This window comes from Suncus etruscus, chromosome 8 (assembly GCF_024139225.1).
Source record: "Suncus etruscus isolate mSunEtr1 chromosome 8, mSunEtr1.pri.cur, whole genome shotgun sequence".
Taxonomy (NCBI): domain Eukaryota; kingdom Metazoa; phylum Chordata; class Mammalia; order Eulipotyphla; family Soricidae; genus Suncus; species Suncus etruscus.
This window is the reverse complement of record NC_064855.1, coordinates 95,973,122-96,045,210: the sequence shown is the minus strand read 5'-3', so window position 1 is coordinate 96,045,210 and position 72,089 is coordinate 95,973,122. Positions and strand designations below refer to the sequence as shown.

General features: G+C 40.6%; 1 protein-coding gene across 1 annotated transcript; it reads left to right on the top strand.

Annotated features, from left to right (window-relative positions):
• The first annotated feature begins 14,989 nt into the window (after positions 1-14,989).
• On the top strand, positions 14,990-61,194 carry OBI1 (ORC ubiquitin ligase 1). Its single transcript, XM_049778727.1, has 6 exons — positions 14,990-15,125; positions 30,486-30,621; positions 33,219-33,310; positions 37,083-37,331; positions 41,738-41,826; positions 59,621-61,194. Exons 1-6 carry the CDS (start codon positions 15,054-15,056, stop codon positions 61,134-61,136), a joined length of 2,154 nt encoding a protein of 717 aa, XP_049634684.1. The 5' UTR covers positions 14,990-15,053; the 3' UTR covers positions 61,137-61,194.
• Positions 61,195-72,089: the final 10,895 nt, after the last annotated feature.

Here is a 72,089-nt window from a genome sequence, read left to right as displayed (position 1 = left end):
GTGTGGCCCCCCAAAAAATGTAAAAAAAAAAATAGAAAAATACAACTTGTGAGGCTGGAGAGACAGCATGGAGGTAAGGTGTTTGCCTTTCATGCAGAAGGTCATCAGTTCGAATCCTGGCATGCCATATGGTCCCCCGTGCCTGTCAGGAGCAATTTCTGAGCATGGAGCCAAGAGTAACCCCTGAGCACTGCCGGGTGTGACCCAAAAACTACAAAAAAAAAAAAAAAAAAGAAAAGAAAAGAAAAGTACAACTTGATATCATAAATAGATTCTCCTATAAGCCTCCTCGAATGATTGAACTTAAAACCCAACCATTCAAACTATGGGAGAGCACAGGGAGCAACTGGAATTCTCATACACTCCTGCTAGGAATGTGAAATGCTAGACCACTTTGAACAGTTTTGGAAATATTCTAAGAAATGAAAATCTGTCCATTGCAAGAGTCTGACTGAGTAGATAGCAGTGTACATAAGACTGCAGCAATTCAGAACTGAGCCTCCTAGTGCTTTTGTAGCTCAACGAATAATATGCTGCTATCCACCCTTCCTAAGCAAGGGAAATTCATTAACTCAACAGGTGGAAAGAGACCAACCCTCTATCGTTTGTCACATAGTTGGTCCACAAGGCCTGATGCTTGACGCTTAGCCTTGCAGGTTTCATGACACCACTCATGCACCACGCATAGTGCAAACAGCAGTGTGCCAGCAGGGGCTGTCAGTTGCAGCTGTTTCCCAGCTGTTTATGGCAGAGCTACTCTGCTTCAGGCTGAGCTTCTGTGCTTTGTCCAACCACCTGGTCTGGTTACTTCCACCTATCCTCTGTAAATCTAATGATAATTGCTTTTGTCTCAATTGTTTTGAGACCATTGGGAATCTAATAAATACTGACAGTGTCCAGATGAGATTAATTTGAGTTTTGTGAGCCCCAGAGTGGTGCTAGGCATTCCTGTTGGTCTAAACTTGCCCAGAGAGTAGGTCAAGATTTTCATGGAGCAAAACTAGCTCCTCATTCTACATCTTGGATTAATTGAAGAACTTTCTGAAGCCTTGGATTCATAATACTGTAATTCCTATTTATACAGTGTTCTGCTCAAAGGGTTCATAATTTTTTTTCTCTAAAATGATAAAAGTCCTGGTGAGAGTGAATGGCATAATACTATGCTCAGACCATGTTAGTCATGCTCCAAGAAATTTTTCATTATTTTAGACTATCAACATTGACCTTTCTTGTGCCTAATATTACATAACAAGTATAATCTTCTGCTTGTTTTTTTACACAATCCATTCATTTGATATACTATATAATTTAGATTTTTAAATGCATAACCTTAATCATACACTCTCTGACTCAGAAATTCTCATTGATTCCAAGACTCAATTGATGATAAAGGAAAGTTCAAAGTCTTAGGGACCTTTCTCAGTCACCTCAATACTTCTGTTCTTTGTTTGGAGGGGGCATACCTGGCAGTGCTCAGGGCTTACTCCTGGCTATGTGCTCAGAGATCACAAAGGGGCTTGAGGGATCATCTGTGGTACAGGGATTAAAACAAAGTTGGCCATGTGCAAGGCAAGTACTTTCCTAACTGTACTATCTCTCAGGCCTCTCATCTCCATTTTTCTCATATGCTATTTTGCCCTTCCCCAGATTATGCACCTGATAAACTGAATTGAAATGTGACGTGTCCACTAACATTTCCTTATGTCTATTGCTATCACTTTCACCTTGAAAACCTTATACTTTATGTTTATATGATACACTCACATAAAGTTTTTCTTTGAAAACTTCTCTTTTTAGAACCACTAAATATGATATATTTCCATTGACCAATTCTCATTATTACCTTATGAATCTCTCTTTTTATTTTTTGGTTTTGGGTCACACCCAGCAGTGCTCAGGAATTACTCCTGGCTCTACGCTCAGAAATCACTCCTGGCAGGCTCAGGGGATCATATGGAATGCATATGGGATTCGAACCATTATCCTGATTGCAAGACAAATGCCTTACCTTCATGCTATCTTTCCAGCTCCATGAATCTCTCTTAAGACTCTTACCATCTTACTTATGTTTAAGATTTATTTGTATACAAATGTACTCGCTAGTGATGGAACTTCAGCATAAACCATATTTGAATTATTTCTTCATGGTGCCTTGAACTATATAGTAATAATATCTTAATAAGTGTTCTTGCCAAGACACATTCAATCTTCTCCTCAAGGCAAAAAAAGATGAGTCAGAATTTGTTAGAGAAGAAATTTTAGTTTTGTCATGATAGTTATTACTTTTATACCCTAAGGCAAGCCACAAAGCCTCAATGTTTTGAAATGCAAAAATAAAAGTATCTTTTTACCTGTTTCTGAGTCTTTATAATTAGTTCATCAGATAGTGTATTCACAGAGGTTAGAAATGTTCAAAATCCTACACATCCAAGCCTTAGATTACCCCAAGTCAACATTTGGCACATTTTGGGAGTATATTTTTCCATTATAACTAAAATTTTAGGATACTTAGGAACATTGTAAAGTTAGAGTGGTTGATGACATCTATTGTAGTACCTGAAATGCCAGATAATCTTTAGAACTTGTTATATATGGTTCAGAGAAAGAAATATAAAGATGCTTGACTCTCAATCTTGTATTTCTTTTAATTAGCCATATATAGCAGCTTCTCTGAAATGCTTATTTTTCCAGTTTCCTTTGGAATCTGACTGGAAAAAAATTATATTAGAGCATGGAGAACTCTTGTGTGATAGGCAAGGAGATGTGCTCCTAATCTGTTTCAATATTTTTTTTAATTTTGGGAGGAGTCATGCCCAATAGTTTTCAGGGGCTATTCCTGTCTCCGTGCTCAGGAGTGACCCCAGCAGTGCTCAAGGACCATATACAGTATCAGAGAACTTAATAGAATTGTTTACATGCAATATAATTGCCTGGAGGAGCCCTAGACCTCTTGAACTTTGGAGAATTCATTTTCATAAAAAATAATAATTGACTTCAACTCAGTCTGTTTTCCCAAACTTCATGGCAAATATAAATCTGGTGATTTGGACAGAGTTCATTCAAACAGTGAGTATTCACATCAAGATGACAATACTGTTTCAAGTAAACTTGTGAAATTATTAATTACCCATATTTTCATTCCACCACATTTTCCAAGAAGACCTGGGAATAGTTCTGATCCTTCTTCCACAACCTCACAGCCATTCTGATGAGAGAATACTTTTTCTCACCCAGTCTGTTTCTCTACACATAATTCCCACTACTCTGGGATGCCTTATGCTTCTTCTGACTCCTGTATAAAATAGTTTAATTGTCTTTATGCAGGAGAAAAATTCTTATACTGAAGATGTTCTCCTCAATAACCACAAGCACTGTGCAAACTCACAATGCCTCAGAATCAGTGCACTAGAAGTGGGATCTCCTTTATATATATCATCTTATTATATTTTTTCAAGCTTTAAACGTGTCTGTAATCCCAGAGTAATTCAAGTTTCGTGAGGGTAGAAGCCATGTCTCACTATATTTACTATCCTCCAGGTATACTCTATGTATTTTCTGGATGTGACAGATTGCTGAAAAATGATTATTGAATGAATAGCCACAGGAAAACATGACTCAGAAATGCAATTTAACCTATTTAATAGGCCTGCCCTTTTGTTACCCATTAAACTTCAATTTTCTAACTATGAAGCAGGGAGAAAGGAAGGGTCTCTTGGGTTTGTTGTATAGAGATAACATATATGCTCCAAGAATATCAGTTGGCTGAATCACTATTCTCTTTAGGTTACCTTTGTACTTTTCTTAGGTCATTTCTAGGAAATAAATTGCAATAAAATTCAATAAAATTTGTCTTGCTTTTCCTTCTGTTTTTAAAAAGTCAGCAATCAGAGCAATGGGATAGGAGAGACAATACAATGGATAGGTCACTTACTTTGCACACAACCAATGTAGGGTCAATCCTCAGCATCCCATATAATCTCCCGTACTCTGCCAGGAGTGACCTGTTACTTCAGATTGAGGAGTAAGCCATGATTACCACTGGGTGTAGCCCAAACTACACTGCTGAGGGAAAAGGTCAGAGCAATGAAGTTGAGACTATTTCTTGAAATAGTATCTTTATGCTTTGGTGAAAAGTAGGAAGGGAAATAGGAAGAGACCTGTTCATTGAAGTAAAAGCCTCTCTACATGGGCAAATGTCTTCTATTTAGACTTTGTGTAATAAGTGTGGTACTGAAAGTATTTGATTTGTGTGTGTGTGTGTGTGTGTGTGTGTGTGTGTGTGTGTGTGTGTGTGTGTTCTGGGTCACACCCAGCAGTGCTCAGGGGTTACTTCTAGCTCCATGCTCAGAAATTGCTCCTGGCAGGCACGAGGGATCATATGGGACACCGGGATTCAAACCGATGACCTTTGCATGAAAGGCAAATGCCTTACCTCTATGCTATCTCTCCGGCCCCAGATTTGAATTTTTATTTAAGCCAACTTCTACCTTTACCAAATGGCTCAACCTTTGACTTTTAACATTGTTTCAAAAAATTATAAATACATCCTCATCAAGACACACTTATGATTAAAAGGAGACTAAATTTATATATTAAGATACTAGTTATCAGGGGCTGCAGCAGTTGTCCAGAGGTAGGGCGTTTGCCTTGCACGGACCATGGATTGATCCCACGGCGTCCCATAGGGTCCTCCAAGCCAGGAGCGATTTCTGAGTGCATAGCCAGAAGTAACTTCTGAGCATCACCGGGTGTTGCCCCCAAAAAGTCCAAAAAATAATAAAGATACTAGTTATCAAAGTTTTAGATTGAACAAACATAAGAAGTCACAACCCTGCACAAAGCACCACAACAAGCCTGAAGAAAATAATGCTAATCATTATTACATGCAATAAATTGTACATATATTTCATTCCCTATTAGCGAAAGTTTCTTTAAGTATTTCTGTGACCAAGATTAATACTGGTGAAGGAGAAGGAGGTACTATCATTACCAATTACTGAAGCCCTGTAGGCCAGTAGAGAACAAACAAAACCCATGTGGAATTTTCAATTTCCCCACCCTGCAGATAGTACTCTTTACACCTTGGTCATGCTGATACTCAACCACTAATTTATTTCAAAGCCCTCCACAAATGTGAAGCAAAAATAAGATCAATACAAAAATTGTGCAAGACAATACTGTCTGCAGTGTCATAAATTAATACTTTATCATGAAACCTGTCACCATTGTTGAGCAATATAAAAGCACTAATACATTATCTTTTTATGCAGAAAGAATAATTTTGTTAAGCATAATTATTCAAAAGACATTACAAAGGGGCAAGAGAGATAATACAGGGGTAAAGTACTTATTTTGTACAAGATCAACATGAATTCAGTTTCTAAGAGTCATGTATGATTTCTCCAAGCATTTTCACGAGTGATCTCTATACAGTCAGGAGTAAGCCCTAAGCACACCAGGTGTAGTCCAAATCAAAGAAACAAAGAAAGACACTATAAGAATAACCATGAATGTGGCTTATAATTCTGGCATGGGAAGGAAGGGGCTGCTTTCAACATGCAGCTGATACCCAAATTCTTACCCAAATTCTTCCCTAGTACTTAATGGTTCATTTTACTACACTGAAATATTGAAAAACCAAAGCTGAAATGACCCAGACTCTGGATTCTGGCAGGTTCTTCTCATTCAACTAAGTTCTCCTTATATTTATTTTTCCAATGACTATAAAAAAAAAACCGCCAGAAAGTTTAATCTGTACGTGTGATTTCCCTGAAAGAAGATAGATAGTCCTTGAAGTCCACTGGTGTATGATTGGTTAGCAACTGAGCACTAATGATGGGCATAGCTACAAAACCCAGGAGGGAGAGCAGAGCACAGAGACCCAGAAGAAGCAGATATCTCTCCAAATTAACCTAGCAGAAATAGTTTCATATCTCACAATGTTCTCTTTCCAGACTCCTTCCTAACTGATTTCCAAGTAATATTTTTGGATGAATCCGGAGGGCATGTTTTTTCAAACCCCTTCTGTGCTTAAGGGCTTTTGCCTGGCTCTATGATCAGGAATAATTCCTGATGGTTTTCAGAACAGCTTATCTGGTGCTGGAAGTTCAAATCGCAGGTGACTGCATACAAAGCAAGTGCCTTATTATTCTCTGCAGCTTTCTAACCTACCTTTCATGCAAAGCAGTGACCATAGGTGTTAAATGTGTCATTGGAAAGAGATCAGTCTATTTGCAATTTCATGACATTTACCTTATTCTTGATGCAGTTCTAAGTCTGGTTGGCTTGAGTTTGGCTGGCCATATTTTCAAGATAGAAAGGGGAACCCTAAAACAAGTTCATCAAAAATAGTGCCCCCTGGGCCTAAGTGATAACATGGCAGGTAGGGCTTTAGCCTTGCATGATGCTGACTCGCGTTTGATCCCATATGACATCTCAAGCCTGCCAGATAAGTAATTTCTGAGTGCAGAAGTAACCCGAGTGTCACCAGTTCTGATCCAAAATACAAAAAAAAAAAATTAAATAATGCCACCTGTGAAGTCTTGCAATAAACTAAACTGTAGAGTTCCAGGTCTTTTGTATATCTCATTGGTTTTTTAGTTAGAAATTTTTCAAAAGTGTGACCTAGGAAGTAAAGAGATTATGCCAGAGGCAAGGTGTTTGTTTCTCATGTAGCCAATACCACGTTTTTCTTTTTTTTTTTTTTTTTTTTTTTTAGTTTAATTTTTGGGCCACATCTGGGGGCACTCAGGGGTTACTCTTGGCTCTTCACTCAGAATTGTTCCTGACAGGCTTAGGGGATCATATGGGCTGCCAGGAATCGCACACGGGTCCAACCCAGGACAGCTGCATGCAAGGCAAACACCCTACTGCTGTGCTATTGCTCCGGCCCCAATACATTTTTATTCTTGACATCACATATTGTCTCAGGAGCACTTCCAGGAATAAGCACTGAGTGTCACTACCTGCAAAAGGAAGCACGCACCAGACGTGGCTTTTGGCTTTCCCGGTGCAGTGCCTAATTTTTCCTCCCAAGAAATATCTGCCAGAAGGCCCAGTGGAGAAGTCATTGACCCTTGTGTGGATTACTGGCTATATTTCTGACATGGCTGTGACATTATATATCTCTTTCCTTTTATTTATTTGGTTTTTGTCTCCTTTTCTACTATAGAAATTCGGCCTTAGCCTTTCTACATTCACAAAGGAACTTTGGTACCAAAGCCCGCCAAAAGTTCCCCGCTGGCAAGTCTATTTGTGACTCTTACTTCTAGTATAACCTGGCACCAGCAGCTTGTTTTTTCTGAGTCTTGCTCTATGATGGTAAACAATTATTTCCATCCCCCCAAAAATTTATTTTCTGGCAACTACATAAACATCATAAAAATCTCTCGAAAAACCTGTCCCTCTCCTCCTGGTTTCTTGCAAAACCTGTTTTCTGTTTACCCAAAAACACCTTCACCTCACTTTTTCTGCCCAGCGCTCTAGCAGGGCTCTTTCTTACCTACAACTAGTTATTTGATATGTGGATTCTAGGGCCTGGTCCCCATTGTACTGTTCCTCCAGAAGATCTCCTACTCTTTGTTTTCCCTGAAAACACCTTGTATACCAGAGTTTTGTGCTTAAAATGTCCGTCCGCAGCAACTGATCATAGCTTAATATACCTTTCTGCATCACATAAAGTGTGGTTTCAACAGAGATATAAATGCCTCTGAATTATGTGGTATATACGGCTGAGTTTGGTACTTTAGTCTTTGCATCAAAGGAATTAACTCACACTATCATTAGAGGCTTATTATTTCATTTGTCTTTCTCACTACAGACTGTCATCTTCACTTTCTAGCTTGTACCTGTCTTTCAACATTTTTTAATTCATGGAAATTTATTTTTCCTTCTCCCTAATTTGTTTTTGCTTTTTTAATCCTCTTTTTCTCTATAAATAAATTTTATAATTGAATCACTGAGATACATAGCTACAAAGTTGTTCATGATTGAGTTCTAATCATACGATGTCCAACATCCTTCACCAGTTCACACTTTCCAGCATGAAGGTCCCCAGTTTCCTTCCTCTCTCCACCATGCCTACTTCTATGGCAAACATTTTGTTTCTCTCTCTCTCTCTCTCTCTCTCTCTCTCTCTCTCTCTCTCTCTCTCTCTCTCTCTCTCTCTCTCTCTCTCTCTCTCTCTGTCTCTCTCTCTCAATTACTCTCTTTTCCTTTGAGACACTGTGGTTTGCAATATTGTTACCATTGGAAGTTTTAATTAAAATGAATAGTTTATATGTAAAATAGGACTAGTATTTTAAAATCAACTTCTGAAAAAATAACATTTATATAAGAGAAATAAAACAGGGGCCTGAATGGTGGTGCAAGCGGTCAGGTGTCTGCCTTGCCTACACTAGCCTAGGAACGACCATGGTTCGATCCCCTGGTGTCACATATGATCCCCCAAGCCATGAGCAATTTCTGAGCACATAGCCGGGAGTAACCTCTAAGCATCACCGGATGTGGCCCAAAAAACAAAAAAGAAAAAAAGAGAAAGAGAACAGATGTCAAAAGAGGTACTGTTGGGCCCGGAGAGATAGCACAGCGGCGTTTGCCTTGCAAGTAGCCATCCAGGACCAAAGGTGGTTGGTTTGAATCCCGGTGTCCCATATGGTCCCCTGTGCCTGCCAGGAGCGATTTCTGAGCAGACAGCCAGGAGTAACCCCTGAGCACCGCCGGGTGTGGCCCAAAAACCAAAAACCAAAAAAAAAAAAAAGAGGTACTGTTTGAATTATTGCACTTGGATGCAATATGCAATCTAGAGTAAGCATCATGATACATAAGTGGCACAGGCCAAGAGGAAGGACAGAAACCAAAAGACAACCCCAGGTAGATTTATTCTAATTTCACGCTTAAATTTAACATAAAAAGTCTTCGTTCTGTGGCAGATTTTATGCATAATAAGGGTTTGTAAACTAAATTCATGTGGTACCTTATTTATTAATATAGAAGAGGGATAAAGAATTATAAAGGCGGGCCCGGAGAGATAGCACAGTGGCGTTTGCCTTGCAAGCAGCCGATCCAGGACCAAAGGTGGTTGGTTCAAATCCCGGTGTCCCATATGGTCTCCCTTGCCTGCCAGGAGCTATTTCTGAGCAGACAGCCAGGAGTAACCCCTGAGCATCGCCGGGTGTGGCCCAAAAACCAAAAAAAAAAAAAAAAAAAAAAAAGAAATATAAAGGCGAAAAGGATAGGGAGGCGTGGAGGGGAAGAAGAGCATGATGAAAAATGGAATTTGAAACTTGATCATTATGAATAGTGAGGTGGGGAGAAAGCAAAGTCATAAATCGAATAGGTGAGGAAGAAAGTGGTCTGGAGAAATGTAGCTGTATTTTAAATAACACTGTACCAAATAATTAAGCTGCTGACATAATAAATAAGAGTGCTGAGTGTATAAAGGAGGTGTTAATGCTTCAACCAAAAGAGGCAGAGCACCTTGTCAAGAGGCCAAACACAGCTACTGTGGACTCAAGAGCAAAGTAGATATTGTGGAAGGAAGAGAGCCCTCAGACAGAATGTAATTACTTACAAACCTTCAGTATATCCTATGCAAACAGGTGCCTGGGTTTAATTTCCTGTCGCTGGCTTGCACCTGGGAAGGTCCGTTTACACCTAAAATTCAAACAGGAAGAAAAGAAATTTGACTTATTGCAGAAATTCTAGAAACATACCATGAGGATTTCAAAGCTGAGATCCCTGTTTTGTTACTTTAGCAAATTCCAGATCCATTCCATCTGTGGTTCCTGTGATATCCCCAGAGGTAATATTCCCTTCATTTATTCTCTAGCATTCAACAAACACCAATGAAGTACTACTTAGCCTTAGGTAAAGGAAAATATTCTTTTTTTAAATTATCCAATTTAAAACAATCACCCAATTTGCAACATTTTTAAATATTTAAAATTGTAACTTGCTGTGTCGCAATGCCAGGGGCTAACCAACAAACAATAAGAGCATCCAGAAGAGATATTATAGTAGAAATAGGCGTTTATGACAGACTAGAAGAGTTGGGCTTAGTAGTTCCATTTATAAAGTGGCTCATTAATAGTACAGTGACTGGCACATCATTGGTAGTTAATGAAATATTTGTGGAGTGATTAAATGAAGCAGGGATCTTGTTTGTTGCTTTCACAGCTGCATATCCTTAGATCAGTGTCTGGCACATAAAAATATTTAAATATTGGTGTGGAATAACAAATAACTAATTACACTTATTTATTTGTTCTGCAATCACTTAGAATATGATTACACACAAACTTAATGTGCAGACTCATTACTGAAACCTCAAGCTACTCAAGAGGTTGGAGTTTGATTTCAAGCCAGAGCAATACAACTCTTTCTCTGGAATATAAGCTCCATAAGACAGAACTTTGTCTGAGTTTATGATATTTAGCATTTTAAATAAAAATACATAAAATTGATAAATGCTAATTTCTAGTCATTTTACAAGGAAAATAGACACCTTGTGTCCATCTAGTTAAAGAAATGCATATATTTATTAAATATATATGGTCAAAGAAATCTTAGTTCCATTTCAGTAGTAGTAAACATCTTTTACCTCATTATCCTAAGACATTTTCCTGCAGAATTCCCAGCTTGTGAGAAGATGGTACCGTGTCTGACGTCCACACAAGTGGCCAGTACTTCTGATTAATTTTTAATCTAAATTTTATGAGTTTTCTCGGTATTAGCCACAATAGTAGTTGGAGAGTGGGAGGAGGGAAGGTGTATAAATTTAAAACTAAAAAAAAAAAAAAAAAAAAAAGGGATTGTCTTTCAGGAATGAAAAATAAATGTAATCTGAAATCAATATTTATGAAGTTGTGATTAATTGACTTATGACCAAATGATTACAAAACGTCTGTCTGAAACATCTACTCAAATTTATTAGCTTTGACCAAAAAAAATTAAAAAACAATCTGAACTCAGTCAATGAAAGAATAATGCATTCCTAATCAATTTTTAATAGCACTTAAGATTTTATATTTTTTTAAACTTGCTTTTAAATAATTTATCATAAAAATGAATCTGATTTAAACAAGGGGTAAAAGGTGTTCCATAGCTATTTGATGGTTTTCTTAGCAAAGAAATTCAATTATGACTGACTTTTTATTACTGAACTACTTTATTAATAATAATAATATATCTTGCACTTACATGAAGGCATTGGGCCAACAATCTCAGAAGTCCTTCAGATCTAGGAATTAGTCCCAATTCTACCATTATCCAGAGGTTTACCTTACCAAGATCTGGATCTCAATTTCTTCACCCATAAAAGGGAAGGCCAGTATAGCACTCCAAAATCCTTTCAAGTTCTAAAAGTTTATATTATGAATATTGTATGAGCTTTAGCTAAATCAGATACTATATTTCATAGAACTCTCTGGTTTGGTTCACAAAAGTCACCAAAATGTTCCCAGGATGTTGAGAAAGAACTTTAGAAAAAGTCAATGAAGCTTGTAATCTTTGCCCTTTAGAGTAACAACACTTGATCAGGGCTAAAGAAGTGCCATTGTTTTGTATTTGTTTAAAGCATCATTTGTGAGAGGTAGAGAAGAAAGGAAGGAAGAGAAGGAGGATGGAGGGATGAAGGGAAGGAAGGAAAGAAGGAAAAAAGAAAATCTCTCTTTTTTTGTTTTGTGTGGTTTTATTTGGGGGGGGGGGTCACACCCAGCAGTGCTCAGGGGTTACTCCTCCTGGCTCTACACTCAGAAATCGCTCCTGGCATGTTCGAGGGACCATATGGGATGCCTGGATTTGAACCATTGTCCTTCAATGCAAGACAAACACCTTACCTCCATGTTATCTCTCCGGCCCCAGAAAATCTCTTAATATAAAGTACAGAAGAGATAGTCCTTGGTCTTAACATATTTGCCTTATTAAAAGCCTGGCTTGAGAATTGGCTTGGGGTAAGTCTATACCTAAAGAAAGGCCTAATAAACTTACACTGCTTTTTCTTAAATGTATGTGTTACTCACAAAACATTAGTGAACAAAACAGTTACAGCATTATCCTGTTCTGTGTTTATGCAAACAGTAATATGCATAGACATGTATATTAAAATGTTTGCGAGGATATGTGCAAAATGTTAATACTGATTACCATACAGGATAGAAAGGCAAGATATTAGAATAGAGGAACATTTCATTATTATTTTATATTTTAATGATTTAATTTTCTTCAACTGAAGCTCTATTATTAGTATAATTAGCAAAAGCAAGAATATTCCCTTTTGATATGAAAAACAAGTAAAGACAATGTTTAAAGTAAAACAGCTTTGGTCTGTAGTAATAAAGGTAAACTAACTTAAGAAAATTCCAATTGGTGGAAAGGACATTTAGCACCATATACTAGGTAAAGCAAATATAATTTCTGATTTCATGAAGCAGAATCAAAATATATAAACATCCATCTATATAATACATAATAAGTACAGAAATGGCCTTAAGGAGTTTTAAATCAGCACCAAGAAGTTATGATAACAAAGGCAGAAATGTAGGAAGTAGTATAAATTTTTAACACTATTTTAATTTTATGCATGGTTCTTATCCTTTATCTTTGTGAATTAGTTTTAACACCAGTTAGCAAGATAATTATCAAAAATGAACTTGACCCAACAGCAGTGAAAAAGACTAAAAAAGGAAATAAATATTTTCAACGTGACTTCTTCTCACATTCTTTTCTTGTATGGATATAAGTGGCAGAACATTTTAGTCTTCAACCACACTCAGAAAGTGGAAATAAAGACTCTACACTGCCCCTTAGGAATAAGCCAGACTGGGCAAATTGACATTAAGGGAGAATGCAGAGTTAAAGTAAGATGATTGTGTATAATGTGGTTTCTCATTCTGAATTCTAAGATCTTTATCCAGGACTAGGGCAGATGCAGAACCAAAATGTGAATTCTACAATTTTGGTTCTCATCCTGGTTATGTAAACATAACTTTATCTTCACATAGCCAAGAAATTGCTAAGCCAGGTGAAGTTTACACTGAACATTTTGAAAAAGGGCCTTTGAACATGTAATCAGTGACTGGTTTTGCCCCCATTTTCTCAGTTCCTAGAGTTACTGAACTGTTTGTAAGATAACTCATTGCTATTTTGAACTTCTTCAAATCAATTCCTACCTCCTTCAATTTCATTTCTTGGATGGTGTTTGTATAGACATGATGGTTTACGCCTATGTGTGTATATATATGTGTATCTCTCTCTCTCTCTCTCTCTCTCTCTCTCTCTCTCACACACACACACACACACACACACACACACACACACACACACACACACACACACACCATCACCACCACCACCACCACCACCAATGTCAAGAGAGCAAGAAACAGAGATGTTATATAAGTCCTCTGGAGTGAATAGGACCAAATTATTGCTACAGGATTTCTACTACAATAGTTCAGATCCTTTCATGTCCAGACTCCCTTTTAACAACGAAGCCACTTCTTTGGATTATTCTTCATCTTTTCCTGGAAGATTAGTAAAAGTAGTCGCCATGGTGGTTTTGTTTCTAAATGTCCTAACTCAACAGATTGCCTTTTTCTGAGTGATTTGACGACATGGGCTTTTGCAGACCTACCTAGTAAAATTGCAGGTGAATTTCTAGTGCATCAGATTCAGTCAGGGCTAGTCTTGGAACCTTTGAAACTTACCCCCATTTTATGGTAGGAATACCCACTTCAAACTTCACCCACACCCCCTTGGAGTTCAGGATCTGCGCAGAACACCTCCAAAAATCCTTTCAACACCTGCTGCGAAGGTTTTGCACGCTTATGTGAGTGCATTTCAGAAAGTGTGTGTGCTCTGCGCTCACTATCTGCAGCCTTCTCGCTTGGGTTAATCCGTTTCCCTGCTTCCAGCCCGTTCCTTCTCTTAAAACCCGAAGAAGGATCAAGAGTGAAAGTTTGCCTTGAGCGGAAAGCTGAGATTAAATGCAGCCAGCGAGACCCTCAAAGGGTCAATCTCTTATTTGTTCCACTAAGTGGCCTGATGTCTTTTAAGCATAGAAAGGGAATTGAGCAAATCAGAAAGTTGTTTGCAAAAATATAGAGATCAGACCTTCGCCCGCTGCTTTTTTCTTTCCTTTTAAAAAAATATATAACAATATATAATATATATATAAATATGCATTATTATATTTATATATTATATATAATTACATAAAACATATTTCCTTTGCCTGCTGCTTTTTTCTTTCCTTTGTAAAAATAATATATAAATATATAAAAATGCATATTATATATATATTATATATAATATATATATATATATAGGAACTATAGTTCCTTCGCCTGCTGCTTTCTTCTCTCCTTGTTAAAATATATATAAAACATATATATATATATTGGTTTTGGATCACACTCGGCAGTGCTCAGGGGTTATTACTGGCTCCATGCTCAGAAATTGCTCCTGGCAAGCACGGGAGACCATATGGGATGTCAGGATTCGAACCGATGACCATGAAAGGCAAACACCTACGTCCATGCTATCTCTCCGGCCCCTAAAACATATTTTTATATATAGTTTATATATTTATATATACATATGTGTAAGTTGTGGGTCTGCACACTAGAAACTTGATGCCTTTCTTCCGAAAAGATCCCAGTGTCCCAAACAGCATTTCCTACTTTCTCTCTTTCCTCTCTTCCTTTGCCATTGAAACTTCCCAATGCCTCCATAATCAATAATCAACTTCCCGATCCCTTTTCCCCAACCCAGCCTGCAGTTCACGAGGCCGGGAACGTTTCCACTCAAGAAGAAAAGTGAGGGGAAATAAATAAAAGAAAGAAAGGCCGGCCAGTGCAGCCAGCCGCAGAAGAGTTGCAGCCCGGGAGCGCGTTTGCTCGTTGCCTCCGTCTCCCGGGCGGGCTGCGCGCCGTGTCCCTGCCGGGCCGCCGTAGCCGTCGGCCTCGCGCACGCGCGCGGCGCCCCAGTGGCGGCTCGGGCTGGGCTGGGCGGGCGGCGGGACTTCCGTGTTGGCGGGCTTCTGAACGGCTGCCATGGCTCAGAGCGTGCAGAACGTTACCTTGTCCCTCACGCTGCCCATCACGTGCCACATTTGCTTAGGGAAGGTAAATGGGGGTGAGGTCGGGGTGGGGTGGGCAGATAGAGGCTCTCAGGAAGCGGGGCGCGGGGTGGGGCTGTGCGTTCTGTGCCTTGGGACGCCCCTGTGCCTTCTCCTGCTCCTGCTCCTCCGGGCCCCGCGCCGAATGAATGAATGAATGAATGGGCTTGGCCCTTGCACGCTTGCACGCTCCCACGCGAGCGGCCTGGCTTGGCACATCAGGGGCTGAGACGCTTCTGCTCCCCTCCCAGGCCTGAGCCGGGCTCCTAAAGGCACTGATTTTGCGAGAGGCCTGGTTAGAGGCGGGTGGCTGCGGCCTCCCCCCACCCCTTCACACACACACACACATACACACACACACACACACACACACACACACACACACACACACACACACACACACACACTCTCACACACTCACACACACACCCATGTGCACCCCAGTAAGCCGGCCCGAGGAAACGTGCTTGCAATCCAAGCATGCACCCTCCTCAGCCTTTCTAGTAAAGGTCCCCCTTCCTTGCAAGCCTGGCATGCTTAGTGGTGGTGCCTAGTCCCCCTTCCTTCCAAGCCTGGCATGCTTAGTGGTGGTGTTCTTGGGCCTATGATGCAAGGCGAAGAAGCCAGCCCCTGCCTGGTGCCAGGTCTAAAGCCTGAACCCCCAGGTATGACCTTTTGGGCCTCCCCTTCATCCCTCAGGTTCCACATCTTGATTGAATCTCGTGTGCGCCCCAATATGCTTTTGATTTTTTTATTTTTGATTTATTTTTTGGTTTGGGGGTCACACCCAGCAGCGCTCAGGGGTTCCTCCTGGCTGTGCACTCAGAAATCGCTCCTGGCAGGCTGGGAGGGGGGTACATAGGGGGATGCTGGTTTTGAACCCCCGCCCTTTTGCATGCAAGGCAAATGCATGCTCTACCTCCATGCTATCTTATCTCTCCGATTTCCTCCCCCCCCCCCCCCAAACCCCTTTTAGAATAAGCCAATTCTTTGATTCCTACCTTTGGTCCTGATTACCGCACGCCCCGTCCTTTGTGAGCTTGGCCAAAAGGGCCAATGTGGGTTGGGAAACAGGTGGGTAAAGTCATTGCTGAATGTGCTGCCGGAGAATTTTCTTCCAGTTCCCATTGGTGGGACCACCTCCTCTCTATTGATTGATTTTTTTTTCTTCCGTTTAACATCATTTCTTGACCGCGTGGATCCAGAAGGGAGAACTTTTTATTTTATTTTATTTTATTTTACTTTTTTTGGCCCCGTCCTACCCTGAATTCTTTTCGTCTCTGGCGTCTTAGGGTCTAACCCCCTCTCACCTCCCTATCCTCAGCATGAATGGGAGTAACACTAAGCATTGCAAAGCACAAACTTCACTTTATTGTCCAAACACAGTTGGTTGCCCGCCCCTGCACCCCTCTAGCTTAGCTATTCGGAGGTGTTATGTGAACTCATTTTGTTCAAGAAGTAGTGGGGAGTCAAGGAGTCAGGCTTGGGCGCAATTGGTAACTCGTGGTAGGGTGAAAATGAAAAGCTAATGAAATCTTACCTGTGCCTTCAGATCTTGATGCATTCATTCCCCTTAGGGAGCTACAGGACTGTCTTGGAGAGCTTGCAGCTGGGTTGATTTTTACTACTGCCTATAAAATGTGGCTGGGATGAGGGGACTTGATGATTCTGCATTTGTCGCATGATTTGAAGTACCCATAGTTTTGTTGATGTGTTAAATTATGAATGATCTTTTTTCATTTACCTGTAGCCATAGAGGCTGCTAAAAAGATCATACATTTTTCTTTGATCTTTTTTTGTACATATCATAACTTGTTTATTAGTCAACAATGTTGGCTTTTGTAATTGTGTTGTTTTCTGTTTTGTTTCCCGTAACTTGTGCTTTTTGTTATTAAAAAGTGATATTTAATAGGTAGAAATGTCTTATAAATACAAAATGCTTTTGTGTGGTTTAGTTATTTTGCTTACTTCTTATCACTTCTGTGTGATAGTGGGATCCACCCCCCCACACACAAATCCCCTACACCCACCTAACCATCTGTTTGTTTTTTTTTTTAAAGAAAACTGTAAACACAAGAGTATTACTATTTCCTAAAACCTCATCAAAAAACAGTAACTAGAGCTCATCCATGAGAAAGACACTTTTGATGTCTTCCTGCCTCCCCACCCCCCGTTGGTTAGTTTTATTCCACAATTAAATCTGATAATTAAAGATTTATTCACTGACTCCCCCTCCCCCTGCCCATCTTCTTTGGTAAATTGTGCTTGAGGGACAGAATTCTATGTTCAGATTGGGTGGATTCTAATCCTAGCTCTTCTCCTTATCTGGTTACATGACATTATAGGGTTACTTAATTTCTCTCAGGGAAAGGTTATAGTATCAAGACACGAACTCTTATGACTGTTACCTTTTGTATACTTAGAGCAAATTTAATGCACTTGTGCCACTCCCCCTCCCTGGGATACTGGTGATAGTGGGACCTAGAAGAAGCATGCCCCTAGTGTCCCTCCACCCACCTGATGCCCCGCAGAAACATACCCTTGCTGATTGTTCTCGGAAGGACCTGAAGCATGGTCAGTGCTTTGTTTTTGGAAAGTTTAAACATTTTACATTGAACACCCCTGTCTCAGTCTTCATATAAAGGTGGCTTTTCTTTTTCTTCCTATTAATGTTTGGGAACATTGCAATGTGGTTAAGAGCTCTGTGTTGCCTGAAATTAGCTTTCTATTCTGTGAAGTGATTGATGCTTAGCAGAGTTTTTTGCCCACTCTTTCTTTACGTGTCCTCCCTTACCTTGGACCAGTGAACCAGTGAGAAGGAACATAAGAATATAGGTCTAGTATATCTGTTAAGTGACATTTTAGTGCTGCCATCTGATTGCTACTACAGACCTGTTATCTCTAGAAAATCCTAGGCATTTATCTCTTCAGCTAGACTTCAAGCTGTGAAACTAAATTGTAGTGGCATGTGCTGCTTCTGTTGGCCATGTCTGTGCTTCTAGGATAGTCAGCAGAGGCTGAAATCAGATATGAAATCAGCTTCCTTATAGTGTGTGGTGTCTGACTCTCCAAGTGTCTGGTCGGAGGATGGAGACTGTTTCTTACTACATGGATTGTGTGGAAAAGGGCACATTCTTTCAGGAAGAACATGCTTTGTGTCCCATATATATATATATATATATATATATATATATATATATATATATATATATATACATACTTAATTTTTTCTTTTTATGCTTTTGGGTCACACCCAGGGTGCTCAGGGGTTAATTCCTGGCTTTACACCAGAAATCTCTCCTGGCAGGCCAGGGGACCAAATGGGATGCCGGGATTCAAACCACAGTTTGGCTTTGTGCAAGGCAAATGCCCTACCGCTGTGCTAACTCTCTGGCCCAGTGTTCCACCTATGTTAATGATTTAAAATGTTGAAAAAAAAGGGATGGCTTATGCAGCTATTTTTGGTAGATGTTTTGTTTTGTTTTTGTTTTGCCTTTAAGCAGACCCAGGGCAGGGACTTATTCCTGACTCTGCACTCAGGAATCACTCTTGTGATGATCGAGGGACCATATTGTATACTGGGGATCAAACCCAGGTTAGCTGTGTGCAGGGTAAGCACCCCACCCATTGGACTATCTATTGCTCGGTCCCACTCTTTTAGAGTCCCAGTCTCTTTTACTTGACTTAACTTTACAAGTTAGTGTTCATTGGCCACTGTTGATTGTCCAGCAACCAAGTATCAGACCTTTGTTCGAATTCTAATTGCCAGTGTGTTCCCAAGAGTGGATTTAACAACTGACCATGCACATAACTGTCACAAGTAATTTACTTTGGAAAATAAAATAATATGAGTGGTGGTGGTACAGAGAGATAGAACAGTGGATAGGGCATTTGCCCTGCACACAGTTGACCTGGGTTTTATCCCCAGTATCACATACAGTTCTTCAAGCATAGCTGAGAGAGAGAGACTAATCCTTAAACATGGCTGAGTCTGGCCTCAAACTCTCACCCCCAACCCCTATCCAAAACATGGTATACAAGTCCTACCTTTTCTCTGTTTTCCTGATAAAAGTAAGTCTGAAAAATGCAGTCATTTTATAACAGTGTTGTCACTTTATAACAGGGGTCTCAAACTCAATTTACCTGGGGGCCGCAGGAGGCAAAGTCGGGGTGATCCTTGAGTGCAAAGTCAGTAGTAAGCCTTGAACTTTGGGAGGTGTGACCCAAACAACCAAAACAAAACAAAACAAAAAAAGATTCCTCTAGGGCAGGGCCACAAAATGCTGCACGGAGGGCTGCAAACAGTCCGCAGGCCGCGAGTTTGAGACCCCTGCTTTATAACAATATTGTATCTTGACATTATAGTGTAATAACATTTTATTAGGGGTGGAGAGATAGACCTTTAAAATGCAGGAGGCCAGGTTCATTGCCTGGTACCATATGCCCCTCTGAGCACTGTCAGGTGTGGCCCAAACTTTCCCCATCAAAAAAAAAGTTGCTATGTAATTGATACAATATTTGCTTCACACTTTTTAATTTTTTTTGCCTCCAGATTTGGGGGCTGTACTCACCTGTACTTGGTATACTTCTGACTCTGTGCTCAAGGATCACTACTGGCAGTGCTCTGGGTACCATAATCAGTGCTGATGTTCAAACCAGTATTGGCTTGTACACAAGGCAAAGTCTGTACTTTCTCTCCAGTCCTAAATTTTAGTTTATCTTTAAAGCATTTCAAGCAGAAATGAAGGTGGGGAAGAGGATTTAACGTTATCTCTCCTTTAACCTGGGCAGGAATGGGCAAACATAGCAGGAGTTATCCGGGAATAAAGTTGAACTGAAGAATTTCCAAATTATCAAGATAGAATGGGAGATTGGGATTCTGTCTGTGGTCATTTATTTCTACATTTCATCCTTCTTTGTGGTCTTTATTTGTGAAATATATGAAGTATTGTCATAGATGCCAAAGAGAATATTTGGATAAAGATATGCTCTTATCTTTAGCAAATAATATCTAATAGCAAAAAGTTTGACTATTGTCAAGCTGGTTGGTCCATTTGACTTGCCTTTTTTTCTCCCATTGCCTCTATCACCACTCCTTTTCTGCAGTTCCTACTGGTAATGATCCTGCTCCTTTTAGGCTGGTTTCCTTGCATTCTTACTTTCCAAATTTGAGTTAGTAACCAGCACTAAGGAAGAAAAACTATTTCTTAGTTGATAGAGCTCTCACTTTGCAGTTGAATCACACTTATATCCTGTATTTTTTTGAGTCTCTGCTGACTCAACTAAAAATCTGTTTGGTACTTCCAGCTCTTATATATTTGGAAGATTAGTGTGACTATCAGTCTTATCACTGGGATGTGAGTGGATTTCAATCCCTAGGGCTGGCTGGCACTGATCTGGAGAGATTCCTTCTCATCTACAGGCAGTGATGCTAGCCTCTAGTGTTTGAATCTCAGAGAAACTACCAACTCCCCCTCAACCCCCCCCCCCATTAACCCCTTGTACCAGAAAACTTAGCCATGCCTTGTGTCAGTTGTTCCAAAGTTGAGAAACTTGTTCTTATCCAGGTATGACTCTCAAGTAGTAGCTATAGGATGAGATGCAAATTATTGGGACGCTGAGGCATAGTACAGTTTTTTTTTTCTTTATAGTAAATAAAGGGTTTATTGTTTTTGGGTTTTTGTTTGTTTTTTGGGCCACACCCTTTTTGTTTGTTTTTTTTTGTTGTTTGTTTTTTTGGGCCACACCTGTTTGATGCTCAGGGGTTACTCCTGGCTAAGCGCTCAGAAATTGCTCCTGGCTTGGGAGGACCATATAGGACATCGGGGATCAAACCACCCTCCTTCCTTGGCTAGCGCTTGCAAGGCAGACACCTTACCTCTATTGCCACTTCCCGGGTTCCAAGGTTTTTTTGTTAGTAAAATATATAATCTCTTAAAATGAAACATCTTCAGGCTAAAGAAACAAAATTACATATAGGTTTACATATGTAACAAAATTATGTTAGAGGGTTAGTTTTTCCAGTCCTAAGACAATTACATTGTAAAAAGAGCTTACTTTTCACACCTTGCTTTCTCATTGTTATCTTCCACTCCAGCCTTCTGAGGATGTGACTTTTAAGATATATTCCTCTGAGTAGGCCATTCTGCCCCTCCCCAAGGGGGAACTCCAGATGAGGGGTGGTAATGGCCTTATGTACAATTGTACACCGTTTCTGTTTGTTTCAAGAGGGTAGAGACTGCCTGGGGAGGCTGAATAATTTTTTTTCTAGAGAAGCCCAGATAAGTTTGAATACCTCTGCCCTAGGGCAGTCTGCTGACTCCACTTGGCTTTGAAATTTTACCTGTCACAACTTAATATCATGACCAATACAACTGCATATGTTGATGACTAAAGGAGTTGAAAATCTTTATCTTTGGGCAACAATAAAAATTTTCCTCTAAGTGTTTGGATGTTAGAAAGTATTCTTCTAGTAAACTAGTTCATTAAAGCAAAGGCACATTATCTGTGTGCTGGATAGAAAAAAATTTTTTTTTGTTTTTGTTTTTGGATCATACCCAGCGGCACACAGGGGTTACTCCTGGCTCTATGCTCAGAAATCGCTCCTGGCAGGCTTGGGGGACCCTATGGGATGCTGGGATTCGAACCATTGTCCTTCTGCCTGCAAGGCAAATGCCCTACCTCCATGCTATCTCACAGGCCCCGAAAATTTTTTTTTATCTGTCACATCCTTTCTGTTGTCATACTCCTTTCATTTCCTAAGAGTACTGTGTTGTCACATATCATTTCCTGAGCAAATTAGTTACAAAGTCTACTAATAAGCAAATCTTGGCTATTTTTGTTTCTTTTTTTTGTTTTGCTTTTGGGCCACACGGTGACGCTCAGGGGTTACTACTGGCTATGTGCTCAGAAATCGCTTCTGGCTTGGGGGACCATATGGAATACTGGGGATTGAACCTTGGTCAGTCCTAGGTTAGCATGTGCAAGGCAGACACCATACCGCTTGCACTACCGCTCCGGCCCTCATTTTTATTTCTTGGTACAGTAATCTTTGTTGCTGTTGTTTCATTTGAAGGCCCCACCTAACAGTGCTTGTGGCTTACTCTTGGCGGATTCAGGGAACCAGGGCATCATATGGTATGTCATATGGATATAGCCCAGGTTGACTGCATGCAAGACAGGCACCCTACCTGCTGTACTATAGCTCTGGCCCCCTTAGTACGGTAATCTTTTTTTTGTTGTTTTTTTTTGGGCCACACCTGTTTGATGCTCAGGGGTTACTCCTGGCTATGCGCTCAGAAATCGCCCCTGGCTTGGGGGGACCATATGGGACGCTGGGGGATCGAACCGCGTTCCATCCTACACTAGCGCTTGCAAGGCAGACACCTTACCTCTAGCGCCACCTTTCCGGCCCCAAGGTACAGTAATCTTATTAAAGACAACAGTCCTGTGTTTGCTTGGCTGGGTGAGGAAAGATGTAGGTGTCCAAGAATTGAGGGTGATATTTTGTTCTTCATATTTCCTTGGAAGATGTGCTTTATTTAGAGATGATCATCTGAAAGTATTTGGGCCTAAGAAATAGTAAACTTTGAAAGTCCAATACAATAAAAGTGGTGGCAGTATGGTTACAACAGGTATAGCCAGAGACTCTTAGCAGTCAGAGCCAAGTGAACTGCTCATGCTTGTTTCTTTGGATTTACTCTAATTTGAGTTGATTAAATGGAAAGTTATACTTTTTTACTTTTTCACAGTTTAGTGATGGTGGTTGATGACATTTTTCTTTTTGTGATTTATTTTTTTAGTTGTGTTATTGCAGCCATTCATTTTAGCACTTCAAAAATTACTTTCATTAGGGGGGCTGGAGTGGTAGCACAGTGATAGGGTGCTTGCCTTGCATGAGGCTGACCCAGGATGGACCTCGCTTTGATCCCTGGTGTCTCTTATGGTTTCCTAAACCAGGAGTGATTTCTGAGCGCAGAGCCAGGATTAACCCTTGAGCATCACCGGGTGTGGCCCAAAAAACAACAGAAAAAAAGAATTTACTTTCATTCCTCTGAGCATGTTCAAGGCATTGTATTAGATGCTCTAGGGGTGGATGTAGTTGTGAACCACACATGCTCCCAGGGCGCTAAATTATCTATAGGGGCAGGATGGCTGTGCATGATTCTTTTTTTTATTTTATTTTTTATTTTTTGGCCCGCTACCTCCCCTTGTGTGCATGAGTTTTTAACTATCAGACCATTTAATTCAAAAAGGCTTTAAGAGGGGGTTCTTGGCACTACACAGTCCCCCAAGCACTGCTAGGAGTATCACCGACCACACTGCTTGAAATGACCCAAAACTCCACTACTCCCTAATAAATATCTCTCAGTAGGATTTTATTTTTGTTAGGAAAGTCCAAGAGGGGGGACCAGAGCGATAGCTCAGCAGCATGGCGTTTACCTTACATGTGGCTGATTCAGGACAGACCTTGGTTTGATCCCTGGTGTCCTATATGGTCCCCCAAGCCAGGAGCGATTTCTGAGTGCATAGCCAGGAGTAACCTCTGAGCGTCACCAGGTGTGGCCCAAAAACCAAAACAAACAAACAAACAAAAAAAACCAGACAAACAAAAAAACCAAACAAAAGACCAAGAGGCCAGTAAGACATACCAAGTTAAGAAATAAGAACCGTACTTAAGAAATGAGAGCCAGGGGCCGGGCGGTGGCGCTGGAGGTAAGGTGACTGCCTTGCCTGCGCTAGCCTAGGACGGACCGCGGTTCGATCCCCCCGGCGTCCCATATGGTCCCCCAAGAAGCCAGGAGCAACTTCTGAGCGCATAGCCAGGAGTAACCCCTGAGCGTCACAGGGTGTGGCCCAAAAAACCAAAAAAAAAAAAAAAAAAAAAGAAATGAGAGCCTTACTTCAGAGTACATCAAGTAGGTCTGTGTTGTTAAAAATGACTGTGGTGTCAGATACTGAAGTGACAGATGCAACTGACTTCAAAGAACAGATTGCAGCAGTGTTCTTTGACTGTTATGTACTTAAAACTAAGCAGTGAAAAACTTGTGCTGTTCTTCAGGAGAACAGCATATACTGTGGATTCACATTTTGACAAAGTGCTTTGGCATCTTAAGAAGAGTCATTGCACTAGATTAGCTTTTTTTTTTTTTAATAAAAGTGAGGACCTGTGCTCGTTATTGAGGTAGAAATAGATAAGCAGAGATGGATGATAGGTAAAAGACCATTTAGAGGCAGATCGGCCATATTTCAAGTGATCATGAGATACATTTTTTCACAACATCTCTCAGTCCTAGTGGTGTTTTTTGTTTTTCCTTTTTTTCCCCCTCCCATGGTATGTAAAATATTGGTGCATCGGAAAAATCGGTAGCCTCTTTGTTTTGACATGATACCAGAATTTGGTGACACATTAGATGATGATAAGTAAAAGGATGAGTCAGAGACAGCTGAGTTTTCTAGCTTAGCAGTGAAGGAGGTGGCACTATTGGCCTAGAGGAGTGTGGTGGGAGGAAAGTGTGTAGAAGAGCTAGGTTTAGTTTTGCATATGTTAGGGTTGAGGACAGCTCTAACATCCTTCTATTGAATCGGCTGTGCCTGATAAATAAAGCATTGTTACTTTGGGGACATGTTTCTAAAGATTGTTATATGGAAGTATCTTCTTAAAACATTTCATAAGGGCTTGAACTTTAGGGTCTTAATGGAGAAGAGTGTGCTCATGCTAAACTATCACTTTCAGAGACTAAAACTGCTGCCCACCCTAGATTAAGTGACTTCCCAAGGTGAACCGCTTACCAAATGGCAGAGCTGGAATTGGCCTTGAGTTTGTCTTTTATACTCTAAAAGAACTGTGCCATTTACTGAGATTCAGGTGCGGAGAACCTCACTGGGAATGTTCCATGTAGGAACATTAACACCATATGAAACAGGAGAATGTGAGGAAGCAGAACTTTTCTTTGGTCAGGTAAGCTGGCCCAGCAGCTGAGACTTCTTTTTTGGGGGGGGTTGGGGGGCACACCGTTTGATGCTCAGGGGTTACTCCTGGCTAAGTGCTCAGAAATTGTCCCTGGCTTGGGGGGACCATATGGGACGCTGGGGGATCGAACCGAGGTCCTTCCTTGGCTTGCACTTGCTAGGCCGACACCTTACCTCTAGCACCACCTCACCGGCCCTGTGAGACTTCTTCAGTAATACCATCCTAACCTCCCTCTGGTCCTCTGACCCTCCTCCATCACAACTTTGCCACCATTACTTCTCTTTCCTCATCATTGACTACCACTTTGAATTGTCATTATTTCGCACTTGTATATTAGTTTTACTTATTAGCCATCATCAGATTTTAAATCTGTTCCTTTTCTCTCTCCTCTTGGCAAAACCCCAGCCTCTGGGGAAACTCGGCTACTTATCTGCTTCCTGCTAGAACCCGAGCAGCTAAATATTGGTAAGAAATATGCACAACTATGTTAATTGGCCTTATTTTCCAGTCAAAACCACAGACCTCAAATAGGAACTAACTCAACAGGGGTTGACAGCCCTGCTCCCTGTCACTAGTAAATTTACTTTCTCACTTTACAAAACAGCTGCTTTACTCCCCTGTCTCTCAAATCAATAATCCTCCCCTGCTTCTCTCTTTCTGCTGGTAACCTCACTGTTTGACATCAGAATATAAGCAATTACAGTCATTGAGATGTGAGTTTCCTCATTTTGGCACTAATGGATAGATCTTCCAATTCCTTTGTATTGGTTCTCACACCCTTAATTCACTCCCCACCTCCTTTTTTTGATAACATGGAAGACAGAACCTCCCTCTGAGAAAAGCCTTATTTACCCATTTATGCTTTCTCTCTCATTCCCCTCTTGACTTTTAGGAGCTTTGCTGTGGAATCACAGTATCCCCACCCTTTCTTTCATCATGAATTTCCTCTTTCCCCCTTAACCATTCTTTTCCAGGCCCCATCTCTGGGGGAGGGGAGTTGTTTGGGGACCATACCAGTGATGTCCAGGGGTACTCCTGCTCTGTGCCCAGGAATTTCTCCTGGTGGTACTCTGGAGTCCACACGTGGTGTTGGCGATCAAACCTGGATCTGCCATGTAAAATACAAGCACCTTACTTGCTATATAATACTATTGCTCTGGCCCAGGCCCTCTCATTTTTAAAGCCTTTTCTTTAAAGAAAACATGGAAGAATTGTCTGTCTTCTTACCTACTTTTTCACTTTTCTTTGTCTCAATGACTGCTGTCATGTCTGGTCTCCAATTGCTCTATTTATGCGGGGGACCACCCCCCCTAGTGGGATTATGGGATTGATCCCTCTCCACCTCACTCAGTATACGCCGCCTGCTTTGTTACTCATTGGTTGGAATCAACTTTGAATGTAGCACCTTGGATTGGTGTTGGGACAGGATGATTACACCTTAAAGTGTGCAGAGTCCCTTGGATTAAACTCAGAGGTAGAGGAAATCGGCCTTTACATTTTTTCTAATCTCCTGGGTGCTGGCTACTTTTCTAGGAGCTAAGGGTAATGTGGGGTACTCCTCAAAATTCCTTTGTTTCTACATGTATATGAGATTTATTTTTTAGACCACCATCTGATTCCAGACCCGCGTCTGGACTCTCTTCAGTGTTCTGGTGTTGGAACCTGAGGATTTAATTCAATAACCCCTGCCTAGTGAAATTTTTCTCTCTTTTTTTTTTTTTTGTTTTTGGGCCACACCTGGTGATGCTCAGGGTTTACTCCTGGCTCTGCGCTCAGGTATTGTTTCTGGCTCAGGGGACCATTCTACTCCTTGTGCAATCTAGTCTTTTTCATTTTACTTAATGATAGGTTCAACCCCTAAGTTCAGAATTTATTCACATTGGGGACATATTGTATTATTTGTAGGAACAATGATGCAAAATCTTGTTTGTCTTTCAGTATGTTTCAAGAGAGGGGAGTTAACTAGTGGAAGGGCCTTTTAATTTCCTTTAATAATCTGCATTGCTTTGTGTCTTTCTTCCATATTTAGTTTGTAACGTAAAGAAGTTCAGGAACTACTCCAAAAGTTCAAGGAAGTACCTACTGCTTCTTAGCCAAGTTTATGTTCTGAAGTCTGTATTTCAGGGAGTATTGCATGAATGTGGTAGGTGTGTCTGGGTGTGTCTGTTTGGGGCAGGATATAGGATACAACTGTAGATATGGCAATATGTTCCTGATATTTAGATATTCCTTTTTTTTTTTTTTGTTCTTCGTAAAACAGTTCATGACTTAAACATGAAATTAAAACGTGTGTATATGTACCTAGATGTGTGTGTGTGGTCTAGACTTCTAAATCCCATGAATTTAGGGTAAAAATAGAACTGGAAAGAACATTCAGGTTTGTCTGCATTTTGAGAGATTTGATAAGGACTTCCTCTCAGGTAAACATTCACTTGTTATTGGTAGGAGCACTTTGAAAGAAGAATTTGAGATGATTTTTATAGCCCTAATTAATTAATGTCCATCCTGTGAGATCATATGAACTGAACAAATGACAGTTGATTTCTCTGGGTGGAAGTATAAGCCATGGTAAATTATTTTTCCTGTTTATTTTTCTTATGTGAATGTTCACAGCCAAATGAGCATCTAAGTAGTCAGCTAGACAGACCTAGAAGCATTTAGCAATGAGATTTAAATCATCGCCTATCTTCATGGCCCATCATACATTTATGACTTCTTTGAGGAGAAGAGAGCTCTTTCAAATTAATGCCTACTCAGAAGGTGTCAATAAGGCAAAAACATGTAACATCACTGGGAAGAAACAGTTCACAGTTTCTCTCTGGTGTTTCTCCCTCTGATCTTCCTGCTGCTCTGTTTATCCTTCATCTTGGCCTGTGTACAGCTCTGCCCTGACACTGTTATTACTAGAACAGGAAAATACTGTGTTTTCAATTCTTAGCAAAAGTATCAGTGAAAGCCTAAGTGATTCAAGTGTTCTTTTTTTTTTTTTTAATTGTTAAATTTGTGCTATTTGAAGAAGAATGATCATTATTCCCTCTGGCAAGTTCCCTGTAATTGAATGCTAAACACTGTCATAATAGCAATTAATTCCTTCAGCCAACCTTTGTTAAGTCAGTACCTCCCATTGGACTGTCTTCTAGGCATTGGGGATTAAGAAGGAATAAGAAGCGCTGGGGAGTTGGAAGGGGTGGCACTTAACACCTTGCATATTTGAAGCCCTGAGTTTGATCCCTATCATTTGATGCCTTATCCAGAGGCCTAGCACCAAACTCTCAGGCCTACACCAGGAAGCCAAGTATTATGATAAGTTGCCCCCCCTGACTTGAGCAGTGCTGGGGAACCACATCCCCCCCCAAAAAAAATATTTAAAATCATTCACATTCTAGTTATGCTTTAATGTGTTTTTAAGAATAGGGGAAGCTGAAAATATGTTATCTAGCATATGAACACTAAACTTTAAAATGGGCTTGTCAAGGTGGCGGGCTAGAGGAGCAGGAGGGAACTTGACATTGGTAGAAGGAAGTTGATATTGGTGGTAGTAACAACTCAACTTGTGACTATTCAATTAAAAAACTTTTTTTAGAAAACGAATAAGGGGCTGGAGAAATAGCATGGAGGTAAGGCATTTGCCTTGCATGCAGAAGGAGGGTGGTTCGAATTCCGGCATCCCATATGGTCCCCGAACCTGCCAGCAGTGACTTCTGAGCGTAGAGCCACGAAAAACCCCTGAGTGCTGCCAGGTGTGACCCAAAAAAACAAAAAACAAAACAAAAAAACAAAAAGAAAGAAAACAAATAAGGAGCAAGAGATATAAAACAGCAGGTCAGGAGTTTGCATCTATTGAATTTGTTTGCCTTTTATATTATCAACCATTTAAATGTAGTATTTGTGCTTTTTAAGGATGTTTTAACTTCTATAACTCTGGTTTGGGGGTAATTTTTAGTAAAATATCAGTGCTTAGTTGTGGTTGTCGATTAATATAGTGAAGTAAATTGAGAAAAGGATTCAAACAGTAGATGAGAGATTGGACTAAAAGATCTTAAAAGGGCAGAGAAATTGGAGAGGGTTGGGCACTCTATTTACTCAAAGCTGACCCAGGATCAATTCTTGACACCACACCCCATGTGATTTCCGTCATCCTACCAGGAATGCTCCCTCGGCTCAGAATCAGGAGTAAGCAGTGAACATTGCTGGGTGTGGCACAAAAACAAAACAAAAACAAAACAAACAAAAACCCTAATTTTTAATTCTAAAATAGAATGGTTGGGCCATAGAGATAGAAAAGCAGTAGGGCCTTGTACACAGTTGACCCAAGATGGATAGTGGTTCAAATCCCGGCATCCCATATGGTCACCTATGCCTGCCAGGAGCAATTTCTGAGCGCAGCGCCAGGAATAACCCTTGAGCACTACTTGGTGTGATCCCAAAAAAACAAAAACAACAACAACAAAAAGAAAACAAAATAAAAATAGAACGGCTGAAAGAAAATTGACCTAGCTTCAGTGGAATAAAAGGATTCTTTTCCCCATTGTATGGTTTGAAGTAATAAAATCATTTTTTAAAAGTGTCTGTCTCGGGCCCAGAGAGATAGCACAGCGGCATTTACCTTGCAAGCAGCCAATCCAGGACCAAAGGTGGTTGGTTCGAATCCCGGTGTCCCATATGGTCCCCCATGCCTGCCAGGAGCTATTTCTAAGCAGACGGCCAGGAGTAACCCCTGAGCACCGCTGGGTGTGGCCCAAAAACTAAAAAAAAAAAAAAAAAAAGTGTCTGTCTCTCCTCTTACACTAGCAGTCCAGGGGGCGAAAAGGGGAGATATGGGATGCATGCTGGTAACAATGGTGGAGGGAGGTCAACATTGGTGGGGGAATAGCCCTAATTCATTGTCACTATGTACCTTAAATATTACTGTGAAAGACTTGTAATTCACTTTGATCACAATAAAGGTTATTTAAAAAAATTGAATATAATTAAAGTCTTAAGATATAGAGGTGGTTGATCTTCTAAGAAGGAGCTAGGAGGGAATAGCCCTAATTCATTGTCACTATGTACCTTAAATATTACTGTGAAAGACTTGTAATTCACTTTGATCACAATAAAGGTTATTTAAAAAAATTGAATATAATTAAAGTCTTAAGATATAGAGGTGGTTGATCTTCTAAGAAGGAGCTAGGAGTATTATGTTAAAAAGAAAAAAGCATCTGTCTCTGACCAGATAGCTTAGCTCTGTTACGTACAAGTACAATGAAGTCAGCAGTAACAACATTTTCCTGCCTTAGCTATTCCCTCTTTTCTGTACACTAGAAAAGGAATTTGTTAGCTTTAAATTAAATTATGTTGGGAATCTAGTTATAACTGTAGCTTTGTACTAAAAGTAATGGTTTTCTTTTTAAGGTACGTCAGCCTGTCATATGCATCAACAACCATGTGTTTTGTTCGGTTTGCATCGATTTGTGGTTGAAAAATAATAGCCAGTGTCCAGCTTGCAGAGTTCCCATCACTCCTGAAAATCCTTGCAAAGAGATTATCGGTAAGGGCCTATTTCATATACACAGAAACAAATTTGAAACAATTTCAAAATAATGTACAGGAAAAGTGTAATAGAGAAATTTCAGTGATTTTGCTATTGTAGTGGATGGACTTACTAGTTTGTATAATTGTAGATGAGGCAACTAGTCATCACAGGCAATATGAGAGATATTAAGAAGGCTTCAAGTCTTGGGGAAATTATATTCTGGTAGAGGTTGTGCATATGGACTAATATATTACTGGTGTAAAGCAACAGGTGCTTATGGCCAAAAATGGGCCCAGAGAGTTTGATCAGGGAAGATTAGCTGGTAGCTTGAACATGGCCTTTAAAATGAAGATTAAGGACATTCCTAGGTAATGATTAGAGCAGGGAAGGTTGGCAGTGATAGTTCTTGAAGAGGGGATAGAGAGTTTGAGTTTAGAACTAGAAAAACACAAAGCATGGCTTTGGAGATGATTAGTAGTTGAATTTGAGTTATTTAAATAAGGCTATGAGGGGCTAGAGCGGTAGCACAGCAGTAGGTCATTTGCCCTGCATGTGGCTGACCCAGGACTGACCAAGGTTTGATCCCCCAGCATCACATATGGTCCCCTGAGCCAGGAGCGATTTCTAAGCACAGATCCAGCATCACCTGGTGTAGCCCAAAACAAAACAAACAAACAAAAAAAACCCAACTAAAATAAGGCTGTGAATATTTTCACTAACTATAGTGTAAACCACAGTGTCAAAAAGAAAAGAGGGCGGGAGAGAGAGAGGGGAGAGAGAAAGAAGCAATTCATCTGCCCTAGAGCATGGCAGGGGCATGAGGGGTGGGAGGGAAACGGGAGACATCAGTGACCCGAAGGGTGTACTTTGTATGACTGAAACCCAGGCACCATTTTGTAACCATGGTGCTTATATAAAGCAATGGAAAATAAAGATAATTATATTAAAAAATAAGACTGTGAGGTCAATTGAGACTTTAGAGACTCTTGAGTGACAGCTCTTTGGAGACTTACTCTGTGGGTAAGAAGGGTTGGCAGGTGATATGTAGGCCAAACAGCAAGGAAGAAAGATTAAGTATATGAGTTGGTTAGATGAGAGGTTTCAGTTCAGGTGAGGGAGAATTGTGCATCTGGATGAAAGGCTTAAAAAGAACAGTAAGTGTTATATCCATGTGGGTAAGAGAAGGAAAAATACTTGAATTAGAGAATCCTGAAAAACTAAGACATGGGTCAGAGTGGTGGCGCAAGCTGTAAGGCGTTTGCCTTGCAGGAGGCTAACCTAAGACAACCATGGTTTGATCCCCCCTGTGTCACATATGATCCCCCAAGCCAGCCAGGAGCGATTTCTGAGCACATAGACAGGAGTAACTTCTGAGCTTCACCAGGTGTGGCCCAAAAAGAAAAAAAAAAAAAAAAAAAAAAAAAAAAAGAAGAAGAAAGAAAGAAAAGAAAAAGTAACAAAACAAAACTAAGGCATTTGCTAAGCTTTTCTAGTGCCTTATTTTTGTTCTACTCATATAAGTTATAGTAAAACTTCAAATTATCTTTGGTTTTGCTTTGGGAAAAACCTCAAAGAGATCACCTATATTTATTATGTGTAGAAAACACCTCTCAGAAAACTTTAGAAGTCATTGCAATGAAATCATTTTAGGAAAAATGGGCTCACATAAAATTTCTGCAGTAGAAATGGAAAGGTCAAAAGAGGAACTGAGAGATGAGGAATCATCAGGTTATTTCTTGGGTCCCTGGGTGGAGAGTGATTGAATATGTCCTTTCTGTGCAGCATGCTACAGTCTTAATCTCTCTGCCCCTCGTTTCTTACCTGCCCTGAACTTCAACCAAGGGTCTTTTCTTACAGAATGTGAACTTTGATGATTAAAACGTTTCTTTTCCCTCAATGTCTCTTTGCATCCCTTTCCTTATTTATATTTAAGTGAATTTCTTAAAATAATTCCCTTATTCTTGTATCTGGGTAGAACATCTTTGAATAAACAACATGAAATGCCTTTACATGATACTAATATCAAATGACAGCTTAAATGAAAAGCTCTTAGGAAGAATTTGTATCGAGGTATTCGATAATGAGTCATTATAAAATACAGTTAAGGCTGTGACTCACAATAGATTGCAAATAGGGTTTTAGAATGAGTGAAAAGAGAAATTACTGGGTATCTTGAATGAGTGAGTACCTAGGTTATAAAATTATATCCCTATATTTTATTAATTACTATTCATAATAAATAGATTATTTGATAATTACATGCTATAGATAATTGTATTATAATTTTAAGATTAATATAAATAAAACTATTCATCTTTATCCTTATTTACTATTTGTTTAGTACTCAGAATTTGAGTTTATTTTAAGATACATATATGTAAATAGACCTAAGACATTTTCTCCAGATATTTTGTGTGGTATTAGTTAATTTTCTCCCCAATCAGGATTGAGATAGAGAAAACACCTGGATTGGATAGATGCTAAATGCCATGCGTAGAAGGGGAAAAAGTAGAAGTTAAGCTGCAGGAATATAGTGAATATGAGGTAAAGGGTTTATTTTCATTTTCATTCATTTCCTATATTAAATGAAAAGTGTATTTCTTTTTCCATAGGAGGAACAAGTGAAAGTGAACCTATGTTAAGCCATACAGTCAGGAAGCATCTTCGGAAAACTAGACTTGAGTTGCTTCACAAAGAATATGAGGTAAAAAAAAAATGATTAAAAGATTAAACGATGGTAGTATTTAACTCAAGGTAAAACCAAACGCAGTTCTTGGACTTAGTATAATCATCCAATGGAATATCATTTTAAATGCCAATTAAAAAATACCTTATTTGATGAATTTCTTTCCACTGTTTCCTGTTGCAAGTAGAGGAATGGAATAGATAAAAGTATTTCTTCCTCTTTTTTTTTTTTTCTTAAATTTAAAATTTGTTTTCAACCATTAAAAGAGTTTGTATTTGCTCCCTCAAGATGTGTGATAAAGGATACCACTCTTTTCTAATAATTATTTTATTTAAGCACCGTGGTTACAAAATTATTCATGATTAAGTTTCAGTCATACAATGTACACCACCCTTTACCAGTGCACATTTTCTGCCACCTATGTCCCCATTTTTCCTCTAACTCTTCCACTCTCTCCTCTGCTTGTCTCTTGGCTGGCATTTTGCTTCTCTTTCTTTCCCTCTCTCTTTTTCTCTTTCTCTTCTGTTTTTTCCCTTTTTGACACTGTGGTTTGCACTATTGTTAATGAAGGAGTACGTATCATAACACTATCATTTTATCTTCTTTTAGTACCCTTGTTTTGTCCAGAGCGATCAGTTCCAACTTTCATTGTCAGTGGTATCTTCTATACCCTAACTGCATTACCCCAGTATTTGTGGCAAGCTTCCTACCATGGGCTGGTCCTTTTGGCTCTTATTTCTATTGTTTCTGGATATTATAACCATACTATCTTTTTTTAAAGGATGCCACTCTGGTGAAACTGAGTCTGGCACCAGACTCTGTGAGAGCTCTAATAAACAGTGATCATAACTATTGCACTTTTCATTTCTTTCTATAAATATGTTAATAACTAATTATATGCTGATCATTTCTGGTGACATAATTATGCCTTTGTCTACTACTTACATGGAAGTTTTAGTATGAAATACCTATTTTCCAAGACATTTTTGCATGTAATATATTTAAAAGTCTTTATATGCATATAGTCAGAAAAACTGTGCTGATCAGTTTGGTGTCCTCAAAGAGTTACGTTCTGGTTGTGTAGGTGGAATGAGAGTATCTGAAATTACTGTTGCAGCAAGTTCCCAGTATACAGTGGAGTAGTAACTACAGTTAATAACCTAAGCGTACTCATCTTGTTTATCCAATGTTTTAGTCTTTGAGCCCTCTCACATTTTTCTTACCTGTCTACCCTGGTAACTAACTCTAATTAGTTTTGTTTCTTTTCAAGTTTTTTTTTTTTTTGGGTCACACCCCGAGGTGCTCAGGGGTTACTCCTGACTGTCTGCTCAGAAATAGCTCCTGGCAGGCACGGGGGACCATATGGGACACTGGGATTCGAACCATCCACCTTTGGTCCTGGATCGGCTGCTTGCAAGGCAAACGCCGCTGTACTATCTCTCCGGGCCCTCTTTTCAACTTTTAATATTATATATGAGTGAGGGATTTTGCACTGTTTTTCTTTCTTTGAAGGTATTTTTTATGGTGATGGAGTTTTCAAAAATTAATTTTATTTAAATGGAATTATTTTGAATAGTAGACATTAAGCCCAAGTATCATTTTATATTGCCTAAATTTTAATTTACTTTTAAAATAAATTATAGAATATTTTTACAAAATATTTTACCAAGTAAATTCTTTGGTGGTTTTTAGGTCATATCCACCTGTGCTCAGGAGTTATTCCAGGCTCTGAACTCAGAAATCAGTTCTGGCAGGCGCGAGGTCCAGGGTTGGCTGCTTGCAAGGCAAACGTCCTACCATTATGATATTGCTCCAGCCCCACAAATATACCTTTAAAAATTTATTTAAATGCCATGATTGGCATATGTTCATTACATGTTCATGATACACTTGTTTCAGGCAGTCAGTGTTCCAACACCAGTCCTACCACCATTGTGATCTTCCCTCCACTATTGCCTCCAGTTTCCCATCCATCCACCATGAAGCTTGCAGGCATAAAGTAATTTATTTTATATTGCTTGTTACAACAAAATGGCAAGTGGAATTATCAAAAAATATTTTAGAATAAAAAGAAAGTTTGTAAAAAAAATTGTTATATTTGGGGGCTGGAGTGATAACACAGTGGGAAGAGCATTTGCTTTGAACATGGCCAACCTGGGTTTGATCTTGGGCATCCCATATGGTCCCCAGAGCCTACTAGGAGTAATTTCTAGCACAGAGCCATTAGTAATCCTTGTGCAGCACCGGGTGTGACACAAACACACACACAAATTATTATATTTTACAATGAAGTTATTAAAGTCATTGAGGATTTACTGAGCTATAAATTTACTAAAGGATTTACTGTTTCCAGTTGAACCTTCTCTGTTACTGTTTTTGCTTATTGAGCTAAGTTGGTTTCTATGCTACTTTTCCATCTAGTTTGCTATGCTCTTACTGGCTATCAGTATTGTGGAATTTGGAGGTGTTTCGTCTTCATCGATGAAGCCACACACTACAGGAGTTCCGGGATCTGTAGAACTGGGATGATTCTTAGTTCTCCCATGGCCTGTGGAGGCCTAGTGTTTTCAGCCTGAAAACTGATGTTCCTAGGAGTTTCATCATCTTGGTGTTTCTTCAGAGATTAGTTGTGAAGCAAGTGAAATGGGACCGTTTATATGGTGGTGGCTATGAGGTGTGAGTGTGACTGCTAGAGCTTCAGCAGGGTGAGGGCTCAGCCTCCCCCCCACCCCCAAGAGAGCCCAGAATTTTCAGACTGATACCCCTGAGTTTTATTTGTTCATATATTGGTTTTCCTGTTTGTTTATATGTCTTGAACTTTTTCTTACATACTTAATGATGTTTATCATTAGGTACTAACAGATTAATCCTTTAGACAGTTATAGACATACTAAGTTATTTGGAGTTTTTTCCAACAACACAATTTCTAAACATCTTAGTTTAAGACAAAATAGCTATTACTGATGAATAGTTTCACAGAAAAAAATTTTAACCCAAATTATTGTGATATAGTTTTTAATGATTAGCAGTTACAGATGGGGAAAATATATGGAATTATTATTGTGATAATTGGAGAATTAGAATAGACTGGTTAAAATTTAATACATATATTTTTGCAATATAGGAAGTGAGAAAAAATGTGATTTTACTTACTCAAAGAATAAAATAAAACTTCAAGTAAAACTGTGCTTGATCACCTTTATCAGCATTCATATATTTTTTAATATCAGCACTTTGTGTGTGTGTGGGGGGGGGGGTTGGGTCACACCTGGCAGTGCTCAGGGGTTATTCCTGGCTCCAGGCTCAGAAATTGCTCCTGGCAGGCACAGGGGACTATATGGGACGCCAGGATTCGAACCGATGACCTCCTGCATGAGAGGCAAACGCCTTACCTCCATGCTATCTCTCCGGCCCCAGCACTTATTTTTAATTTCTCTTAAAGCAATGAAACATACCTCTGTTTTTATTCCCAAATTAAAATCTACTTGTTGGATTCATGCAATTCTTCTTGCTTTCTGTTTAAGATCTTAAGTACAATTGAAGATTGACATTTTTATTTTCAACCACAAATTATCATTGAATGTAAATGAAAATAGTTGAAGTGCTAATTTCCATTAGTCAAAATACATTTTGAGAATTTCATCTTTACATAATTTTCTGACTGCTAAACTATTCTGATGTGTAAGGAATCTTTGTAACTACAGAATCTCCAGTATAAAATTTGACCTAATTTTATCATATATATTTAAGTATCTGTGTCAACATAATAGTTTCATAATGCTTTTTTTAGGATGAAATAGATTGTCTTCAGAAAGAAGTAGAAGAACTTAAGAGTAAAAATCTCAGCTTGGAGGAACAGATCAAGACAATTCTAGATCCTTTAACCTTAATGCAAGGCAACCAAAATGAAGATAAAAGTCCAGTTGCAGATAATCCAAATAAAATTGATCCAGAAACTGTAGCAGAATGGAAGAAAAAGCTTAGAACAGCTAATGAAATCTATGAAAAGGTGAAAGATGACGTGGATAAGTTAAAGGAGGTAAGTTGTGGTTGTTTTCGAGGTTGTATTAAATGAAATTTTCTATAATATTTTCAGTACTTTCAAAAGCTAGTCCGAGATATTATCTTGAATCATCATTAGATGATTTGTAAGGGGAAGATAAAAATCCCTGGATGAGCATTTACAAGCAATAGTAAAACTTTGTCTCTTTAAATGGCACTAACTGCCAAGAAATATCAGGTGGTTCCATTTATGACGATAATTGGAGACTGTAGTGCTTCTCTTAGTTTCATCTTCTGCTAGAAGTGACATCATTTCAAAGGATGTATTTCTCTTTCCCCTGTTTGTGGTTTGCTTTAACTTTTTTGAAAGCTTATGTTAGTGACTACTAGGCCTGCATAAAAGCAAATACATGGCCATTTCTTTTCCTATCATATAAAAGGTTGGAAAATTTCCTGAGGCTATCATTTTATTTGTTTATTTTATTTTATTTTATGTTATTTTTTTGTAGTGCATGGGAATGGAATCTAGAGACTTGCAAGGCATATGGTCTGGCTGAGCCACATGCCTGGCTTTGGATTTTCATTTGAAAGATTGTTAATGCTTATTGAATGACTAATTTTTAGAGAGTTATGAGTAGCCACTTTATCTGCTCTATGTAAAAGAATATTATGGCTTATGAGTTGCATATGATGAAGGGGATGTTGGGCCATTCCAGCAACATCTTGGCTCTGCACTAAGGAATCAATCCTTGCAGTACTCAAAAGACCATCTGGGATGTCAGGGATCAAACCCAGGTTAGCTGTGTACAAGGCAAGCACCTTGCTGTACTATGTCTCTGGCCCAGTTGCATCTTTTTTTTGTGGGGGGGATTGAGGATTTTACTCATCTCAAGTAGTGCTCAGGGCTTCTACGGCCAATTGTATTGGTAATCTGTCAGCTGAGTTGACCATTCAGAGCTTGGCCAAGTGACTACTTAGGTCGTGTGGTGCCGAGGATGTCCAAGGCAAACCCAGTGATGCCCAAGAGTTATTGGGGCCACACTTAGTATAGCTGGTGGTGCGGGCTGGGAAAAATTGGACAGGACATACGTTCACAGGATCAAACTCTAGATCTTTTGCTTGCTTGAGCTGACTTTGAACTCTTTGCTGGACCAGTGGATTCAGTTTTTCAATTCTAACCTATGAAGAATCAGTGAAAAAGGCAATTATCATGGACTTTTTTGTACTTTATAGTAGATGAAGTTGATGCCATGTACTAGAATTAGAATCAAATGTTATAGAATAAGTTTCAAACTTGGTACACATACAGAAGGGTGATTAGCAACTGTTTCTGTAATATTTTGTTAGCCAGAGGGACCAGCTTTTCTGGTAGACTTTAGGTTTATCCATAGTTGAGTTCTGTGGTGCTGAATATTTGTGTCCAAATCCAAACTCTATATTCTCTTTCAAATCTGCTGAATCAATGAGCTTCATATATTTTAAAGAGGTACCACCACAGACTCTGACCCTGAGACCTACAGTCCAGTTAAGCAGCAGAAAAATTCTACAGCTTAGTATAATAAAGCCTTGTTATGTGCCAGTATGTAAAATAAATGTAATTTGGCCTTAGAAATAAAGAGATGAAACAAAGAGATAGTACAGCAGGTAGGGTGCTTGCCTTGCATGTGGCTGATCCAGATTCAATGCTGGGTACCCTATACAGTCCCCCAAACCCCACTAGGAATAATTCCTGAGGGCACAGCCAAGAGTAACCTTTGAGCATTACTGGATGTGACCTAAAAACTGAAGGGGGAAAAAAAATCCAAGAACAGAGGATGGGGAGGGGCAGCGTGAGCTACAGGAATAATTGCAGTGAGTTTGTTTTGTGTTTAGGTGAAGTGTGAAGTTTCTTTGGGTGTTTATTCAATTTATTTTTTTTGGTTTTTGGGTCACACCTGGTGGTGCTCAGGGGTTACTCCTGGCTTTGTGCTCAGAAATTGTTCCTGGCTTTGGGAATAATATGGGATGCCAGGGGATTGAACAGCAGTCCTGTCCTAGGTTAGCGCGTGCTAGGCAAATGTCCTAGCTGTGCTATCTCTCCAGCCCCTCTTTGGGTGTTTATTAATGTCCACTTTAGAATGTTGTATGTCTGAGGAAAGAGGACATGAAAAGGGGAGACAACTGGAAAGTTGCAGCATTTATCAATCTCTCGTGCTCTCTCTCATCTTGAGCCATCAGTCAAGTTCTTTAAGGTCTCCTTTATATTAAGCTTGATTAAATTTTTATAATAAATATATACTAGGAATGAGACTGAGAAAATTATCTGGCTCATAAATGTGCTGTAGCAGGCATGTGTCAGAATACAAGGTTTATTTGCTCTTTCAGTGATCACATGTTAAATTCAATACTCAAACTACCTTAAGATCTGAGAATTATTTGGGATTATTAAAAAAGCCTGTTTTAGATGCCTACTGATTTTAGCTACTATTAGACGTGAACTCGGACATAGGTGAATTTAAAAACATGGATTAAGGACACAAAGCTTGAATATTAACTATAAAATAGCATACTATATGTCAAATATAGGAATATACATGATTCAGAATAAAGGATTATGTAAAATGAGTAAAACAGACTTTCCTGATCTTGCTATGATTAGGTAAGTTTTGAACATTCTGAAACTCATCATTACCTAGTCAGTGTTGCAGATGCAATGTTAATTGGGGGAAATTGCCATTACTCTTGAGGGTAACAAATGCCAAACTGCTCTTTGTAACCTTTACCCACTTCTGAACTTGAAAATTTCCGATGCTACAGGACTGGGGAGAGACCTTGAAACATAGCCTTATAGAGGGGAGGGGGGAAAGAAATCAAATGAGTTTCTAATTTAAGCTTATCATCATCAAAAAGCATTCACTAAGTGCCTCTTCTTGCCATGCACTGCTTGAGAGCTTAATTCATTGTCTGCGTATATGAGGAAGTAAATGACTTGCCTTATATCTTCAGCAAGGGCAGTAATGGTGTTTATCAGTCACTTAAAGAATTAACCCTCTACATCCTGGTTGATTTGCAGCCACAAAGATAAGCAGCTGCTTAGAGCCCAGAAGAAACCCGGATGAGACAAAGAGTTAGGCTTTGTGCCTAAAAGCACATCCTCTTATCTTCTCATCCTCTCCGAGCTTTTGTAGATGGCCAACTCTTAGCAGAAGTTCTGGAAATTAGTCATAAACACTAGGTAGATTCTTGAGATCTGCTTTTGAACTCTTGGCTAAATCTTTGTGCTGACACTAGTTTTGTGACCCATTCATTGTTAATGGTTTTGTCAAAGCAATTTTCTTCTGCATTAGTAATAGTGTTTCCTAATGTAGGGCATCTTTCTTATTTCATTTTATTGTTTTAATTTAAATATATGCAGTAACTAGGGAATTTATAGAAAATAGCTTTTTTTAAAATACTAACACTTGGGTCTGGAACCATAGTGCAGTGGGTAGAGCTTGCACATGGCCGACTCAGGTTCAATCCCTGGCATCCCATATGGTCTTCTGGGCGCACCAGGAGTGATTCCTGAGTGCAGAGCCAAGAATAATTCCTGAGCACCAATAGGTGTTGCCCCCCAAACAAACAAACCAAAAAATAATGAAATGCTAAAACTTTGGCAACACTACTTTTCAGGCTATTCCTAACCAATATGAAGCTTCTAGATCAAAGGTTTCCAAACTTATTTGGTTTGCTATCCTTTTTCTCAAGAATAAAAAAACAGGAGCAGGAGAGATAGCATGGAGGTAACGCGTTTGCCTTGCATGCAGAAGGTTGGTGGTTCAAATCCTGGCATCCCATATGGTCCCCCGAGTCTGCATGAGCAATTTCTGAGTGTAGAGCCAGGAGTAACCCCTGAGCACTACCAGAAGTGGCCCAAAAATAAAATAAAAATAAAATAAAATACTGACCCAATTTTGAGAGTTTCAGTTGTAAACTATTACATGATTATTACATTTTATTTTATTTTGAAGAAAGCAATTAAGTGATTTAATCACATTTATTAACATTAAAAACTTTTAAAATAATGACTCTAAATACATCTCAGGGTTAAGAATTGATTTTCAGTATTAGTTTAGCAATAATTGCATATAATGGCATGATGTTATAATGCTTAGAGTAACTTCAGTTATGTGAAAAAGGAAAAGAGACGAGGGTAGTAATATTTGCCTTTAGTATGGTTCCTTAATGACCTGAGCTCACTAACATAGCTTCTTTTATTTCCCTGGATAGGAGATTTGTACTGTGCTCAGGGAATGTGGATTTAAAAGCTGGTGTGGTCACAGTTCTACATGCCATTCCCAGGATTTGCTCTACGTTTTTAAAAGCCACGTCGTCATTCCAAAATCATAGATAACTTGCATCATCATTTTTATGAGGCACTTTTGTCTTTGCTTGAGCTTAATTATCTTTAACTCTTTTTTTAAGGCAAATAAAAAATTGAAATTGGAAAATGGTGGCCTGGTGAGGGAGAATTTACGACTGAAGGCTGAAGTTGATAACAGATCACCCCAGAAGTATGTATTTTGCTCACAGAGCAGTGTTTCAGATTATGTTAATTTTTTTTTTTTTTAGGAATAACTGCTGTTATAGTATGTATTTTTTAAATTTTGATTCTTTTCATTGAAGCTTATAGATTATAATAGACTGCCTTATCTTGAAAAGTTAATTATGTGTTTATTGGTAGTATTCTAATATCAGTTAGAAAAACTAATTTTGGAAAAAAAGGACTTTTATTCTTGAATGAATTGGATTTAAACTTGAAAGTTTTCACACTTCATTCTTATCTGATTCACAAGAAAAATGGTGACCTAAGGACATATAGTCTATGACCAGTGAGCCTGTCTTACACTTCACTTTAACTATTTAATTGTATGAACAAGGAGTAGGTAGATAAAATGTCTTTTTACTATTCATCTGAAACAGTCCTTATAGTTAACATTTATATAGTGTTTCTCTTTATCAGATACAACATGATGTGAAATAGAACCATTCCGTTAGTATTTTTTTTTTTGTGTGTGGTTTTTGGGTCACACCCGGCAGTGCTCAGGGGTTATTCCTGGCTCCAGGCTCAGAAATTGCTCCTGGCAGGCACGGGGGACCTTATGGGACACCGGGATTTGAACCGATGACCTCCTGCATGAAAGGCAAACACCTTACCTCCATGCTATCCCTCCGGCCCCCATTCCCTTAGTATTATTCTCTGTTTACATTTGTAGAAATGGAGGCCTGAGGTTAATCTCAGCTATATTACTAGTAAGTGTTGGAAATAGGATTTGAATCCAAGTGGTCCGTGTCCATACTCTGTTCAACACACTGAAGACTGAAGATATTATTACCCCCATTTATTATGCTGAAAAGCCAAGAGTAGAATATAAGGCACTCTTTGTTGAAATTCAGACTGATTTGAACTGAACATTAACTGAATGTAGTCTTCCTTATGGTGTGTTAGTTTTCTGTCTATTGGAAAAGGTAAGATATTGCTAATATTGGTCCACTTTTCCATTTGTTTTTACAATATAAGGTAGTTGAACATTAATATTTGAAAATAGGGGCTAGAGCGGTGGCGCTAGAGGTAAGGCATCTTGCCTTGCAAGCGCTAGCCTAGGACGGATCGCATCCCATACGGTCCCCCCAAGCCAAGAGCGATTTCTGAGCTCAGAGCCAGGAGTAACTCCTGTGCATCAATGGGTGTGGTCCAAAAACAAACAAACAAAAATTTTTAAATAGAGAAAAAGCAAGAGATGGCACTTAAGATACTTCTTTTTCTAGGAAAAAGAGAAAAAGGTAATATGTACCCACTCCCCTCTGAGGTATATCAGAACCCCGGTGCAGTCTTACCACCCAACCATTAGACTCCATTTCTTTCTCTTGGTGAAAAAACAAACAAAAACAAACAAACAAACAAACAACAAAAAAAAACAAGGCAAGCATAAGCAAAGAGTAGAAATTTATCCTTCCCAAAATAGCTCTTTGCTTCTTCACATGTGAGGAGAAGATAATGTTGCCTTCAGAAAAATCAAGTGGTAAAAGTAAACCATAATTACACAGAGCCGAGAGAACTAGCAAATAAAGAAGTATAGCATCTACTTTTAAAATAGTTTCTTCCTTTGTGCTTTCCAACCTCATTTTCCTTTTACTTTGGATAATGTTCTACTTTGATCAATTAGCGAAATCAGCTAAGGAAGTGTTGCTGTTTGGATCTCTGCTCTCCTCACTTATTGGCAGCTCGCCTTGCCGGTCATAGTAATGCTTGTCCATTAGCACTTTCCCACAGCATGCTGAATGGAACGAAAGCTATTTTGTTTGTAGCTTTTATTTGTTGAAAAGGTGCCCACCAGGTTTCAGATATAATGCCAATCGCCAGGATGTGTGTTTTTAAATATCTAAGACTCGTGTTGGATAAATAAGTGGAGCATCTCACCTCAAAGAACTTGGTCACTTGAAACCCTACCAGCCAGACCCCACATCTGAATTACAAATAACTTTAGGATTTTCCATTTTTAACTTTCATTCCATCCCTTCAGGGGAAAGGAACAGTTTCACTTAAAAAGTGATTTCCACTGACCCCTATTCCAGATCAATTTGCAATGCATTGAGGTATTAAATGCATTGCATTTGATTTATAGTCTTGTTTACTCTGCATCACCAAACCCTAGTGGAATTCAGAGAGAAGCTGACCACAGCTGAAAATACTCTGATCCGACTCACCTTAGGCAAGCTCCTATTTGTATTGAAAAGGAAAAAAAGGGGCGGTGAGGTGGCGCTAGAGATAAGGTGTCTGCCTTGCAAGCGCTAGCCAAGGATCAGGACCGCAGTTCGATCCCCGGCATCCCATATGGTTCCCCCAAGCCAGGGGCAATTTCTGAGTGCTTAGCCAGGAGTAACCCCTGAGCATCAAATGGGTATGGCCCGAAAAACCAAAATAAAGGAAAAAAAGAAAATTTCAAGAATTTAAGTTAATGCAAGCACATAAAAACTATTCATTCCTCTTTTTTGTTTGTTTGTTTGTTTGTTTGTTTTTTGGGGCCACACTCAGCAGCACTCAGGGGTTACTCCTGGCTCTGCACTCAGAAATCGCTCCTGGCAGGCCCAGGAAAAGATATGGGATGCCAGGAATCGAACCCAGTTTCATCCTGGGTTGGCTGCATGCAAGACAAATCAAATGCCCTACCTCTGTGCTATCTCTCAAGCCCCCCATTTTTTTTTTTTTGTTTTTGTTTTTTGGGTCATACCCGGCAGCACTCGGGTTACTCCTGGCTCTATGCTCAGAAGTCACCCCTGGCAGGCACGGGGGACCATATGGGATGCTGAGATTCGAACCACCATCCTCTGCATGAAAGGCAAACGCCTTACTTCCATGCTATCTCTCCTCCCCCCCCACCCATTTTATTTTCATTTTTAGGAAGTATCTTGATGAATCATTCTTATATTTTCTACTTAAGTGTCAAAAATGCATGCTTTTATTTTGGTTTTGGTTTTTGGCCACACTCCTGGTTTTGCACGCAGAAATCGCTCCTGGCTTGGGGTACTGTATGGGATGCCGGAGGATCTAACGGCAGTCTATCCTAGGCTAGCACTGGCAAGGGAGACACCTTATCCCTTGCACCACTGCTCTGGCTCCAGCATGCTATTTTTTTTACACGTGATATTAGGTATTAATGCAACTTCCAAGGTTCGCAGACATGTCCTACAAATCAGACATTTAAGAGCCCTTTAACATTTAGGCACTAGAGAAGAAATTTTTTGGAAGGTCTGTCTGATTGGGTTACCATAAGAAAATATTATAAACAGTGTGTCTTGTGTGTCAGATACCTTTGTACTTAATTCTCAAGGATAGAAGTCCTGGACAATAGGTGTGGCACTTTCCAATACTTTCTAGAGCTCCCATTTTGGTTGCAGGCAGCCAGAATTCCCATGTTTGCTAATATATTAGCGAGAACTCTGTTCTCTTCCTCATCTTATCAGGAAACCATTCCTATCAGATACATTTCCTGATGACTATGTTAGTTCTTCTATCACTTTGTATTTTTCCTTTTTACCACTTACTACAATTGATAATATTCGCTATAATAATTCATATTTTCCTGTTTTTATGACAGATTGATAATTGTGTTTACTATTGTGGTCATTGTATTTTATAGTATTCTAGGTCACATTCTACTCGTATTATTATTATTACTGTTATAATATTCTGTGACAGATGATTAAAGACATAGCTCCTAAGTCAGTGAGAAAGTTGACAGAAAACTTGGCACAATGGGGGAGACCTGCTTGATTAAAGAGAACTGAAGCATAACCAAAGGCAGTATATGAGTCTTGTTTGGATGTTAGTTAATAACAAAAGAACTGTCTGAAAGGATTTTGGGGCCAAATGGTAGAATCCACATATATGAAGCTCTGGGTTGTTTATTTGGATTTTTGTTTTGTTTTGTTTTTCCTATCCTCCAGGAAGTCCATAGTCTATTGTAGGCAAACGATAAGTTTATGTGAAATAAATAAATAGTAAACAGATATTAAATAGAAGCAAAGACATAGAGTTCTAAGGATGTCAAATGGACTCACAGAGATGGAATTTCAACCCAGCTCTGAAGTTGGAGATTTATTTCTACGAAAAGGAAGGTGTTCTGAGTAAGAAAACAGCTTGTACTATTGGCAAGTACAAGAAGGCCTTTTAGGGCCAGTGCTTTGTCTCCAGAAGAAGTCCCACATTAGTGCTCAAGTTTCCTTCTCATCCTGATCAGAGCAGGAGGTCACTGTTACTTTCCAATTATCTGTTAAGGCAGTCATCACTCTACTTTCATTATCATGTTGTCATGAGTTTACTGCCAGTTTGCTTTTAAGCAGAATATATTCTTCGACTCCTGTTTAAAGGGTACCACCAAGGTATCACACCTCCAGCATAATGGAAGGAGATAGGGGCAGCCAGGATAGTACAATGGGTGAGGCATTTGTCTTGCACTTGGTTGACCCAGGTTTGGTATGCCATGAGTGATCTCTAAGCTCAGAGTCAGGAAGTAAGCCCTGAGCACCAGTGTGTATTGCTCCCATCCCAAAAAGAAAGAAAAAGAATGGAAAAAGCTTAAGTCAAGACTTCAGTATTCCATATCTCTATTCCCAGCTACTCCTGGATTTGTCTCATTCCTATATCAGGAAATTTGGATGTATTTTTCCTTGATAAAGTTAGGAGTTCCTTAGTGATTTATTTTTTTAGCTTGAAGAGGTTATGAAGAACGAATTTGTAAAGTATTTGAAAGTCTCATGCCCTTTCTTGAGACTCTTGAAGATGTCTTTATTCGGTTGAGTCATTTTTTTACTAGGCAGGGCTTGTCCTATATTGCTAGTTATTATGTGGCTTTAGCATGGCAGCAGTTTGTATCCGCAGATACGAACTCAAATGCACATAAGATATTTATTTCTATGAAAAAATTCTGCAGGTCATTTATATCCAACTTGACTCGCTGGATCAGTGACTACCCTGTACATCTGTATTCCAGAATCTTTCGTGTTGTGGTCTGTGTCTTTGGTACAATTTTTAACTTTGATCATGTCTCTCTTCACAAACCTTTCACTACACAGCAAGCCCACGGCTTATTATCATCCATGACAGCTCATTCTGGGTCAGAAATAGGTTTCAGATAACTGCACAATGAGCAGTATTTTTTGTCATCACAAAAGAAGTGGTCAGAAGAGGAAAAGAACAGTTTGTGGTCTAGATTTGCCTCTCTTTTTGTTGATTTGTTCTTTGAGCCATTCCATCCACTCTCCCTTTTTTTTACTACTACACATAGATTTTAGGGATTACAAAGTAATTATAAAGTAGTTGCCCATTTCTTCCAAACTCTAGATTCCTGTTCCATTGGTATTTTTAGTTTGTGTATTTATTTTGGGAGGCAGCCCCAAACCAGTTGCTCAGGATGCCCAGGAATATTCTCAGCAACACTTGGCCAACTGTTGGGACATTAATGCTAGGACCCAAGGATGTAGAGCATTTGAGCCCTTTGAGGACCTCAGACTGCCCCACTAATGCTGGGAATCATTAGGGCCACTCGGTAATGGTTCAAAATCAAGTCACAATACATGCTTTATGGGCAAGTACCACAGCCCACTGGGCTTTCTCCCTGGCTCTTTTATTGGTCCATTTTATACTTTCACAAGGTAAAGACTTCTTTACCTTGGAGACAGACTTCTTGAATTCAGATTTTCCTGCTCTGCCTCTTTTCATCTTCTCTACCCAATGCATTTTTTGCCATGACCCAAATTTTACTTTATAAAGTACACATCAAATTGCTAGCATCTTCTCTGTGAAACTGTGGAGTCTTCCTAAAATAGAAACCAAACTCTTTACCAGCTATTCTCTGTTGGTGTTACCCTTTATCTCAGTTCATGCTGCTTCTGTTTTACTTGCCTGCCATTTCTTAAACATGTTAAATGTAGTCCCTCTTAGAAATTTCTACCACTAAATCTTTTCATGGTTGTCTCCTTCTGCCTTCAAATTTACAGAGACCTTCCTCAATCATCCAATTTAAAACGATTTCTCTGCTTTGCAACTTCTATTTCCAGATTGTAATTATGATACTATACTAACAAAATTGTGGTGTGGTAAGCAGTATTAGTGTGTGATTATGAACACAGCCCCTGGAGCCCAGACTTCCTAGGACTGAACTTCAGCTCTCAACTTATTTTCTCTGTAATTTAGGAGACGTATTTTTTTCTTGTATGTGCAGCCAGTAGCAGTGAGAGCAAAATGAGTTAAAACTTCAAATGCACTTATAGCAACACAACGCTTAATTCAAGGCTCAGCCAATGCGAGAGTGTTACTGTCTTATTTGCTCTTATCACTCTCTGAAATTATCTTGTGTAATTAATTGGCCTGTTTATTGTCTGTCTCCTCCATTCTAAACACGAAGTTCCACAGGGCTGAGCACCTTGCTGCCCATATCTTTTGCTTGCAAAAACCAGCACCTGGAAGTCACCTGATAAATATTTGTTGAATAATTAAACGAATAGATAAATAACCCTGGGAAAAATCGCCTAAACTCTGAGCTATAGTTATGTCAAGTGCAGATATTAGGGAAGGGATTAAAGAAGAATTTTATGTTCTTAGCACAATTTGTGGCATAAAGCAGTGGTAGAGGTGTGTGTCTAATACTCCACCCATATCCCATGCAAAAGATAGTTTATCCTCTTACTTTGGTCATAGCCTTAATGGCTTTGCAACTATCTGGCTGCCAAAGATAAAAAACAAGTCTTCCTCTGTTTCTCTACACCTTGTCCTCATCCCACACCTAATGGTTCCATATATTCTGCTAACCTAATTCTTCAGTGCCTCTATTAATCCATCTTCTCATTTCACCAGTTTAGATCCACATGATTTCTTGCTTACTCTGTTTGAACAATCTTTCGACTGCTTGTTCTTTTCTACCCTCAGTCCTTACCCTTTGCCTTATTGTGGCCTGAATTTCTGGATAATATTGGATCATTTCACTCTTTGGTTTAATAAAGGGAAATAAGCTTTCTTTTGCTCCCCAAATACTTGCAAAGCCCAAATTTCTTGGGCAATATGCAAGGCTCTTTGCGCTTATGTGTCTTCCGCTTAATCTTCTTGCCTCCTCCCCCTTCTTCAACTGTGCTTTAGCATGCTGAGTTGCTCATTGTGCCCAGATTTGCCCTGATGGGACATGCCTTTACTCCTGTGCTCATTCTTTTGCCTTTCTCTATAGACTCTCCTTATTTATTTTGCCTAGTTTTTTCCTATCCACACCTTTTAAGATCTAGTTCAGTTGTGCCATGTGTGAGGTGTCCTTCATGATTTCCTGGAGCAGAGGTAATTCTGCTTGATCTTGCTATTTTTCTTGTTTTGGATGCCCGAATTGCATGACAGTCTACCAGCTCCTTCCAGTGGAAACAGAGCTCTTAACTGCAACAGTTGTATATCTGTAGATAATGTGTCTATATTGGAATGTGTGTTTAAGGTCCTTCTCTGGGACCTCACATAGGAAGCTGTCTTATTCTAATACTCTCTACTACCATTCATCGAGAACCAGCCAGGAAATTAAGATTTTGAACTTTTCTGAAGCTTCCATTATAAGAGTTTAAGAGAGCAGGATGTCGGTGCTTCCTGGTGTTTTCTCTTAACAAGGAGAGCAAAGGGATTTCCTGCACTTCTAAGTAAATTGTACTGGAGGTTAGGAGCTAGATGGGGGGAAAAGGAGGATGAGATGTCAGGGTTTGCCAGGCTCAGAGACAAAGTTTCCTGTTTGCTTCTCCTACTGGAGCTGGGCTTCGTTGGCCCTACTCTCTGTGTTAACTTTGAGCTTGGCTCTGTCCAGGTGACAGGTCAGCTCTACCTAAGCCACTCACAGCCCACCTGATCCTCTCGCATTTATACTCCTCAAGGCTTTTGGCTTCCTCAAGAGCACTCCAGTGCCATCGGCCTTGGTTGTTCATCCCTTCTTGACCTAGTTTGATCTTTTTTTTTGTTTGTTTCTTACAGTTCTCACAATCCTCTTAGACAAACACCATGATTGCTACTATTTGACCCTAGCCTGATCCCTTGACTGATTGTGCTGTGTCCTTTGGTTTTCCCGGAAGGGGAACTTGTAGACTGTCAGGGGAGCCTGATGACACCCTGGGGCCAGACTGTGACAGCTGGTGTGTCAAGGCCCCCTCATCTGCCTGAGGGGCCCTTCTCTGGATGCTCAGCTAATTGGGGGTGGCCAGTTTCTGCCATTTCCATTTGTCTTTATTGTATTGATAAGATGTTTTAGGAGCCTGCAATACATGCTAATGACTGGCTATTACAGTTGTCTGAAAGATTATGAACAGCTTGAGAACAAGGATGATGAATTCTGTCTTTGTTTCCTTCCTCAGAGCTACTCAGCCTATATTAGCCTGGTAACCATCATGGGAGTAATAATTACAGAGTGGCTGAATCACAGTGTCCTGTTTTGTTTTAGATTGTCACTCTCTCAGAGAGAGATTTTAAAAATAGCGACAAAGGTGTGGAGTGGTGAGAGTTAAGCTCTCTTGAAGTATGTTTTTTCATCCAACACCAATTCTGTGTTCTTTATACTGCTGAGATGTTGCTCAGGTTTTTGGGGAAGAGCTGAAACTCCTTAGACATATAATAAGATCGCTTGTCTTAGGCCATGAAAGATTTGAAAGATTTGTATCCCCACTGATACCATGCGAAGCTGATGTTTTGGCAAGAGAGGGGGACGTCAGCAGAAAATTAGGGCATCTCTGTGAGGTGTTGAAATTACTGCTATTTGTCAAAAAGGTATGTATTTCCCAGAAAAAAGAGAAATCTAGCCTTATCTCGATGATCTGAGCTCCTTTTTAAGCCCTCATAAGAGAATCAATTCTTTCTCATTTTTATGTATTTTAATATGATATAATGAGTATTATTATTCATTACCCAACATTTAGATTGCTTCTATAAGAATTTCTGGGTAGCTCAGCAAGAATTTCTGACAAATTAACTTTAACTATGTATGGTTAGTTAATAGTGTAAGCACACACAAAAACTTCCTTTAAAATTTTTTTAAAGGAAAACCTTTAGTGTTAGATCTTTGTTTTCATTTAAAAGTTTGTCAAACATACTGTACTTTAATTTTTAAGTACTGTATTTTCCGGCATATAAGACGACTTTTGAAACAAAAAAAAAGTCAACCGAAAATCGGGGGTCATCTTATACACTGAGTATATCCCGAAAATGTTTCAATATGCCACTAAATGAAAATTGTCTGAATATTGCCACAAAACGAATTTTCCAACTCGATCCTGCACCAATCACTGCCAGGCTGCTCAGACCGCCTCTCTAACTCAGCCAATCCAAGCAGGCTTTTTATGCATGCAAATGAGACAGTGTTCTGTTCCCGAATCTACACTGTCAAAAGCCTGCTCAGATTGGCCAGAGTCAGAGAGGAAGTCTATTACAGTAGAACCTTTGAACCTTTGCTTGTTGTGATTGGCTCACTGTGGTACATACAGTTGCAGCATAGGAACGTTCTGTCTGATACAGCGAATATAGGCCTAAACCTATGTTTTAACTGCAAAATTAGGGGGTCGTCTTATACACCGGCAAATACAGTAATGCTTTTGGAGACAGTTTTCTTCTCCTTTATTTTAGTTATTGCAAACAAGTACTAATATAGATCTTTGGTAAAAGGGAAGCTTCAGTCTCAAAGAAATGGCACCGCATATTAGAATACTTTCCTTGCAAGCATCTGATCATGAGTTCAAATCCCTAGTATATCACATGTGTTGAACATAATCCTGGCATTTCACTCTCTGTGATCTCTGGCACTACAAGCAAGACAAAGCGTGATTATTTTAAAAAGGGAGCCCCAGAGGCATTTTTGCCTTACTTGCAGCTGACCCAAGTTTAATCTGTGGCCCCTAATAATTCCTTAAGCACAGCCCAGAGTGATTCCTAAGATCAGAGCAATTCCTGAACCCTACCAATTGTTATCTAAACACAAAAAGGTGAGATGCAACCTCTAGTGAATATTACATTGACAGAAATAACAATATATGTGTACACCCTGAAAAATGAGATATGGAAAAATAGTACTTGGGTTAATGCTGCAGACGTGTTGTGTTGCTAAGCAGAACCTTCATGGGGTCCGGGAACCTTTCACAGGGAGAGAAGTGGGAGCACGAGTGGATGAATATGAAATATGAAAAAGAAATAAATGAGACCACACAAAATGCATTGTATGGGGACCCTCGTCAAAGGGATGAGAGACAAATTTACTTTTCAGCTGATGACATTTATAAGCACAAACTCTGGTATGCAAGGTGTCCACAGAGAGCTGGAGAGCAGTACAATGGGGAACCAGGCCTTAAATTTACATATTAAAAGACCGTTCTTCAGGTGAGAAGGAACTCTGCTGGAGGGCAGTGAAACCAGAGCTAGAGATGTTTTTGGCTTAGCAAAAAGCAGGTTTTTCAAGAAACCAGGAGAAGAGAGACAGAGATATTTATGATGTTTATGTAGTAGCCGGAAAATAGATTTTAGGGGGGACAAAAATAATTGTTTACCATCATAGAGTTAGACTCAGAAAAACAAGCTGCTGGTGCCAGGTTATACGAACTAGCCAGCAGGGAACTTTTGGCAGATTTTTGGTACTGACATTTCTTTGTAGGAAAGCTGAGGCTGGATTTCTATAGTGTCCAAATAAAAAATGTAATGTTACAGCCATGTTGGAATTATTGCCAATGATCCACGCAAAGGGTCAAATGATTGACTTCGCTAAGCGGGCCTTTTGGCAAACAATTCTTTTGGAGGAAGGCACTTCACCAGGGAAGGAAAAAAAACACATCTGGTGTGCTTTAGGCACTTTCTTACATGTTGCTCATCCTGGTTTGGCCCTGGCATCACATCTGGTCCCCAATCACCACCAGGCATAAATCCTGAACATGACCAGTGTGGCCCCAAAAAAGGTTGCGTGAGAGTCACAGCCAAGGAGGGTAACTGTTGATAGGTATGTTATATATAAACATCACAGCAACCCCTACTGCACACAGCGACCACCACAATATGCCTCAACTTAATATAACCCTCAGCAAGCAAGCACCTGTATGAGCATTTCAGCTATAGTGCATGCTGCCCTGAGCAATTTGGTCATTTCCATGTATCATAGCCAGGAGCATCTGCAGTACCTGGTCGTCACCACCACTCTGTATCATAGCAGGATTGAAGGGGGATAAAGGAAGGGAGACTATAGAATGATAAAGTTAATTATTCAAGGAATTGTGTGACTATCACACAAGGTTTGAACAATCAGGATACCTGTACAAGGGGAAGTTTATGACTTTCCTAAAAGAGAACAAGGAGATAATGCAGCTATAGTTATATAGATAATACAGCTCTAATTAAATCTACAAATGGTTTTTTTCTTTCCTAGAGTAAGTCTGGTGGTTATTGCGAAAAATTGTTTTGATGGAGCCGAAGAGATCACAGTGGTTATTTAAGGTGGTGCTTGTCTTGCATGTAGCTAACCCTGATTTGATCTCCAACAGAGCACAAAGCCAGTAGTAGCTCCTAAGCACCAATAGGTGTGGCCCAATTATTTTGAGGACCAGAAAGTTAGTTCAGTGGACTAAGATCATGCAGAGGAGAACCAGGTTTGAAGGCAGATACTGCATGGTCCTCTGATTTCTCTATGGGAATGACTATCGACACAGAGCCAGGAGTAGGGCCTGAGCATTCCTGGGAGTGGCCCAAATTCTTGAGGCACATACATTTACTTGACTTCTTCAGATACCGGTAGACAATCTTCACTAAGTCTGATTGTACAGATCTTAATAATGAGCTCTCAGGGCCAGAGAGGCACTTGGGAGATAAGCTCATATGCCTGACCTGCACAAGAACCTGAGTTTGATCCCTGGCACTAGATGGCCCACATTGAACCCAAGCAGTACCCCACTGCTGAATCTTAGCTTTGGACTCTCTGGCCCCTTCGGCCAGGTATTCCTGGAAGGGGAACTGAAGCCCTGGAAGGCTGCTTGGTAGCTGTTTGGACAGGAAAAACCCTCAGCCAGAAAACATGTACCAGCTAACATGGCAAACTGAAAAATCCTTCAATTCTAACAGAATAAGCTTCAGATAACAGTGTTATCTCCCAAACTTCTCTGTGATGATTTCTCTGCCTTTAATGAAGCCCTTGGCCATCACTTTGAAAATCAAAGCCTTTTGGTCTCTAATGGAATGTTTATAAAATACTCCATTTTGAAATTTGCTCAGGAAAAGGAAGTATGGTAAATTATGTTAGAAATCCCTCTGTTTTTTGTTGTCTTTGATTCATTAATGTTTGTATTCTGGAAATATCTGGATTTAGTGGAATATCTGGGATAAGATTTTAAAACTCCAAGATAAATAACTTCTTTATTGACTTCTCCCATGATTATATAACATCAGATGCTTCCCTGATTGTTATTTCTGTATAATCAAGTTAATTGCCCTTTGCCAAATTTAACAAAGGTATCTAGGGTAAGCTAAAATTTCCTAGTACCAATATCATAAGTCTCATTTACATTCATTCTTTTACCAAGATGAAAATAGAAGGGTTTTGTGTGGTTGGAGCAATGTAGAACAACAGGCCTGTAGTAAAACCAGCACTATATATGTATTTCTTGTTTTATTTAGGGTCAGTGATAATTTAAAAAGTGGTGGGGAAGCAAACAGCCAAATTGTTCAGTTTAGTAATATATTGACTTGCAATACTTCTGTGACAGAGATCAGGGGATCTGTAGCTTATCCTGAGCAGTTGGTTCTGTCTAGATAGAGAGATAACTTTGGTTTAAGAAATAACAGTGAGGGGCCGGAGCAGTGGTGCAAGCGATAGGGTGTCTGCCTTTCATGCACTATACTAGGACGGACTGGACTGCGGTTCAATCCCCTGGTATCCCATATGGTCCCCCAAGCCAGGAGCGATTTCTGAGCACATAGCCCGTAGTAACCCTTGATCGTCACCAGGTGTGTTTCCCCCCCCCCCCCCCCCAAATGAAATAACAGTGAGGATTGCTGTATGCCTTGGATATTTGTAGGGAGCTGGTATCCAAATATAAAGTAGTCCTGTGTTCCTAATTCTTGAGCTTGTACTTCAGTGGGGCAGGGAGAAAACAAATTAACTGGATTGATTCACAATTAACCCATTCTGAGGCTTTCTTGCATACCCCAAGTCCTTTATTAGCATGGTAAAAGATCAGAATGCTCAGAGTGCCTTGGACTTCCAAGGTATTGAAATGGAACTTTGGGCAGTTGAAGGCAGAGACCTTCTAGGAAGCAGCCAGGCAGCCAGTCATCAGTCACTTCTGCTAGCTTGTCCCCTATTCATATGTCCTCTTTAATAATCATCACCACTTTTTGCCACTTTCTCTCTGAAGCAAGATAGAAAATATGATCTGGCTTGTCCTTTTTTTTTTTTTTTTACTTTATCACAAAACTATTTGTTAACTTTAAAAAACAACAACATTTATTTGTGGCAGGAAGAGATGACTGGAGAGACATTTTAGCGGGTAAGCCACTTGTTGACCCAGGTTTAATCCCTGAGCACAGAATCAGGAGTGAGCCCTATGCACCTACAAGTGTAGCTCCCAAACCAAGAAGAATACAATTGTTGGAGCTAGAGAGGTAGTATAGCAGATAAGGTGCTTGCTTTGTGTGGGGCTGATCCAGGAGCCAAGCACCACATATGGTGCATATTTCCCAAGCCCCCCAGGGAAATTTATATTTTTGCTTATTTGGGGGGAGGCTACACCCAAATGCTCAGGGGTTACTCCTGGCTCTACACTTATGAATCACTCCTGGCAGTGCTGGGAGACATTCTGGGACACTGAGGATTGAACCTGGGTCGCTGCATATGGGCAAGCGCCTTACCCACTGTACTATTATTCTTTCTCCCCAAAATGTAGCATTGAAAATGATACTGTATTTGAAATTCCTCACTAAAATTTTAAGTAAGTTGCTCATCTTTGGGGAAATGTTTCTTATTTGTCACTGAGTTTTTCTAGGTAAACCTCTGGGTTCCCAACACATTCTTGAGCACTTTTCTAGTCATATTTGATTTTAAATTGTTAGGGTTTTTGTTTGAAAATAACTTATTACAAAAAATGCATTTGAAAGCAGATTTGGGGTCAAGAGAAAGTACATGGAGTTAAGCATTGCCTTAATTTCTGCAGACAGATTTTGATCCCTAGTAGTACATTTTACATATGGTCCTCTGAAATCATTCCTGAGCGCTGAACAGTCAGTAGATACTGAACACAGAACAGTGTGGCTCATTCCTCCTTCCCCCACATAAATTTATATTGTCAAGCAAGTTTAAAACTGTTAGTTTTAGGGCTGGAGAAATGGCATGGAGGTGGGGCATTTGCCTTGCATTCAGAAGGATGGTGGTTCGAATCCTGGCATAATAGGGTCCCCTGAGCCTGCCAGTAGCGATTTCTGAGCACAGAGCCAGGAGTAATCCCTGAGCATTGCCTGGTGTGACTCAAATAAAAAATAACCTGTTAGTTTTATTATTTGTATGAAGTGTGTTGCACAGGTGTTTTTTTTTTTTTCATTTAAAAATATTTGTGCTAAAAATTATTTGTGCTATTTGATTATGTCAGAATACTGATACTCAAGAAGATCACACATGTTTTGTTACACACTTTAGGGTTGTTGTTTACTTTTTATTTATTGTGGAAGGAGGGTTTGTCCCAAACACTGTGACCACAGCGGACCTCACCTGCATTCTGGGCCCAGCTGTGCCAGCTTAAAGGTTCAATGTATCTTTGAGATGGCTCCATCCAGCATTGCAAGGAGACCATGCAGTGCTAGGTGTGCACTGCAAGTAAGTTCTATACAAGCCCATTTTTACTTTGTCCACCACTCTTACTCTCCTCCTTTACCTTGTTTACTCCTTAAATAACCATAGAAAGCTGCAATTCTATGGAATTGTACAAATGAAAAAACCTTTTTACTATAGAAAGAGAGAAACTCTTTATTTTTTTTTTTAGCAAAAACTCCTTGAAGGAAACTTTGTCCTAAACATAGAAGCTTCATATTGTAGTTGATAGTTGTTATTGTCTTTAAATTAAAAAAAAAAAAAAAAGGTTGAAGGGAACATGTTCTTTCTGGGAGTTCAGTTAATTGCAGTGAGTGGATCAATACTCAGCAATGTGTCTTTGAAGGTCCTATCCAACCGTGAGATTCTCTGAATCTATATTTACCTTTTCTTTTTTTTTTTGTTTCCCTTTGTGACAAGAGCAGAGATCATGCTGGGACTGAGCTGGATTGGACTGAACTAATAATCATGAAGGGGGTGGATGGGATTCATAGGACATTCAGTGGTTGGCTCTGAGAGATACAACTATTGGTTCTTCTGCTTCTTTTGCCTATATATATATATTTTTTTAAGTATATTTTCTTTTTCTTTCTTTCTTTCTTTCTTTCTTTCTTTCTTTCTTTCTTTCTTTCTTTCTTTCTTTCTTTCTTTCTTTCTTTCTTTCTTTCTTTCTTTCTTTCTTTCTTTCTTTCTTTCTTTCTTTTTTTTTTGTTTGATTTTTTGGAGTGGGGAGGGATCACACTCCTTGATGCTCAGGGGTTACTCCTGGCTCTGCGCTCAAAAATTGTCCCTGACAGGCTGGAGAGATAGCACAGTGGTGTTTGCCTTGAAAGCAGCTGACCCAGGACCTAAGGTGGTTGGTTCGAATCCTGACATCCCATATGGTCCCCCGTGCCTACCAGGAGCTATTTCTGAGCAGATAGCCAGGAGTAACCCCTGAGCACCGCCAGGTGTGGCCAAGAAAATAAATTGCCCCTGACAGGCTCAGGACCATATGGGATGCAGGGAATTGAACCATCATCAGCTGTGTGCAAGGCAAACACCCTACCACTGTGCTCTCTCTTCTAAAGTATATTTTCTTAATTGTAATTATTAATTATTACTTAATTATTTCTCAATTGTAATTATTTTTCCAATAAGAAGAAGAAAATACTGAACTCAGTCAATTTTGTTAAAAAATAAAAGTTTTAGGGATCAGAGCGATAGCACACCAGTAGGACGTTTTGCTTTGCACGAGGCTGACCCAGCCAGGACGGACCTAGGTTCGGTCCCTGGCATCCCAAATGGTCCCCCAAGGTAGGAACAATTTCTGAATGCATAGCCATGAGTCACCCCTGAGCGTCACCAGCTGTGGCTCAAAAAGCAAAAAAAAAAAAAAAAAAAAGAGTTTAGAGTTTATATTTTATTTAGAGTTTATATTTTCAAGAATCTGCCTCCAACTAGAGAGCCCTAAATTTTTCAAGGTAGATCAATAGGTATCTTCCAGAAAAGGTTTAAGAAAGGGCTTTTTTCTAAGTAATATGTTTTAAAGAGAAACAATTTTCTTGCACATATAAAAGCAGTTTTCTAAAAGATTTTTCAGTATCTCAGATATAATTTTAGCTAGATGCTTATTTTAATCATCTATTTTATTTTACTTTATTTTATTTTAAGGTAGAGTTGAGAGAGTCTTTTTGCTCTTGGTATTCCTACCTCTACACATTCTACCTCACACTTCGTGCTCAAAATTGTGTTCTATGCCTAAACTTTGTATCCTTTCTTTTGTTGTTATTTATTTAGGGTCAAATTTGGGGATTCTTAGGACTGACTCCTGGCTCTGTGTTCAGAGACATTGCCTGTGGTACTGGGGCATAGTATGTATTCCCAAAGATTGAGCCAGGATCTGTCTGTCCTGTGTAGGAAAAGCACTTTAACCCATATACTGGCCTCTATATCCTTTCTTTATTGAATAATGAAATCCAGGTAATCCTGACTAAAAAGGAGTGCATTTTCTATGTGTTCTTTTTTCATTTATTCTCCAAAATGATCCTTTTCAGAAAAATGTGAAAATGTTTTTATGTATAATGTATTGGAGCCACAAGCACGGACTTTGTATTTCAAAGTCGGAGGAAATGAGATTGATGTCCCTCACAGTTGTAAAATGCCAAAAAATAAGTAGAACTGAAATGAATTAAATCCCAGTGTTCAGAAAGGCCAAATAAAAGTTTCAGATCAAGGATGGCTGTAATTGAAAGGGTCCAATAAGTATTTAAAACCACCCCTGCTGAGACTGCTAAGATTTCTGAATTTCAAATTGGCATTTTATATTTGACAAGGTGACATTGTATAAGAAATGTATTGTAAAACACTGCTGTATGATAGGAAAATGATTGAATGTAAATATTTCAGGATGTGGACCACTGTTCAAATGTTATCATAAATCTCTGCCATTGTTTTAGGGGATAACTCTTCCTGCATATATGAGCTGAAGTGATGGAGCCAGCCTTCAGAGGTGAAATCATTAGCAAGTTTCTCCTCTTGGCTCCCACTAGTCTGACTTGACCACAAAAATACCCAGTTAGGTCTTGGACTTTGTTAGCATATCCTTATTACTTCACAAGGAAACCTTGTTTTGGTTTTGTTTGGTTTTGGGGGCTACACCCGGTGATGCTCAGGGTTACTCCTGGCTATGTGCTCAGAAATCACTCCTGGCTTGAGGGACCATAAGGGACTCCAAGGGATCGAACTACGGCCCATCCTGGGTCAGCCGCGTGCAAGGCAAACGCCCTACTGCTGTGCCATCACTTCGGCCCCCAAACCCTAATATGAAGATAAAACATCTGACATTGATTTTGTCCTGTTTGTTGAACGTCCCAAAATGTTACTGCTATGTGACATTAGAATGGAATGAGGCAGTTTGCTCATAAACTTTCTGAGGGAAATGAAAAGGCTGGACCGGTCGATTGTTCAACCACCCTTCTGTTTGTTGCAGGTTTGGAAGGTTCACCGTGGCTGCTCTTCAGTCCAAAGTAGAGCAATACGAACGGGAAACCAATCGCCTCAAGAAAGCCCTGGAACGAAGTGATAAGTACATAGAGGAACTGGAATCTCAAATTGCCCAACTGAAAAGTTCCAGTGAGGAGAAGGAAGCTCTGAGCTCCATTTGCCAGAGAGCACTTTCTGCAGACAGCTTGGCGAACAAAGGCAGTGAGGAGGAGCTGGCAGCAAGCCGCCAAGGCGATGGGGCCAGAAAGCAGCTTGGCTCCTCCACCCCGAGCTCTCACCTGGCCAAGCCTTCCAGCAGTTCCTCCAGGCCAGAAAGCACCAGTAAAACAGAACCCAGTTGTCTTACAAACAAAGACCTGTACCAAAAACAGGTGGAGATCATGTTAAACGTGACAGATACGAGTATGGATACTTACTTGGAAAGTGACTGGAATAATAAGCCCACTGACTGTGTACCCTACAAAGATGAAGAACTCTATGACCTTCCAGCTCCTTGCACGCATTTGTCCCTTAGTTGCCTTCAGCTCAATACGCCAGAAAACCGAGAGAATGCAGCGGTCAAAGCAGGAGGCTCCAAAAAGCATTCAAACCACCTCAGAAAACTGGTGTTCGATGATTTCTGTGATTCTCCAAGTACTGGTGCTAAAGATTCTTCGGAAGATGACAGGAGTGAAAATGAAAAGAAGTCTGAGTGTTTTACTTCCCCAAAGGCATTTTGGGATTGTTGTACCACAAGCTATGCCCAAAGCTTGGATTTTGAGAGTTCAGAGGGAAACACGATAGCCACTTCAGTGGGAGAAATCTCCTCTAAATTGAGTGAGAAGCCAGGCTCTTGCTTATCTAAGAGGTTGAATTCTATTCGCTCTTTTGAAATGAATCGGACAAGAACGTCCAGTGAAGCATCCATGGATGCTGCTTACCTGGACAAAATCTCTGAACTGGATTCAATGATGTCAGAGTCGGACAACAGCAAGAGTCCTTGTAATAACGGTTTTAAGTCAGTGGATTTGGATGGGTTGTCAAAGTCATCTCAGAGTAGCACTGAGTTTCTTGAGGAACCTGAAAAGTTGGACGAAAGAACTAAGCCAAACCTTTCCAAAGGTTCCCTGACTGCAGATCAGCTGGACAATGGAAATGAGTGGAAATCCACTTCATTTTTCCTGCTCTCCCCCTCTGACCAGGAAATGAACGAAGATTTTTCACTCCACCCCAACTCTAACTCTGGAACTAATGAAATCAAACCCCCAAGTTGTTTGTTTCAGACTGAGTTTTCCCAGGGTGTTTTGTTAAGTAGTTCACATCGGCTGTTTGAAGATCAGAGGTTTGGGTCATCTTTATTTAAGATGTCCTCGGAGATGCCTGGTCTGCATAACCAGCTTCAATCTCCTTGGTCCACATCCTTTGTGCCTGAGAAGAGAAATAAAAACGTGAATCAGTCAACAAAACGAAAAATCCAGAGCAGCCTTTCGAATGCCAGTCCATCAAAAGCAACTAAAAGTTGACTCTGTAGGAAAGTGCCATTTCAGTCTCTGTTCTAAAAGGAATATGTTGCTAAAGGGTTTTTTTCCCCTCATAAAGTTCTCTACAATTTTGAATTAATAATAGTAAGTCATGTCAAGTCAAAAGGATAATTGAGTCTGTGCTCATGATACTTTGGTTCATTTGAAGAATTTGTCCTATCTGATTTCTATTTTTTTAGGGTTATCTTTTTAACCAGAAAAGGTAGGGAAAGGGTTTCTTTATAGTGGTTATTATATGTATCTGGTTATGGATGAACTGTTGTTTTCTTGAACCTTGATATAACTGCTCAGTACAAAGTCTCTGTTGTCTTCAGAACCTGGATTTTTTTTTAATTAAACTTTTTCTGTTTTATATACACTGCACATAAAACGAACTTGAGTTTCTTTAAAGCTTTGCTTTGGGTGGAAACTTTTGCCTTACCCTTTTTATTTATGTTCAATTATGGCCTTTTATGTGAGGCCATGATAGAGAATAGCACTCTAACCATAGTCCAATATTCATTTACTTCTCTTAGGGTTTTTCATATATATATTTTTTTAACATAATGTGTTGTCCAATTTTTGTGAGAATACTCTGCTAGTCTGAAAGAATGCATTTTCAAAATGCAGATATTTGTTTTCTGTCAGGTAGCTTTCATTTTCTTCATCTTTTTGTGTGTTGCAAGTCAGAAATTGAACCGACTTTGGGAAAAGGCATGAAATAGTTAGGTTTGGCAGATTCTAAACTTGTTTGATTCATCATTCCAGATATACAGATGCAGAAGCACTCATTGCCCAGTCCTTGATCCACTTACATTCCAGGGAAGCTTTCTTTGGAGTGATGAATTTTTGTTTGCATGTCATTGTTCTTAGTGGCAGCTCTGCATGCATGATAGCATTCCTGCTTGCACTGATTTTCTTACTTAAGAAAAAGAAGTTTCAGTTGGTTAATAGAATACCTTTTATGTAGGATTAAAAAAATGTTCATGAATGTTGAGACGGGGTGAGAATAGGTGATCTAAGCACAATTTTTAATTTAGGCTCTGGAAAAGTCTATTATTCTAACCATGTTTGGTATGCCTATATAGGCCTTTAAAACTGGTTTGTATGCTAATGACTTGTTTATCTAATGTGCACTGAACATTTTACATTAATACTGTACTGTTTTACATTAATACTGCATGCTTTTCTATGTGAATTGAATAAAGGATGTCAGAAGCACTGTATTACTTGATGTTGTCTCAGATATTTTGATTTGAAAAGCCAGTAAAACTTAGTTTATGTCTTGTTTTGGTTTTGGTTCTTTTAACACAGTGGTTGACAATTTCTGGCCCATGGATCAAATTTAGCCTGTAGCTGTTTCAATGAAAGGCTTATGAATTTAAAATAGTATTTCATAGCTTGAATGTTTTTTAATCCAAATAATGTTTTGTAACATGGGAAGATGATATGAAATTCAGATTTTAGTGTTTCTAAACAAAACCTTGTGAGAACACAACTACATTCATCTGTTTACACAGTATCTATGGCTTCTTTTGCTCTAAAATAGTAGTTGAATAGTTGTGACAAGACCATAGTACACAAGTCTAAAACATCTACTCTGTGGGCTTTTACTGAAAAATTGCTGAGTCTTATAATAATAAACTATGGATACAGAAAAATTGCTGACCCCTATTATAATAAGCTATCAGGATCCAGTAACACTGCTTTGATGATTTAGGGAAGCATGACCTCTACTTTTATAAGTAATTGCAATTCCCCCCCCCCACTCCCCAAATATATAAAGCACAGTTGGAGTTTTATCATATGTAATTTCAAACACTGTTTATTTTATCTTTCTGATATGTTAAAGCTAACATAATTTCATAGATATTAACAGTGGAAATACTTTGATAATGTGGTTACATTAAAACTTAACAAGGGGGGGCCGGAGAGATAGCATGGACGTAAGGCGTTTGCCTTTCATGCAAAAGGTCATCGGTTCGAGTCCTGGCATCCCTTATGGTCCCCTGTGCCTGCCAGGAGCAATTTCTGAGCATGGAGCCAGGAGTAACCCCTGCGCACTGCAGGGTGTGACACAAAAACCATAAAATAAAATAAAATAAAATAAAACTTAACAGGGGCCTGAGATTTGGTTCATTGGTAGATCACTGTCTTGCAAGTATGAGTTTCTGGGTTTAGCTGCAGGTATCTAGGATTCCCTGAGCACCACTAGGTAGGTCCCCAACCAACCCTCTAACCCCACTACACACACACAAACACACACACACACACACACACAAATCATCATCATCATCATCATCTAGTAAATGTAGAAATCTAAAAATTTTCTGAATCACTGAGGTGCCCTGAGGTTACTCCTTGCTCTACACTCAGGATTTACCTAGGCTCAGGGACCATATGGCATGTCAGGAAGCAAACCCAGGTCAGCCATGTGCAAGGCAAATGTCCTTCTATGCTATTGCTCTGGCCCCTTTCTGAACCTTTAATGACAGTAAATTGAAATTAAAGTACACTTTAATTCTCTCTGGAATACTTCTTTATCAGGAATTTGAGCATTTTTTTGAAGCTGGGAGATTGTTTTTGAGCCGCACCCAGGCTTACACCTGGCTTTGCATTCAAGAATTATTCCCGGTGGTGCTTGGGGTAACGTTTTGTCCCAGGGATCAAACCTGGATTAATCACATGCAAGACAACCACCCTACCCTCTGTACTCCCACTGCACTATCTCTCCAACCCTGTTTCTTAAATATATCCACACCTTGTACCATAGAGATCTGGAGTTTGTAAATATGATTGACTAATGCCTCTATTGGACTGGATCATTATCCAGATACGTTAGAAAATAGCTTCCATCCTTTCCAAAACTTCTTATATTGCTTTATTCAACTCAGTATTATTTTTTTATGGAAGGGAAATCTGCAGGACTTTGTTTTAATTACATTCTCCTGTGTACTCTATTTCATGACCAATCTGGTTATTTTCCATTTTAAGTGTTACATGCACCCAAAATAAAAATTACCTTTTATTCCAATCATTTCTTTAGTTCTATCTCATCTACTTTTTTCCTTCAAACAGTGAGAGCCAAGAAATATTTCTGCTGCTTTGAGGATTAGTTATGATATAACCAGCATGAGCTAGAACCCTACCTTGAAATTGGATCTCTGATCCAAGTCTTATACTCCATTTTAGGCAAAGGGATGAATAGATCTGAATTTTCAGGTTTGTTGTTTTGCTTTTGTTTTTTGAAATAGGAATCATACTGATTTTGAAATATTGGTATGCTTTTTAAATAACATTTGCTTTCTACTAAGTTCCTAAATCTGGGCCTAGAGTAGTATTACAGTGGGTGGGGTCCTTGTCTTGCACACAATCAACCTGGGTTCGATCCCCAGCATTCCATCTGGTCCCTCGAGTACACGGGTAGTGATTCTTGACTGCAAAACCAAGAGTAACCCCAAAGCACTGTCAGCTGTGGCCCAAAAACAAAAACCTTCCTGAGTCTGATTCAACTGTGTGGGAGAATTGTCCAATGATAAGAGTTGTGTTTGCCATTTTGAATTTATAAAGTTTCAGTTACAGGGCAGAAAGACATGAAGGGAGGTTAGAAAAGATGACTTAGTAATGAAAGGAAGCAGATTCTTTATCAGTTCTTATTGTTATAAACCAACATTATTTTTTCTTTTTAATGCAGTGACTAAGGCATTGTGAGATGACACTAGGTTTTGGTTTCTCTTTTTTGGGGGGCCACAGCAGTGATGCACTGTTTTCTACTGGCTCTATGATTACTCCATGTGGGTTGAAACTGGGAACTGTTGGCATGTAGTCTAGCACCTTGACCCCTGTATTATTAGTTCTCCAGTTCTAGAGTTTATCCTTTACAAATTTCTTCATTCAAAAATGCTAAGTCTTGGGGCCGGAGGATAGCATGGAGGTAAGGCATCTGCCTTGCATGCAGAAGGTTGGTGTTTCAAATCCCGGCATCCCATATGGTCCCCTGAGCCTGCCAGGAGCGATTTCTGAGCATAAAGGCAGGAGTAACCCCTGAGCGCTGCCAGCTCTGACTCAAACCGCCCCCCCCCCCCAAAAAAAATGCTAAGTCTTGGGGCCAGAGAGATGTTACTGTGAGTGGGGCATATGCCTTGGACTCAGCTGGCCTATACAAACTCATTCCTTGACATGTCTTATGGTCTCCTGAGTCCTGCGAGGAAGGATCCCTTGAATTAGAACCCAGATTAATCCTTGACCACCACCAGATATAGCCCCCCCACAAAACAAAACAAAATAATAAGGTAAGTCTTTTCCCTACTGTGCATTTTTATTGCAACCATTGTGACTTACAAAATTCTTCATAGTTAGCTTTCAGATATATAATGTTTCAGCACCAATTCCACTGTCAGTGTTGACTTCTCTCCATCAATGTTCCCAGAATGCATCACGTGCCACCAAACCTACCCCAAGTCTGCCAGCATAACAGACCCATTTTAAGTTTTGATTTTTAAAGTTTGGGTCTCATAATTACATTGTTGTTGACTTGGGCTTGGATATTTAATTTTGTCCTTTCTTAAAACCACCAGTGCATCTGAGGCCTCTTGGCCCCTGTTCCCATCCTTTCATATTTATGTTTATCCTTCACTCATTTTCTTTCCTTCTGGCTATACTCTGGGATCAAGAGGGTTCTCAACAACTCCCACTCCATGAAGAAACTGCATTTCTTCATGCAGTTATTCTAAATACCACATACAAGTGATAGCATTCTGTATTTCTCTTTTTTCTGACTTCATTTAGCATGCTACCTTCCTGTTTCTCATGAATCAACAGCAAAAGAAACTTCATGTTAGCTTCTTTTCCCTTTAATTTCTTACCTCTACATTGCTTTAAAACCATGTTGCCACTGAGCAAGTGAAGAACTTGGTCAGGAACTTGTTTCTATGTACTAGAAAGGTTTTGCTTCTTTCCCTTACAGCCCCCCACCCCCCACCTCTGAATGATATTTGTAGAAGACATCAAACTGAGATTAACAACTTAACTTTATGGACTGTGGCCTATTAGAAGGGTTTCCCAAAGCCTCATTCCTATTTGTGGGAGTCGTACAACACAGCCTTTGCCTAGCACCATGTAACCTGATCTCTTTAATAATACTTGGCAGGGAGAAAACCTTTTAAGCAATGATCTCAGAGTGCATAGTGAACATTTATTGCCTAATTCTCGGAACCCCACTCTGAGTGAGGAAGCATCTATTAAGATGCAGATTTCTTTTAAAACCCATCTGGAACTCTGGCTAAGGGTGATCCTCAGTTTTATAATATGGGGTCAGTGGTCAGTGAAGAATACTTTGAATTAAAGCCCCTCTTCTGTGTGCTTTGTTTGGGAGCAACACCCAGAAATGCTCAGGAGTTACTCCTACCCACACTTAAAATACTCCTGTGGTGCTGGGAGGCCACATAGGATGACAGGAATTGAACCCAAGCCTGCAATGTACAAGGCAACGGTCTACCCACTGTACTGTCTCTGCCCCCTTGTTCTTCCGTGTGCAGACCCTCCCATATAAATGTTGGGTTACCCAGTGTGAAGTGTGTGCTTTGTATCACATAATTTAGAAACCTGAAGATGCAGGCTCAAAGGCAAGGTTCTGATGTGGGAGGAGGGGAAGCAAACCTTCCTGATTCGATTGCTAAAGGCTTTATAAGTAGGAAAATAATTGTGTTAGGGCCAGAGAGATAGTACAATGGATAGGATATTTGCCTTGCTTGCAGCCCACCCTGGCTCTGTCCTTAGCACTGCTTATCAGTGATCCCAGAGTACAGAGTCAGGAGTATATGCTTCATAAGGAAAGCTACCCTGTTTAAGAAAAAATGACTTGGAGCAGAAAGAAAACCAGGAGGCTTCCCGGAATTTGGGCCAAATGTTTAAGGATGACTAAGAGTTAGGGTTAGGGTGTGAGTTGAGTAAAGGTGTTTGATGGCATGAATTCAGCCTAGAGGCAGATTTAGCTTCAATCTCTTATGGGTTGCACAAGCCCCTGATGGAAAAGAGGTTCCTGCACCGCCCATCTGAGCTTTCTTTCCACTTGGGCAACTTGGTTTGGGCCAGCCACCTCTCTCTGGGCCTCCTTTGGGACTCCTCTAGCTTTATCCTCGCAGCCTGGGCCGGCAGTCTGATGGCGAGACAGCGACTCCCTGGGCGCTGGAAGGCTCAAGAGGTGACGGGGTTGGCCCATCATCTGCCCATTAAGCCGAGGCTTGGCGCTCCCGGGGCCTCTGGGGGCGACCCCGTCTCTCTCCAAGGCCAGTTTAGTGCCCGGGGCGGGACTGGTGACGTCTGGCCCGGCCTCCTGGCCCCGGAGTTCTCAGCTCCTCCACTTAGGCTCCTTGCAAACCCCGTGTCCCCAAATTCCCGTCGCCTGGGCTTTGCACATCCCAGCCCAGCGCAGCTGCTTTGGCCTGAAGTTCCCGGCGTTCTGGAGGGGCGATCTCCTCGAGGCACCACCCCCAAAATAAAAATTAAAAAAAAAGAAAGAAAGAAAAGAAAAAACCATAACGAAGATTATGTTCATGGCACTCGGGCTGGCGAAACCTGGCGAGGAAGACGCGAACCCCAACCAAAGAGTTTTCCTTCCCACCCTCACCTTGCACACAATCTTTTAACAAATTAATTAATCCTAATGAATTAACACTTCATTTATTTAAACGCGCTACAGTCCATGAATTAAATTTTCATGCCGTGATTAAAGGCTGTTAAAATATGCATGATTTCGTTAAAATTTTATAATAAATCAGGGCAATGTGTTCCATGACAAGGCAACTCTTTCCCTCCCCCAGTCCCTCGCAAAGCGCAAAGGGGCCTTGATTTGTGGAGAAGAGAAGGCTGGCGGCGGCGCCGGCGAGCTCCACATTGGGCGACAGGAACCACCAGCTCCGCACTCTGGCGTGGCTTGGCGACCGGGACGGCTGCAGGCTGCTGGCTCCGCTCCGCGTGCAAGGGCGCCCCTCGGGGGTTGGGGTGTTGAAGGGGATCAGGCTCCGGTCGGGCCGGGCCCAGGCACGCCTGCATTGGGGGACCCTTCCGCCTAGCGATCCCGGCCGGGAACTGCCCTCTTCGGGGGAGCCGGAGGTCCCTGGGGTCCCCCGCAGCCCGCTGAGCTCCTGCCTGCCCTACCCGAACCCGAGCGCCCGTGTCCGGGTGGAGCCGGCGCAACTTACATCTGGTCCAGTAGAGTCGTGGATGGGCGCGTGTGTTGGTGTTTGTGTGCGGGTGTTCGCGGAACCATGGAACCCCTTTTCTGGGCCACACACTGCTGCTGTAGCATTGATGGGGGGAAAGGCATGGGAGGTGTCCACTATGGGGGACTCAACTACTGGGGTCCCACAATCAGGCTTAAGGCCACCAGCGGGCTGGGGAGGTCGCCTCCCTGTGCAGGGCATTCGGGTGGCCTGCAAGGCTTATATGGTCCAAGGTAGGTGGTCTTAAATCTACAGAGAGTTTAGGGACAGGGAGCGGAGACTTAGAAACAAGGGTTTCCACAACGTAGCAGTGGCAGTATCGGTAGCCAATGAGGTTCATACGAGGCGTGATTATTGTTCATCAACATAGGTAGCCAACCAGAGCGGCATGGACCGTCACTCGGGTCCCAGGGTCTCCAGCGACTTCTCGGCAGCGAGAAACAGGGTTCTCCACCGGGAGAAAATATCTCAATTTTAGTTCAAAGTTGCCTCTTGACTAAGTGGTCTGGAGACAGAGAAACAAAAACAGGAGCGGGGTTTACCACTGGTCCTTTAATATACATATACATATATACACACACAAAAACACACAAAAAACAACTTCTGGGGTCCAAGTGATAGGTAGTACAGCAGATCCAGCGGATCTGAGTCGACCAGCAGTTCATATGATCCCTTGAGCATTGGCAAGTGTAGTGTGACCCCTGAGCACAGAGCTACAAAGAAGGGAGGGAAGGAGGGAGGAATGAGGGAGGGAGGGAGGAAAAAAGGAAGGGAGGGAGGAAGGGAGGGAGGAAGGGAGGAAGGAAGAGAGGGACAGAGGGAGGGAAGAAGGGAGGGAGGAAGGGAGGAAGGAAGAGAGGGACAGAGGGAGGGAAGAAGGGAGGGAGGAAGGGAGGAAGGAAGAGAGGGACAGAGGGAGGGAGGGAAGAAGGGAGGGAGGAAGGGAGGAAGAAAGAGAGGGACAGAGGGAGGGAGGGAAGAAGGAAGGAAGGGAAGAAGGAAGGAAGGAAGGGAAGAAGGAAGGAAGGAAAGGAAGGAAGGGAAGAAGGAAGGAAGGGAGGAAGGAAGAGAGGGACAGAGGGAGGGAGGGAAGGAATGAAGGGAGGGAGGAAGGAAGAGAGGGACAGAGGGAGGGAGGGAAGAAGGTAGGAAGGAGGGAAGGAGGGAGGGAGAAAGGAAGGAAAAAAGGAAGTAAGGGAGGGAGGGAGGAAGGAAGGAAGGAAGGAAGGAAGGAAGGAAGGAAGGAAGGAAGGAAGGAAGGAGGAAGGGAAGGAGGAAGGAAGGAAGGAAAGAAGGAAGGAAGGAAGGAAGGAAGGAAAGAAGAAAGGAAGGAAGAAGGAAGGAAGGAAGGAAGGAAGGAAGGAAGGAAGAAAAGAAAGAAAGAAAGAAAGAAAAAAAAAAGACTACGGAGAGATAGCACAGCGGCGTTTGCCTTGCAAGCAGCCAATCCAGGACCAAAGGTGGTTGGTTCGAATCCCGGTGTCCCATATGGTCCCCCGTGCCTGCCAGGAGCTATTTCTGAGCAGACAGACAGGAGTAACCCCTGAGCACCGCCGGGTGTAGCCCAAAAACCAAAAAAAAAAAAAAAAAGAAAAGAAAGAAAGAAAAAGACTAAAGGACCTTTCTCTCAGGGCCTACAGCTGGAGGCCACCATGCAAGCAGGGCTGAGTCTCTCTTAGGGAAAGAATTCCCACAGGCTTCAATAATTCAGAGACTTTGGGCCTTGGGGGCCCTGGCAGGTGCGCAGCCATGGTGCAGTGTTTCCAGAAGCTCTTAGGGCTCTGACTATGGGGGAGTGGTCCTGGACTCCCCCTTGAGCTTGGGCTAAGTCCTGTGAGCAGCTGGATGCCTGGCCACCTCCCCAGAGTGGAGTGGGTGGGCGCCAAGACTTGGGGACTTCCTGGGCTGGGGGAGGGGGTTGTGTCTGGCCAAAAGCCCTGGTGCCTCTCCTGGGAGGGATACACTCCCAGAGAGAGGGCCTGGAGCATCAGGCCCTATGGGAACCCTGGAAAGTAGAAGTCTCCCTGAGCAAATGCATGCCAAAAGCACTCTTCTCTGGAGAACCCTTTATGCTCTACCAACTGTATTGGCTAGTCAGAACAAGTCCAACCCTGGGCTCAGAGGCCCTTTGTACAGGGGTGTTTACAAACTGAGCAATTGTTGGCTGAAGTCCTCCTGCACCCCAAGATCCTGAACACCCCAAGCCTTTTCCCCAACCCCAAACCCCTTTCCAAGCCAGAACCCCAGGCCTCTCAATCTACAAACAAAGTCAGGTCCTCAGGCTTGAACTAGAACTTGGAGCCCCAGCAGCTCTGTTCCAAAAGCATTAACCTCCTTAGGACCTTTCTCAGGATCAAACCCAGTCCCTGAGGTGGGGCATGGAAAAGAGAGGAGTGGGTATGCAGAAAGTCATTGCTGTGTCCTGAGCTCACTTTTCCTGCTTCTCAAGGAGCAAGGAAGTGCCAGAGCTGGCAGCAGCTCCTCAGTGCTGAAAATTTGGGGTTCCCAAATGTGGATCACAGGCGAGTAGAATTTATTTTAAACAAGGCCAGCCTAAACTATACCTCTCTTCAGTGCTCTTCCAACTTTGAATCTCCGCTCCCTGGACTAGGGAAAGAGAAGCTGCCAGGGGAAACATAAAGCGGGGCCTGCCAAAGGAGGAGGAGAAAATTAATTAATGAGGAAAAGAAATGTGTCTCTGATCCAGATGATAGACTCCTGGTCCCTGGGGATGGAAATTCCTTGGAAATCAATAGCTGTGCATTCATTATCCCCTCTTGATAAAATGCAAAGCTCTGGACTAGGCGGTGGGGTGAGGAGGGGAGGAGAATCAGTGCTGGTCATTAACTGAACGGAGGGTGCCAAACTGGCCTAGGAATCTATGCCAAAGCTCAGACCCCATGTGGGTATCATTATCGCAGGCAGGGACCAACTAGTTACTGTCCTTGCCAAACGGGGAAAACAAAGCAGTGACATATCAGTGCACAGAGCCCAGCCGGTCACCCTCAATTTCCACCCTCCTGGGAAAGGCTTGATAAGGCCCAAGGCCTTGCCCATCTGCCCCAGTGCCCCAGGCTCTGGATCAGGGGGCTGTGGCCCAGCAGGAAGGTGTAAGAATAAATCTACAGGCTCCACCCCACCCCAGAGCCTACCTGATAGTTCTGAAGGGGTCCCTCCTATTGCATCTGTTAGCCCTATTTGCAAACCCTTTTACCTGCCTCTTCTCTGCAACTCTCGAGGCCTCCCCCTAGAGGACAAATAAATGCCCCCTTTATCCAGGCCCCAAACCAGAACTTACTTTCCTTGTAGGGTCCCCCTTGCCTCCACTAAGAATCCCCAGCAGCACTGGAGGTGGAAAGTAAATGAGGGAGCAATAAACTCTTTGGTCCCAGCAAAAGAAGACTGGATTCTAAATGAGCAAGTCATCTGCTTAGGGACTGCACACTCCTGCAAGCCAGGAAGAGATGAGATATCCTTAGGGTGCTTCCTGCTGTCCCCTATTCCTCCAGACTTATTAACCCTTTGGGGCATTTTCTTTGTAGGCTGACTCCTTCTTGTTCCCATACCAAGCATTTATGCTCTGTGACAAGCACCTTCACCTTTCCAGCCCAGGCCAGACATATGATTCCACTCCTGGGTGGGCAGGTTTCAGGTTGTCTAAAAAGAAAAGAACCGGTGGGGGAGAGGGATAGGGCTGTCCCCAGAACCATGACATCTGACCTTAGATTAGCTT

What these genes read in the sequence shown, in the direction of transcription:
- OBI1 (XM_049778727.1), top strand. Translation starts at nt 15,054, where the DNA reads ATGGCTCAGAGCGTGCAGAACGTTACCTTGTCCCTCACGCTGCCCATC. An exon ending in GCCACATTTGCTTAGGGAAG is followed by an intron (nt 15,126 to 30,485) that starts GTAAATGGGGGT and finishes TTTCTTTTTAAG; the next exon opens with GTACGTCAGCCTGTCATATG. An exon ending in TCCTTGCAAAGAGATTATCG is followed by an intron (nt 30,622 to 33,218) that starts GTAAGGGCCTAT and finishes CTTTTTCCATAG; the next exon opens with GAGGAACAAGTGAAAGTGAA.